This window comes from Triticum urartu, chromosome 2A (assembly GCF_056163025.1).
Source record: "Triticum urartu cultivar PI428250 chromosome 2A, HENAU_Tu73, whole genome shotgun sequence".
Classification (NCBI taxonomy): Eukaryota; Viridiplantae; Streptophyta; class Magnoliopsida; order Poales; family Poaceae; genus Triticum; species Triticum urartu.
Window position 1 is genome coordinate 277,285,877 of NC_141874.1, and position 72,089 is coordinate 277,357,965.

Genomic DNA, 72,089 nt, shown 5'->3' on the forward strand with positions numbered 1-72,089 from the left:
CGAACACTGGCCCTCTACAATACGGGACCCTTCTAGGACTTCATCAAAATACCGCTCCGGTGTGCGATGTTCCTTGCCTGCGGGCGGTCCCTCGGTTGCAAGCTTGGTGGCATTCATATTTGCCCACTGCACCTTGACACAAGCGAAGGCCATCCGGGCACCTTTGATACATACCAACTGCTTTATGGCGTCAAACAGAGGGCAGGCATTAACTAGCCGCTTCACAAGTCCGAAGTAGCTGCTGGGTATGGATTCGGGTGGCTAAAGACGGACTATGACATCCTTCATAGCCAGTTCGGTCAACTGCTTCAGCTGATCACTAAGGGGCACTGGATGCTCTGGTGCAAGATATTGTGACCAGAATAGCTTTTTCGTTGAGCTCCCATCTTCGGCTCGGAAGAATTCGGCAGCATCAGCAACACTCCGGGGCAGATCCGCAAACGCTCCTAGAGAACTCCAAACCCGGGTTAGTAAGATGTACCTTCTCCTTACAAATTTTCTTTGCATATTGAAGGCCTTACCCGCCGCTATCTTCCTCGCCTCTTGGATCTCCCAGCAGGCGTCTTGGGCTTCAACCCGGGCCTCCTTTGCGCTTTGGAGGGCCTTAGCAAGTTTGGAGTTTTGATCCTCTTGTGCTCCAAGGACTCATATTTGCTTATAGCATCCTTGAGCTCTTGCTGTACTTCCTCCACCCTCGATTCATGTTTTCGGCGGGCGGCTGGTTCCTCCTCCGCCTCCTTCTTGGCTTCGTCCAGCGTGTTCTTGAGGGTCTCGACCTCATACGTGTCAACTATGAGCATAATCATAAAACTCATTCAGATAACAATGCAGAACTCATATCATTTCAGATATGCTTAGGTATTGCATACCTTGCTTTTCCTCCAACCGCTGGTTGGTGCGGATGAGCTCTTCTTCGGCCCGCTCCAACTTCCGCTTTAGATTGGACACTTCCGCGGCATGGGAGGTCGCTGCTAACAGCGAAGCCTATTTGTCCACATATGCATGTATGTTATCTCCTGCGAAAATTATTTGATCCTCTATTCGGCTCTTCTTTATAAAAGTCGAATAGAGTCTCAGGGGCTACTATCTATACAAAAGCATATATTTTGTATATACGAAATAGTTAAAGAATATTACATCACATGCCTCAAAACCTGCGAGAAGGCTGGCATAGGCGACATTCAATCTGCTTTTACCAGACCGAACCTTCTCCACCACTATACCCATAAGGGTACGGTGTTCCTCCACAACGGAAGCACGCTGAAGCACCTCCACCAGAGTGTCCGGCGCATCCGGATTGACAGAAGTCGCCGGCGGAGTTGACGCACCCCCTTCTTTCAAAAGAGGTTGCTCGCCTGATTTCGGAGCCGTACGGGTCTCCGGAATAACATTCGGTCGAGGGCCGAATTGGGCATGGCCCCCATCGCCAGTCTCCATGGGGGTCGGTTCCCCCATGTATTACCCTCTAACGCCACCTTGATGGCCTCCCGCACCTCTCCATGACCTGGAGAGGTCCTTCGGGACAGCACCTCGGCGTAGTCCGTAGCAGTGGGTGGGGAGGTCGGCGGAGGTGTCTCTCTCTCCATCATGTTCGGACCCAGCGAATTCCCAGAAGACGATGACCATTGGGGGATATCGCGGGCCGGACTACATCACATAATTTAATGTGTTAGAACCACAAGGCATAAAACTGGATATATGTATAAGTGTTCTTGAACACTTACGATTCGGCCAGGGGCTTCGGCCTGGGGTGCCACTCGAGGATGGCGTCGGCATCCGATTCAGAATCGTCTGATAGGGAGACTTTTCCCTTCTTGGACACCTCCGCCTCTATGCCCACGGAGGCCGCCCTTTTCCCCCTTCCCCCGTTAAGGGGAGAATTGCTCTCTTCCTCCTCCTCTTCATCTTTGTCATGAGAGGAGAGAGATTCGATATCTCCGGACACAACGTCCGAAGCACCTTTACGATGGAGGCCACCTCTCGCCTCCTTGCCCTTCTTCTTGAACCTCTTCTCCCGCGCCTCGTACGGTGCCGGAATTAGCATCCTCATTAATAGAAGAATGGCTGGGTCTTCAGGTAGCGGAGCCGGACATTGGATCCGCTCTGCCTTCTTTGCCCACCCCTGTGGGAAGAATGGAAAGCTTAGTATACTCCTTGGATTTACAAATTAAAGTTATCAGAAAACTTATGGGAGTGGACGAATGGGCCCAGTCAAGGCCGAGGTCTTCGGTCGTGTCCGGCCACGACTTCTAGGCCCTGAAGAGCAGCTTCCATATGTCTTCGTGTGTCGTGCCGAAGAACCGCTGCAGGGTCTGAGGACTGGCCGGATCGAACTCCCACATGTAGAGAGTCCGGCGTTGGCAAGGGAGAATCCGGCAAAAAAGCATCACCTGGATCATGTCGGCAAGACTGGTGTTCTTCTCTATCATGCCCTTGACGCGCCTCTGCAGCGTCATCACCTCGTCGGACGACGCCCAATCCAGGCCCTTGTTAATCCATGATGCAAGCCGCATTGGAGGCCCAGATTTGAACTCAGGAGTGGTGGCCCATGTGGCATCGCAGGGTTCTATGATGTTGAACCACTCTTGTTGTCACCCCTTCACAGTCTCCATGAAAGTCCCCTTGGGCCAGGTGACGTTGGGGAGCTTGCTCACCATGGCACCGCCACACTCCGCGTGTTGACCATCAACCACTTTTGGCTTCACATTGAAGACCTTGAGCCATAGGCCGAAGTGGGGGGATGCGGAGGAACTCCTCACATACAATGATGAACGCCGAAATATTGAGGAAGGAATTCGGGGCTAGATCGTGGAAATCTAGTCTGTAATAAAACATGATGCCGTGGGCGAAAGGATGGAGGGGAAACCCTAGTCCACAAAGGAAATGGGGGATGAACACTACCCTCTCATTAGGCTCCGAGGCAGGAATGATCTACTTTTTGGCAGGGAGCCGGTGGGCTATACCCGCAGCCAAATACCCTGCTTCTCGGAATTCCTTGACATTCTCCTCTGAGACGGAGGAAGCCATCCACTTGCCATGTGCTCTAGATCTGGACATGGCTGGAGTGTTTAGTGGCGACAGAAGAGATCAAGACCTGGGTGCTGGAGCTCGGGGACGGAAAGGCAGTGGAGGAGAAGGCGTGGGTAAAAAGGTGGATTATTATCTCCTTATAAAGGTAGTGTATATCGAGCGTCCCCCTCACGAGCCTTAAAACTCACCTATTCCCCAGGGGTCGTGCGAACGCCACGGTTGGATTACCCAAACCCGTATTGATGAGAATCCCACAATAAGGGGACACGATTTCTGCTTTGACGAGACGTGTTAATGAAGATTGCATCTTGAAACGTGAAGCGGGAGGCTAAAAAGCGGTTCGAAATGATAATGAGGCTGGAACACGACCCCTCGCCAAAAAAGTCGTTAGAAGACATGGCCTGTTTTTGTTTAAGTATTTGCCCTTGTGGTTCAGGGTTGTAACTATTCTACGGAGCCAGATATAGTCCTTTTTATCAACTACTTTGGAGTATTCAGAGGAGGAACCCACCTTGCAATGCCGAAGACAATCTGCGCGCGGGACACATCATCATTGAAGCCTGGTTCAGGGGCTACTGACAGAGTCCTGGATTAGGGGGTCCTCGGGCGTCCGGGCTATGTGACATAGACTGGACTGGTGGGCCGTGAAGATACAAGATAGAAGACTTCCCCCGTGTCCGGATGGGACTCTCCTTGGCGTGGAAGGCAAGCTTGGCGTTCGATATGAAGATTCCTTTCTCTGTAAACCAACTCTATACAACCCTAGGCCTCTCCGGTGTCTATATAAAACAAAGGGTTTAGTCCGTAGAGGCAACCATGATCATACAGGCTAGACATCTAGGGTTTAACCATTACGATCTCATGGTAGATCAGCTCTTGTAACCCATATACTCATCAAAGTCAATCAAGCATGAAGTAGGGTATTACCTCCATCAAGAGGGCCCGAACCTGGGTAAACATCGTGTCACATGCCTCCTATTACCTTCGATCCTTAGATGCACAGTTCGGGACCCCCTACCCGAGATCGGCTAGTTTTGACACCGACACTCCCAAGAAGGATATGCAGAAAAAGCCTGCCAACAAGCCAAAGTCGTCTTTCCCAAAGCCCTCAGTGGCCCAGCCTGCAACTTCAAAGGCTTATGCACCCAAGACTTCAAAATCTTCAGTGTCTCCTCCTGCTTCAAGTTCCTCAATGGCAGCAGTTAGAGCTTCCACACCGGTCGTGCTCGCATCTTGCCAGCACACTGAGGGCTTTACAACAGCCTCAATTGCTGCATCAAGTGCCTAAACTAGTGGGCAACCATATTCTTCATGTTGGGGAACGTAGTATTTCAAAAAAAGCCTACGATCACGCAAGATCTATCTAGGAGAAGCATAGCAACGAGCGGGGAGAGTGTGTCCACGTACCCTCATAGACCGAAAGCGGAAGCGTTTAGTAACGTGGCTGATGTAGTCGAACGTCTTCACAATCCAACCGATCCAAGTACCGAACGTACGGCACCTCCGTGTTCAGCACACGTTCAGCACAATGACGTCCCTCGAGCTCTTGATCCACTTGAGTACAAGGAAGAGTTCCGTCAGCATGATGGCGTGGCGACGGTGATGATGAAGTTACCGGTGTAGGGCTTCGCTTAAGCACTACGACGATATGACCGAGGTGTTAACTATGGAGGGGGGCGCCGCACACGGCTAGGAACAATTGATGTGTGTCCTAGGGGTGCCCTCCCCACGTATATAAAGGAGGGAGAGGGAGGGAGGCATCCTAGGGCGCACCCAAGTAGGAGGAATCCTACTTGGGCCCCTAGTCCAATTCGGCCCCCCTACCATATTTGGACAAGGGGGAAAGGAAGGAGGGGGGAGGGGAAGGAAGTAGGAGTCCTACTTCATACTTTCCTTTTCCTCCTCTCCTTTCCCTTTCTCCCCACGTGGCTGGCCCTATAGGGGGCGCACCAGCCCCTTGTGGTCTAGTGTTCCCTTACTTGGCCCATTAAGCCCATATCTTTGCCGGGGGTTGCCCGGAACCCCTTCTGGTGACCCGGTATCACCCGGAACACTTTCGGTGTCCAAATACCATCGTCCTATATATGAATCTTTACTTCTCAACCATTTCAAGACTCCTCGTCATGTCCATGATCTCATCCAGGACTCCGAACAAACTTTGGTCATCAAATCACATAATTCATAATACAAATTATCATCGAACGTTAAGCGTGCGGACCCTACAGGTTCGAGAACTATGTAGACATGACCGAGACACATCTCCGGTTAATAACCAATAGCGGAACCTGGATGCTCATATTGGCTCCTACATATTCTACGAGACTAAGGAGATATTTGATGACTCTTTACGATGAACTCTTTATCACCTCCATAACCGAGAAATATCTCCTTAGTCTTCTAAGGATAATTTTGACTGTTGTCAAGTGATCCACTCCTGGATCAATATCGTACCCCCTTTCCAAACTCATGGCAAGGTACACAATAGATTTGGTACACAACATAGCATACTTCATAGAACCTATAGCTGAGGCATATGGAATGACTTTCATTCTCTTTCTATTTTCTGCCGTGGTTGTGTTTTGAGTCTTACTCAACTTTACACCTTGCAATACAGGCAAGAACTCCTTCTTTGACTGTTCCATTTTGAACTACTTCAAAAATCTTGTCAAGGTATGTACTCACTGAAAAATCTGATCAAGCGTCTTGATCTATCTCTATAGATCTTGATGCCCAATATGTAAGCAGCTTCACTGAGGTCTTTCTTTGAAAAACTCCTTTCAGACACTCCTTTATGCTTTCCAGAAAATTCTACATCATTTCCGATCAACAATATGTCATTGACATATACTTATCAAAAAGGTTGTAGTGCTCCCACTCACTTCCTTGTAAATACAGGCTTCACCGCAAGTTTGTATAAAACTATATGCCTTGATCAACTTATCAAAGCGTATATTCCAACTCCGAGATGCTTGCACCAGTCCATAGATGGATCGCTAGATCTTGCACATTTTGTTAGCACCTTTAGGATTGACAAAACCTTTTGGTTGTATCATATACAACTCTTCTTTAATAAATCCATTGAGGAATGCAGTTTTGATATCCATTTGTCAGATTTCATAAAATGTGGCAATTGCTAACATGATTCGGATAGGATTTAAGCATGAGGAAGATGGGCGTTGATATTTGTCAAAACCCCTTTTCGACAAGTCGAGTTTTGTAGATAGTAACACTACTATCAACGTTTGTCTTCCTCCTGAAGATCCATTTATTCTCAATGGCTTGCCGATCATCGGGCAAGTCCACCAAAGTCCACACTTTGTTCTCATACATGGATTCTCTCTCATATTTCATGGCCTCAAGCCCTCTGTCGGAATCTGGGCTCATAATCGCTTCCTCATAGTTCGTAGGTTCATCATGGTCTAGCAACATGACTTCCAGAACAGGATTACCGTACCACTCTAATGCGGATCTTACTCTGTTTGACCTACGAGGTTCGGTAGTAACTTGATCTAAAGTTTCGTGATCATCATCATTAACTTCCTCACTAATTGGTGTAGGCATCACTGGAATTGATTTTAGTGATGAGCTACTTTCCAGTTTGAGAGAAGGTACAATTACCTCATCAAGTTCTGCTTTCCTCCCACACACTTATTTTGAGAGAAACTCCTTCTCTAGAAAGTATCCACTCTTAGCAACAAAGATCTTGCCTTCGGATCTGTGATAGAAGGTGTACCCAACAGTTTCTTTTGGGTATCCTATGAAGACGCACTTCTCTGATTTGGGTTTGAGCTTATCAGGCTGAAACTTTTTCACATAAGCATCGCAACCCCAAACTTTAAGAAATGATAGCTTAGGTTTTTTGCTAAACCACAGTTCATACGGTGTCATCTCAATGGATTTTTAGACGGTACCCTATTTAACGTGAATGCAGCTGTCTCTAATGCATAAACCCAAAATGATAGTGGTAAATCGGTAAGAGACATCATAGATCGCACCATATTTAATAAAGTACGGTTACGGTGTTCGGACACACCATTATATTGTGGTGGTCTAGGTGGTGTGACTTGTGAAACTATTCCACATTGTTTCAAATGAAGGCCAAACTCGTAACTCAAATATTCGCCTCCGCGATCAGATCGTAGAAACATTATTTTCTTGTTACGATGATTCTCAACTTCACTCTCAAATTCTTTGAACTATTCAAATGTTTCAGACTTGTGTTTCATTAAGTAGATATACCCATATCTGCTCAAATCATATGTGAAGGTCAGAAAATAACGATACCCACCTCGAGCCTCAACACTCATCGGACCGCATACATCGGTATGTATTATTTCCAATAAGTCAGTGGCTCGCTCAATTGTTCCCGAGAACGGAGTCTTAGTCATCTTGCCCATGAGGCATGGTTCGCAAGCATCAAGTGATTCCAAAAGCTCGCCAGCATGGAGTTTCTTCATGCGCTTTACACCAATATGACCTAAACGGCAGTGCCACAAATAAGTTGCACTATCATTATTAATCTTGCATCTTTTGGCTTCAATATTATGAATATGTGTATCACTACAATCGAGATTCAATCAACCACTCACCTTGGGTGTATGACCACAGAAGGTTTTATTCATGTAAACAGAATAACAATTATTCTTTGACTTAAATGAATAACCGTATTGCAATAAACATGATCCAATCATATTATGCTCAACGCAAACACCACATAACATTTATTTTAGGTTCAACACTAATCCCGAAGGTAAAGGGGGTGTGCGATGGTGATCTTATCAACCTTGGAATCACTTCCAACACACATTGTCACCTTTCCCTCAACTAGTCTCTGTTCATTTTATAACTCATGTTTCAAGTTACTAATCATAGCAACTGAACCAGTATCAAATACCCAGGGGCTACTATGAATACTAGTAAAGTACACATCAATAACATGTATATCTTATATACTTTTGTTCATTTTTCCATCCTTCTTATCCGCCAAGTATTTGGGGCAGTTCCGCTTCCAGTGACCATTTCCTTACAGTAGAAGCACTTAGTTTTAGGCTTAGGTCTAGCTTTCGGCTTCTTCATGGGAGTGGAAACTTGCTTGTCATTCTTATTGAAGTTCCATTTCTTTCCCTTGCCCTTTTACTTGAAACTAGTGGTCTTGTCAACCATAAACACTTGATGCTTTTCTTGATTTCTACCTTTGCCGATTTCAGCATCGCGAAGAGCTCGGGGAATCATTTTCGTCATCCCTTGCATATTATAGTTCATCAAGAAGTTCTAGTAACTTGGTGATAGTGACTAGAGAACTCTGTCAATCACTATCTTATCTGGAAGATTAACTCCCACTTGATTCAAGCGATTGTAGTACTCAGACATTCAGAGCACATGCTCACTAGTTGAGCTATTCTCCTCCATCTTGTAGGCAAAAATACTTGTCAGAGGTCTCATACCTCTCGACTCGGGCATGAGTCTGAAATACCAATTTCAACTCTTGCAACATCTCATATGCTCCATGGCGTTTCAAAACATTTTTGAAGTCCCGGTTCTAAGTCGTAAAGCATGGTGCACTAAACTATCAAGTAGTCATCATACCGAGCTTGTCAAACGTTCATAACGTCTGCATTTGCTCCTGCAATAGTTCTGTCACCTAGCAGTGCATCAAGGATATAATTCTTCTGTGCAGCAATGAGGATAATCCTCAGATCACGGACCTAGTCTGCATCATTGCTACTATCAACTTTCAACTTATTTTTCTCTAGGAACATATCATAAATAAAACGGGGAAGCTATACACGAGCAATTGACCTACAACATAGATATGCAAATACTATCAGGACTAAGTTCATGATAAATTTAAGTTCAATTAATCATATTACTTAAGAACTCCCACTTAGATAGACATCCCTCTAGTCATCTAAATCATCACGTGATCCATATCAACTAAACCATGTCCGATCATCACGTGAGATGGAGTAGCTTTCAATGGTGAACATCACTATGTTGATCATATCTACTATATGATTCACGCTCGACCTTTCGGTCTCAGTGTTCCGAGGCCATATCTGCATATGCTAGGCTCGTCAAGTTTAACTTGAGTATTCTGCTTGTGCAAAACTGGCTTGCGCCCGTTGTATGTGAACATAGAGCTTATCACACCCGATCGTCATGTGGTGTCTCGGCATGACGAACTGTAGCAACGGTGCATACTCAGGGAGAACACTTATACCTTGAAATTTAGTGAGAGATCATCTTATAATGCTACCACTGTACTAAGAAAAATAAGATACATAAAGGATAAACATCATATGCAATCAAAATAAGTGATATGATATGTCCATCATCATGTTGTGCCTTTGATCTCCATCTCCAAAGCACCGTCATGATCACCATCGTCACCGGCTTGACACCTGATATCCATCGTAGCATCGTTGTCGTCTCTCCAACTATTGCTTCTACGACTATCGCTATAGCTTAGTGATAAAGTAAAGCAATTACATGGCCATTGCATTTCATACAAAAAAGCGACAACCATATGGCTCCTACCAGTTGCCAATAACTGTTACAAAACATGATCATCTCATACAACAATTTATATATCATCACCTCTTGACCATATCACATCACAACATGCCCTGCAAAAACAAGTTAGATGTTCTCTACTTTGTTGTTGCAAGTTTTACGTGGCTGCTATGGGCTTCTAGCAAGAACCGTTCTTACCTACGCATCAAAACCACAATGATTTTCCGTCAAGTGTCATGTTTTAACCTTCAACAAGGATCGGGCATAGTCAAACTCGATTCAACTAAAGCTGGAGAAACAGACACCCGCTAGCCACCTGTGTGCGAAGCACGTTGGTAGAACCAGTCTCATGAACGCGGTCATGTAATGTCGGTCCAGGCCGCTTCATCCAAAAATACCGCTGAATCAATGTAAGACATTGTTGGTAAGTAGTATGACTATTATCGCCCATAACTCTTTGTGTTCTACTCGTGCATATAACATCTACGCATAGACCTAGCTCGGATGCCACTGTTGGGGAACGTAGTATTTCAAAAAAATTCCTACGATCATGCAAGATCTATCTAGGAGAAGTATAGCAATGAGCGGGGAGAGTCTATCCACGTACCCTTGTAGACTGAAAGCGGAAGCGTTTAGTAACACGGCTGATGTAGTCGAACGTCTTCACAATCCAACCGATCCAAGTACCGAACATATGGCACCTCCGTGTTCAGCACACGTTTAGCACAATGATGTCCCTTGAGCTCTTGATCCAGTTGAGGATGAGGGAGAGTTCCGTCAGCACGACGGCGTGGTGACGGTGATGATGAAGTTACTGGTGCAGGGTTTCGCCTAAGCACTATGACGATATGACTGAGGTGTTAACTGTGGAAGGGGGCGCCGCACACAGCTAGGAACAATTGATGTGTGTTCTAGGGGTGCCCTCCCCACGTATATAAAGGAGGGGGAGGGGGAGGCAGCCTAGGGCACGCCCAAGTAGGAGGAATCCTACTTGGGCCCCTAGTCCAATTCGGCCCCCTACCATATTTGGACAAGGGGGGAAGGAAGGAGGGGGAGGGGAAGGAAGTAGGAGTCCTACTTCATACTTTCCTTTTCCTCCTCTCCTTTCCCTTTATCCCCACGTGGCTGGCCCTATAGGGGTGCACCAACCCCTTGTGGGCTGGTGTGTTCCCTTACTTGGCCCATTAAGCCCATATCTTTGCCGGGGGTTGCCCGAAACCCCTTCTGGTGACCCAGTATCACCCGGAACACTTCCAGTGTCCAAATACCATCGTCCTATATATGAATCTTTACCTCTCGACCATTTAGAGACTCCTCGTCATGTCCATGATCTCATCCAGGACTCCGAACAAACTTCGGTCATCAAATCACATAACTCATAATACAAATCGTCATCGAACGTTAAGCGTGCGGACCCTACGGGTTCGAGAACTATGTAGACATGACCGAGACACATCTCTAGTCAATAACCAATAGCGGAACGTGGATGATCATATTGGCTCCTACATATTCTACGAAGATCTTTACTGGTCAAACCGCATAACAACATATGTTGTTCCCTTTGTCATCGGTATGTTACTTGTCCGAGATTCGATCATCTGTATCATCATACCTAGTTCAATCTCGTTACCGGCAAGTCTCTTTACTTGTTATATAATGCATCATCCCGTGACTAACTCATTAGTCACATTGCTTGCAAGGCTTATAGTGATGTGCATTACCGAGAGGGCCCAGAGATACCTCTCCGATACACGGAGTGACAAATCCTAATCTCGATTTATGCCAACCCAACAAAGACATTCGGAGACATATGTAGAGCATCTTTATAATCACCTAGTTACGTTGTGACATTTGATAGCACACAAGGTGTTCCTCCGGTATTCGGGAGTTGCATAATCTCATAGTCAGAGGAACATGTATAAGTCATGATGAAAGCAATAGCAATAAAACTAAACGATCATTATGCTAAGCTAACGGATGGGTCTTGTACATCACATCATTCTCTAATGATGTGATCCCGTTCATCAAATGACAACACATGTCTATGGTCAGGAAACATAACCATCTTTGATTAATGAGCTAGTCAAGTAGAGGCATACTAGGGACACTCTGTTTTGTCTATGTATTAACACATGTACTAAGTTTCCGGTTAATACAATTCTAGCATGAATAATAAACATTTATCATGATATAAGGAAATATAAATAACAACTTTATTATTGCCTCTAGGGCATATTTCCTTCACTTCAATGCCCAAGCTAAAGCAAAAGGTCACTCCTGGTCGTGGAACTAGGCCAAGTCCCAATAGCAAGGCCGTAGTGCCTCAAGTTGACGAACATGGGCTGGCTGATGAAGATGAGATCGCGAAGTTCCTTAGAAGAAAGCAAGAGCAAGCTGCTATTTCTAAGAATTCTTCAGTTCCTATGCTACTGGACCCCAAGAAGCTCCCGGACTTCATTGACATCCGGTGCACTAAGTCGGATACGTCGCTTGATGACTTGAATCTACCTCCTGGCCCAAGCCATGTGCTGTCAGCATTCATCTTGGATGAGAAGCACAAAATTGCTCAAGCAAAGCTGGTCAGGAAATAGTAAATGCAGAAAGAGAAGGAGCTACGAAAGAACATGCTCTCTATTACTCCTCAACAGCTCGTGACTTTACAGTCTAGAATTCAACAGCTGTCTGAAGAGTCTGAAAGATAGTCAAATCATTGATGTGTGTGCGTGATAGATTCATCACTCCAACTAACAAGTCTGTTGAAGACCACAACTAGCATGAGGCAGCAAGTTTGGCTTAGTACCACCCTCAAGTTCTTCAGCTCCACCATCAACAACTCAGGTCAGTGAGACTGCGCCTTCATCTCCACAAGAGATTGCCAGTGCAACTTAAGAAGTTGCGCCTGAAGAAAATGAAAGGGCAACTGATGAAGTTGTACCTAAAGAAACCGCTAGGGCGATTTCATTAGTCGTTCCTGAAGTAATTGAACCATCAAGTTCCTTGGTAGTAGCACCACCAACTCCTTCATCTTTGAAGATTATTACCCTTCCTTCTGCATCAGAAGTGGAGAAGACAAAGGCTACTAAGAAAGAAGCAAGAAAGAGAAAAACTTCAGCTCCTCCCACTGCTCCAGAAATTGTGAAGAAATTGAAGATGGCAACATTGTCTTCAATTGTCATTCCCGTTGATGCAATTCCTATCTCATCAGCGCCCCCTGCTCCTGCATCAGATGATCTTCAGATTGTTCCATATGGGGTGGACTATTAAATCCCTCAGGCTGGTGAAGATGATGATGAAAACAACCCTGCTGCTACCACAGAGCAAGTGGATGAGGAAATTGAAGTGGAAGAAGATGCTTCACTTCACCAAGTTTCATCATGGAAGCCCTCACGAGTTCTGCTGATTGAAGAACATGATGCTACTTCATCTAGGAGTAGTGAAGAAACTGAAGAGGACATGGATATTGATGGTGCTACAACGCCAGTTCTTCATGATGAATTTTGGGAAGCAGCTCACCCAAATTCACCAGTCACCACTCCCCTTACTGTAGAGCCTCAGTCGAGCGTGTGCACTGAAGAAATACACACCGGCTCTGAAGAAAGACAACCATCACTTCAAAGCATTCCTGGATAAATTGCAGTTGCGGCAGTTGATGAAATTACTCAAGATGAGCCAATGGTTGATGTCGTCAATACATCTCCTTCACGTGCAGACTCAATTCCTTCAGTTGGCACAGACACAGTTCCTACTACCATAGCTGAGGAAGTTGCTTGAGCTCTTGTTGTGACTGATCCAAATGATTCCACTGGGTCCCAATGACCAGTGTTTTTGTACGTCCAAAGAATCACAACCTCCAACCTATACCTGTGATGCCAAAGATTGGCAGAGTCCTCGGGCAGCCCCAGCTTGATAATGTCAGATTCTCCAAAGAGAAGATTTTTTTGTTGGTGAGTCCCCATATGACTCACCCAAGATTAGGCGTCTATGCTTCTAGACAAGGACCCGGATGAACTATTATGCTTCTTTGCTATTTTACAAGAAAAAGATATTCCCGCATCACCATATTCCTCATGTGGATATGGAGTCAATTCCCTGCTTCCGGCTAGTTATGGATGTTGTTCATGATGCTGGTCTACTCAACTTCTGCACCGACGTCTGCGATTGGAATCAAGAGCTAATTCTTCAATTCTACACTATTGTACATTTTTCTGGCAATGCTGGCGACACTACTACATGGGCTCTGGACTGGATGAGTGAAGACACTCACTACAAAGCACCTATTGACGAAATTCTTCATGCTCTTCCAGATGGTCCACCCCAAGAAGAAGCAAGGAAAATCTATGAAGAACCTGAGCTGCCTGACCATCTGATGCAAGTGTTGATGAAGCCTATGGCTGAAGAAAATGCTCCACGGACAACCTTCCTAGTGAAGGATTTGCTCTATGATCCAAAGACAGTATACCGCATTCTGGCCAAAATCCTCAGTCCAATCAAAGGACACAATTCCAATACTGAAGAAGTTGTGGGAGTTATGAAGAACTTGTTGTTCCACATAATTCATGGAACGCCCATCAACATTCATGATTTCTTCCTGAGGACTTTGGTCACTATGGCACTGTTACCTTTTGAATTGAAACCATACGCACCATGGATTATGAGATTCATCAGATTCCGGTCTTCAATCCACTACAAGGCCGATCGTCAAAATCATTTGAGTTATTTGCGTGAAGTTGAAATTCTTCAAACCACTCTGTCCACAGTACCTGGCAAGGGAAATGCCATCATTGATGAAGGAATTCGTCCCCTTAATGGACAATTCCGTCAGCCTATCTCCAGCTCCAATGCTGATGAATCTGCTAGCCAGGATACAGCTGCAAAAGCCTTAAGGCCATCTTCTTCACCTGAAGCACCACGTGTCATGACTGACCGTGAATTGCGCATAAGCCTTCATCATAAAGTTGACAAAAATCACGGATGGGTTAAGCGTCAATTTGTTGTTGTTCAAGCCAATATGATAGTGACGCATAACGTCGTTTGCAAGAACAGATGCTATGTCCATGAGATTTTTTATTACACTTGGGTCATCCTTTCACACCACAAAATAGATGAAGAACTTGCTGCTGTGGATTTCTAAATGAACTTTGACTGGGCTGAACTGCCAAGGAAGAAGTTCAAGAAAACCCAAGTTCCTCCTATGGTGTCAGGTTTAGAGTCTTCATTGTGCACAACTGATGAAAATGAAGTTGTTGAAGACACTACAGCTGGTCCTTCTGCATCACGCGACCCCAACAACGATGGCGCTCCCGCTTTGTCTCCTTTTGGTCATTTGATGACAAAGGGGGAGAAGTTTGAGTTAGTATTCAAGCGGGTCGATATATGGGTTGTTTTTTGCTTAAGTTGCAACTCTTGACTTTATTGGATTTCCTCTTTGATGAGCTATAGCTTAATAACTGTTGGTAGTCTGACTCTTTTGCTACATTTGATACACATGCTCTGATCTTAAATATGTCTGCTCATGCATGCACAATTTTGTCAGACACCAATTTTCATCATGCATTCATATTCTTCAAATACCATATGATCATGCATGATTGGATTCCAAGATATAGGGAGAGATCTCCACAATTTCAACCTGCCCTGTGCATTTGCAATCCAAAGCAAATTCCTCATATGCACATCTTCAGAGGGAGTTCCTCAATATCTTGTAACCAATTTCTTCAAAGTCTGTACTTCCATTTCAATTATTTTTACTCCCTTGAAAGCCTAACCAATTTGTCATCAATTACCAAAAAGGGGGAGAATGTAAGTGCATCAGGTGCCCCCATAGTGGTTTTGGAGTATTGAAGACAAATAGGTTGAGGATCTAATGTGTTTGTGAGTATACACAGGAAGCAGAGTCCATGAAGACATGGAAGATGACCCCTAAAATGGATTTCTTCAAGTGAAGAATTTGGTGATGAAATTGGTATGGCCTTTGAAGAAATTGATGTGAAGACTTTGAAGCTTGAAGACTTTTGTTTTCATAGTTTCTTTTATTCTTCTTTGAGTCATAGGAAAAACCGTACTGTTAAAGGGGGTCTAGGTGAAACATACTTCACATTTCCAAAGTGATGCTCATACTTACTCAAAACTTATACTACACTAGCCGCTTCGAGTGAAGCCTTTGGAAATCTCCAGAACAGCTGACGCATTTGCGAGCGATAGTGACGAAGTTCATCTGGTCGCTGGCGAATTTGATCAGACTGAGGAGTTAGGAGTTCAGCAGTGCAAACTGCCTAAAAGTGAGGAAATTGAGTGCCCCGACGAATTTGAGAGTTCAAAATCCAACCGTTGCTATGCTGCGGGCCAGCTGTTGAGTGGATCCTTATCCTAACAATGGTCGAATCAGAGAAGAGCATTTATGACAATTCATGTCAGGTTGCCCCCTGGCTATAAATAGCCCCCCCCCCCCAACCACTTGTTGGTTGGCTGCTTCGAGAGAACTTAACACTTGTCATTTGAGAGCAACCCATCCTCTCACGACTTTCAGAGAATCCTAAGTGAGGAAAAACCCATAGCAAAGTGATTGAGCATCAGTAAAGAGATTGATCTGTGTGATCCGACACCCGTTACCTTTGAAGACTGTCATTCTTCCAGACGGTTAGGCGTCAAGTTCTAAGTACACCAAGAGTCATTATGGTGTGCCGGTGAACAAGTCTGTGAAGGTTTTGGAAGTCTACCTTGAAGAATTACCACGAGTGATTGGGCGAGGAATAAGTGACCTTAGCTCAAGAGGAATACGGTGAGGATTGTGTGTCCTCTGAGCTGTGACTTAGCCGCCTCAACCAGACATACAATTGATGTAGCAACTGGAACTGGTCTACCAAATTGCATTGTCTTCACCGAGCCAACCTGGTTTCAAATTCCTTACCCTCTCTTACTTCATTCTGCTGCTGAAGAATTTGTGGTCTATGCTCTGACAAATTTGAACTAAAGAATTTCATCATGCTATCTTTCATTTCCTCAATTCATATTCTTCATGCTTGTATGCTTGTATGATTGCATGTTCTTCACTCTTACGTATCCTGATTGCATGCACTCTAATTCTGTGATGATTTAGTTTCCCTTATGTTTCTATTTCTCCACTCTGATCTTCGTCAAATTCCTCAGAGTTTGACGAATTTCTAAAAGTCTCCCATTCAACACCCCCCCTTTGGGAGATAACCTACGCTTTCAACACCTGCCCTCGCATTTAATGTGGTAGGTATAGTACTAGTATTGTAATTTCGATATCCCAAGTGTCGTCTGTAGCAAATGTGGTAACCCCTTGGCATATAAAAGGAGGACCAAGCTACGGCAATGAGGGGGGACAGAGAGGTAAACGAGGGACTCGTCCTAAGGGGAAAACCTTAGGTCAAAAATAAGATAGACACTCAAAAGATCTGCCAACTCCCTTCCCGAGACTTGCAGCACTACGCACATTGTACTTATCCACCATTGTACTCATCCACCACTCAAACCACCAAAGCAAGCAGGAGTAGGGTATTATATGCAATGCGGCCCTCACCTGGGTAAAACCTCCTCGTCTCTAGATTCCTCACCAGCCAGAGGTCATAGCAACATATGTGTTCACCGCACCGCCTACCGAACCAAAAAAAGGGAGCAGTCTCCTGCTCCGTTGTGTTGCAAGTGCTCACGATCATGCACCGATAGTCCCTTGATCAACCTCTTCCTTGTCGTCGTCATCTTCACCATCGTCACTGTTGTGCTCCTAAGTGGAGGTCGTTGTTTCAGCAGCATCATCCTCGGGGGAGTTAGTAACATCACCGTCATCGGAGGCCTCGGTCCTGGATCTTCTTCCTCATCTGAGGCCTCCTTAGACATTTTCTTTCGCCTTTTGGAGGGTGCGCCCCTAACCTTCTCAGACTAAAAAAGGGTGGCCTCCATCAATGAAGACATGGCCGTGTCCACCACCTTCACCATCAATGGGGCTCCGAGTGGTATGCCTCGAAGGCCACAAACTTCTGCACAACAAGAATGGATGGTACGCCGAGGATAAAGCCCTGAGCTCCAGATAAGGAAGAACTCAAAGTTTTTGACACTTACTTGGCTCCATGGATGGTTCGCACTGAAGGCCTCAATGGCGCGACCTTGGACTCCTTGATCGTTTTTGGCTCGATCAAGGTGCAAAGATGGCGATCAACTTCTTCCGGCCCAGCTCGTCTTGCGACACCCGCGACAGGTCTGCTGCTCCCGTGTACATGTACATCGGGGACGGCCAAGCTTGTAGAGGGAGGACGCGGCGGTCCACCCATGTCTTGATAACGTGGCCTCCCTTCAACTCGGCCTCCTACAAATGGGTTGTGGCGTCAGCCAAAGCCTTGGCCTCACGGTGACAGTTGGTTCAATGGAGCCCGGTACCCAACTTCTACGGGTGTTCGTTCACGAAAACGGGCAAGTTGTCTCCAAACCCAAAAACACAGAATCAAGGCTTATGACATTCCCTAACAAATTTTGGAAGGTCTGTGGCAAAGAGGTTGGTGTTGGGGCGCAGCTGCAGGATAGCTCCCCCAAGGTCGACACGACATCCCCGTTCGTCTGAACGTAAACTCGGAAGAAGTACCAGAACAACTCAAAGTGAGGAGCCATTCCGAGGAAACATTCACAGAAAGTAATGAAATTGGCTATGTGAAGGACTCCGTTAGGCGGAATATGATGCAGTTGGTAGCCACGGAAGCAGAGCAGCCCACGCATGAAACTGTGGAGGGGGAAGCCGAACCCCGGCAACGGGCAGGTCCTGCTGGGGGCACAAGCTCTTCCCTCGCTCTGGTCTTGGCCATACCGGCAACGTGGAACCCAGCAAGGACTGGGCGGGCAAACGACGAAGGACTAGCAGCGAACGAGGAGCAAAGCTAATAGCAAATTTCTTTGATTTGGCTTCTCACATGAATCTCAAAGATAGTGTCAACATTGATGAAACAGGCTATATACATTATCATAGTAACTAATTTCTATGAAAAGGATTTACATATTTACTGCGATGGGCTTTGAAAGAATGAAGACTGATTTAGATCCTCTAAAAGCGCAGAAAGTATGCTTTTGAGCTGTTTCTCCACCCACCTCTGAACTGTTTCAATTACTTGTATGATCAGATTCCTACAAATATTCATGTAAAATACATCCTGACAAGACATTATCATTAATATCTATATGTTCCAATAAACTTGTAGCCATCTTAATCTATATCACCTAAGTCAAATGATTTGATTGCACCACAATATCTCCATACTACAACACCAACACAGTAACATCATCATGTCAACGCGCCGTACATGCTCTTTTGTGAGGCTTGTGCACTACATGGTACTGCGGTCAGGTCCTACTGTACATCAGCTGGGAAGCTAAATCCAAAACCTAGAGTAGACTAACAATTTCCCAACAATGGGAAGAACATATATTCTAGCCTTGTAGCTTGATACATGTACATCTTCTGCTGAAACTACATCCTGAAATCCATGACGCAGACAGTATTGTTGGAGAAGCAAGCTGCTATCTTGCTGCCTTCTTTGTTCCAGCACACTTCAAAAATGCCACCGCTCCCTCTGAAGGTCTTCAGGATCCTGCCTTCTTTGACGGACCATATATGTAGGCTTTGATCCAGCGACCCACTAGCCAGGTACTCGCCATCAGGGCTAAAGGCCACAGAATAAACTGGCTGCCTGTAATCATTTGTAAATTGACAAGAATTTAGCATTCTATGTGTGACACAGTAACTCACGATAATTTTCTTCCCTTAGTATCAGTACCTATGGCCAGCCAAGCTGTACAGAAGGTGTCCTTGCTCAACTTCCCATAGCTTGATAGATGAATCAAACGATGCACTGCATATAAAACAAAATAGTCCATCATTACTGATAAACACAAGCAACCTGCCGGGGTAGCAAAATTGTCCTCAGAAGCAAGGAACCTAATGCGGATACCTAATTCTGCTAGTTTACCAACTATCTTGTACACAAGGGATAAACAACGCTATCAAACCGAGACTGAAACCACTGAATGGTGAACTAGGAGTTTGTACCGAAATAAACATTGACCAAGAACTTGCCTACAACACGAGTTGACGCTGAAATAATATCATCTTGGACTATAAACATGTTCCGTACAAATCATGATTTGGCATGAGCTAATTTGTTACCGCTGGCTATCCACTTACAAGATGATATGTTCTCGCTGAAGCGAGGCCTAGTGTGCCATATCATACAAAGGAAGCATTAATACTAGATTACAGTAGACGCTGAGAACAACTAATCACCCAACACACTACCCATCGATAATTTCCAAAATTGTAGTGGATATCATTGCAGGTAAGAGAGAGCGAACTTACTGAACAACCACTTTGCAATGTACTGCAACTATCAAGTTTCCTACGATATACTACCTCTGTTCCAAAATACATGATGTCCCAGAAAATGTTCAGTCAAACTTTACAATATTTGACCACTGATTAATAGACTAAATGAATTTGTTAGACAGAATTGTAACACGAGATTTTTCATTAAAAATATGTTTACAATGTTTAATTTTATTATTACTAATTCATGCAGGATTAACTGGTCAAGGTTACTCACTGAAGGCTGCACATAATTCAAACGTCAGGAATACATGTTAGAACAGGTCGGTCAGTTGACCCAACAACAGTGAACTGTCAGAAATGAAAATACAAAGGCATTATTTGTCTTTAAAGGCTCTGAGCTAATGCCAAATTATACCTTGCCAAAAGCAGCTGTTGATTGGGATTATTTGTTCCTGGACCTGTGGGGCTCCATCTAATAGTGTATATTTCCTGCAAAAAGACAGTTGAGCAGATAAGAGGAGACAGTTTTAGAAAACTCAAGGGATCAAGCAAGGATAACGATTATTTGACAAACCTTGGTATGCTCTTTAAAATCATATACACATTTGTCCTGCTTCACACTCCATATCTGACAAAGGAAAAAGAAAAAGGAACACTTCATTACGAAAAAAAGACAAAGCACCTCCGCACGGTCAGCTTCTGTGAAGTGTGAACAAATATAGCAACTTGAGCCACACAAAAAGCATGTCCACGTCAGTGGCTACTGTGAATCCATATGGTTACATAAACCACCTATAATTACAATGAGAAATGTATACTGAATTACGGCGAGACATCTGGTGCAAAAGCACAACTCAATGCATAATGCGAACTTCCGATTCGGGCATTATTTTCTCTGCCATCCTGGCGCCTGTCATTTATGACTGTATGGCCCTATAATTTTGAACTTTCAGACTCAAATTATGTTTCTCATTTCTTGCCTGTTATTGTGGAGCGATTATAACTTGATTTTTTAAAACTGTAAGTAGATAGAATCATTTGAGACATCAGCAACAGAAAATAAGAATTATTTAGGTTAACTAACAAAATATTCTGTACTGGTAAACCAGGTTGTGTTTTTTCATTAGACACGTTGTACAACTGGTGCCATGTATATACTGAGAAAATGCTTAGCTTTACTCGGCAAAAACCATATAATCACAACAGGCCATCAAATTACAACTTTAGAGAGTGAAATACACCTACAACCATTAAACTAGCGGTACAATTTGGTCCCTTAACCCGGCCTGGGTCAACAAACTTATTTATGTGCTGCGCTGCACATATGGTCCTACTCCCTCCATATCTTCGTATATTAGTTTTATCTAAAGTCAAAACTTCATAAAGTTTGACCAATTTTATATCCCCCGCTGACATGGCATGTACCTGGCAGCCTGGTCCACTAAAACTAGACGGCGGGGGGGGGGATATGTGGAGATCAAAATATGCACCAAACCCCTCCATCTTCACCATCAGTATCACTAAGTTCTGGTCCACCAGAAAAGACCTATCTGTCTCCACCAAACTTAAAGCCTCTCCCACGAAACACTTGCCAATTCGTCACCTATGTGTGCTCGTGCTTTTGCCTCCGCATCCGAGGCTCCGAGCAAACACCGCATCGTCCATAGCTTGCAAGCGCATACACGTGAAGACTGTTGGCTCATGCTGTCAGGTACGCTGATGTTAAATCCTAGCATCAATTCCAATTTTTAAATTTGATCATTTAACTACAATATGGAGATGATCACTATCTCCCATGTTGCTGAGTATTCACGGGTCACAACTGTGGCATGGGTCTTCTTCAATGCTTTGATTTCAGCATTTTGTTTTAGCACCTGCTGATGGCAGCATCAATCTCGAGGTTCCTTGCATGGCATCGTTGAAAGTGCATATATCCCCCCTGTGGGTTTTGGTGATTGATGAAAAGACATTCAATTAAGTATATTTCAGGTTTAGTCCATTTGGTAAGTGGATTGTAGCCCAAGGCTCTTAGTTAGGTTGCAATTTCCCAGGATTTTGGTGGATCGAAGATTCCACATTGAATCCAAGGACAACCGTGCTATCAAGAGGGTCAAATGCAAAAGATCTAGGGATGAACACCTTATATAATAACTACAGGCGCTCCCTAAGATTTCAACTTCAAATTCTTTAATCCATCTCATTTTACTCTCTCCCAATAGCTCCAGACCAGTCGGACGGTGGAACTGGCTAGGTTAGTTGTGAGAGTTCTGCTGAGCAAACTGGCGATTTTCCAAGGTTCCATCCAGAACAAAGCTTTTCTGTGTTTTATAACTACCTCTGTTAGCTCCAGTACCTCCGAGCTATTTCTTATTTGGCATTCTTGAGCGGTTATAGTTTGCTCCAGCCAGTTGTTCCAGTATAGGTTTTGTGCTCCTGAGCTATAGTGAACTGGGAGTTAACCATTTCTGCCAAGCTCATTTCCATAGGGTACTCTGCTAGTCCCGGTACCTCTAAGAAATCTTTTGTCTGGCACCCCTGAAATCAAAGATGCTTCTGGACAGTCCGGTACCTCCAAGAACTTTGGACATGTTTGCAATAAGCCATGCACATGGTGATGGCCGAGTCGTCCGTGTGGAGCAGCAGGGTGGACCGAGTAGTTGGGCACTGCATGTGGATCGTGGCGCAGCTTGTGCAGTCGTGGACTGTTGAGTGTGCATGTAGATAGAAGTAGTTAGTGCTGCTACTTGGTTATCTAGTTATGCATGGATAAGTTAGTTAGCTACACAAGCTGTGAAGCAGCCGGTCATCATGGATATGGGCGTGCATGTAGACTAGTTTGTTAGTTGGTTAGTGGCCGGCTCATGTGGTAGTGGCCGGTGCGTGCGTGTGTGGATGTGGCCGCTGGCTTGTGTGTGCAGTCGGGTATAAAAGAAGCCCCTGTGTACTGCTTGTAGGGGGACCCGTGTGTAGCCATGTAGCCACTGTAAGGAAGAAAAGGATTGGGGTGTTCGTGCGCCCGTGGCGGCGTTCGTGCGCCGGCCGAAAAATCTTGTGTCCACTGTTCTTCTTCTTCCACCTCCGTTCGAGTAAGAAGAAGCGGCGCTGCGAGGAGGCGGCGTCAACAATTGGTATCATGAGCTGGTTCATCTTGGGTGTCGTCCCCTTGCCGGAGGCGTGCCGGCGGTGGCGGCGTTCGTCGGCGGCTGCGCGGTGAAGCTCCGGGCCGTGTGTCGGTCTATGGAGGTGCGCGACGCGGCAAGGAGGCCGCGGTGGCTGCGGCGGCATGGTAAGGAGGCCGCGGAGGACCTGCGTGGTGGCGGCTCCAACGACACACAGCGTCATGGCGGCATGTACAGGGCAATAAGCCGTGGCGGCGAGCTCGGCGCGACCGGTGCATGTTATGGGTGCGCACTGGACGCGTCGGGCACGTCTGGCACGTCGGGACCGCGGGCGCGCGTACGAGCGTGCGGTTGACGTTGGGAGGAGGCGTATGTCGCCGTTGTGCTCGAGTCCGTGCTCGAGTTCGACTACATCCTTCCGGCATTTGTCGCTGGCGGCTGCCATGGCGGACGCGGAGGAGGCGCGTGGTGAGCGTTTGGTGCGGTCGGGCTCATCGGGCGCGTCGGGTGCGCGCGGGACGTGTGGGACGCAGAGGGACGCCAGGCGTGTGTCGTCGGCGGAGAAGGAGCTCGGCGTATGTCGCCGGGGTCGTGACAGAGCACGGTGCGACCGCGTTGATGCCGGGTCGGGTCCGCGGGCTGGGTCACGGTTGTGACGACGACAACGACGAGAGCTGCAACAACTTCGACGGCGGCGATGTCATGGCTTAGGAGGTGAGTGTTGGCAATAAGCCATGCACATGGTGATGGCCGAGTCGTCCGTGTGGAGCAGCAGGGTGGACCGAGTAGTTGGGCACTGCATGTGGATCGTGGCGCAGCTTGTGCGGTCGTGGACTGTTGAGTGTGCATGTAGATAGAAGTAGTTAGTGTTGCTACTTGGTTATCTAGTTATGCATAGATAAGTTAGTTAGCTACACAAGCTGTGAAGCAGCCGGTCATCATGGATATGGGCGTGCATGTAGACTAGTTTGTTAGTTGGTTAGTGGCCGGCTCATGTGGTAGTGACCGGTGCGTGCGTGTGTGGATGTGGCCGCTGGCTTGTGTGCAGTAGGGTATAAAAGAAGCCCCTGTGTACTGCTTGTAGGGGGACTCGTGTGTAGCCATGTAGCCACTATAAGGAAGAAAAGGATTGGGGTGTTCGTGTGCCCGTGGCGGCGTTCATGCGCCGGCCGGAAAATCTTGTGTCCACTGTTCTTCTTCTTCCACCTCCGTTCGAGTAAGAAGAAGCGGCGCTGCGAGGAGGCGGCGTCAACGGGACAATTCCAGGGCTCTAGATTTAAACACTGAACCTGTCCTGGTATGTGCTTCTCCTATTCAAACGATCAGATTTTCACCTTTTTTATAAACTGACCCTCACATACCTTGAGTGGGGGAGGAGGCTTTATGGACGAAGTTGTGGAGGCACCCCCCCACCCCACCCCCACCCTCTTCTCTCTCGTTGAGAAAGCCCTTTGCTTTGCATTTCACCTCTCGTGCTGTAATGTAAACCTATCTTTGATTCTTGAGAGATAGATCCATGGGTTCTTGAGCTTTGATTGAAGATCTTGTTGGGGAGTTCATTCAAGTGGCCTTGCTTTGTGAAAGTGCATCTCCAAGATACCCTACTGGTTTTGGTGATTTATGGCAACCATTTGAGAGTCAGAGGACCAATGATTTCAATGAGTGTATTTCAGGGACTCGTTGGCTATAAGGACTAATTTTCTTAAACGAGTCCTTGCCTATAAGTGGAATATCAATGGTGACCCTAACTCAAGCTTGTGTCTTGTAGTATGTACTTTCTAGGCTTTTGGTGAACCCAGTGATTCACACTGAGTGTAGGACAACCATACTATGAAGAGGGGCACAAGCAAAGTACTTTGGCTTGAAATCCAAGAACAGATCCTAGACCAAAGTCTTCACCAAGTAGGTGATCTGTCCTTGGATTTTGGTAGGACTATTCACCCCAGGTAGTATCCCTTGTTGTAGTGGCGCCCATTGACGTCGAAGTTCACCGGAGGAGCATGACCTTCAACAAGCTTGGCAAAGACATTCGAGCACTGCAGTACGTTAATGTCATTGTGAATTCCTGGCATGCCAAAGGAGTGCCAAATCCAGAGGTCTTGTGTGGCCACTGCCTCAAGTACCACACTGCAAGCTCCTTTGGCGCATTTGTACATCCCCTGCCAAGCAAATGGACAGTTTTTCCATGCCCAATGCATGCAGTCGATGCTTCCAAGCATCCCAGGAAATCCTCTTGCTGCATTCTGTGCTGGGATCCGAGCGGTGTCTTCAGAATTGGGTGATCGCAAGTATTGTGGTTCAAACATTGCCACCACTGCCCTGCAGAACTTGTACAAACACTCAATGGTGGTGGACTTGGCCATGCGTCCATGGTCTTCTAGTATATCTCCGGGAGCTCCGTATGCAAGCATCCTCATAGTTGTCGTGCACTTCTGGAGTGAGGAGAATCCAACTTTGCCGATGCAATCCTTCTTGCAAATGAAGTAGTTGCCGAACTCCTGGATGGCATTCACAATCCTGAGGAAGAGCTTTCGGCTCATCCGATAACGGCGCCGAAATACTTTCTCGCCGTGCAGTGGAGCATCCGCGAAGTAGTCGGCGTAGAGCAAGCAATAGCCCTCCAGTTGATGCCTCTGCTTGCTCTTATGGCGGCCCGGCGCCGAGCCACCTCGCCGCGGCTTTGCATTGCTCGCGAACAGGCTGGCCAGAGCGGCGAGGATCATGAGGTGCTCTTCGTCCTGGGTGTCGGCCTCGTCTTCCTCCTCCAGTAGCGCCGCAAACGCCTCCTCGTCGTCGGAGTCCATCGCCGAACAGGCAAATCACCGAACACCTGGCGGGCGTGGTGGGTGCGCAGCCGCCGGTATCCCCCGCCTGCGTGGCCGGAGCGCTGGAAAGCTGGCCCAGGAGCGGGATGGAGGCTGCCGCGGCGAAACCCTCTCTTTCCGACGGGGAAATGGCCTTTCTAGCAGCGGAGCGCCGACGGGAAAAAACGCGTCCTGGGGGGGGCCTATTGGGGGCGCGAGTGGAGATGCTCTTAGACGGTTAGACCTAAATCCCAACACTTGTTGCTCCTGGAGGGTGTGCGCCTCCTAGATGGTTAGAGCATCTCCAGCCGTTGAGCCCCCCAGGAGGCATTTTTTTCGCCGCTTGGGGGACTGCCGGCGAGAATATTAGTCTGGGACCGAAATTTCTTCCAGTCGTTGGCCTCCCAGGCAGCAGCGAGCCGGCGAAGCAGCGCCAAGCGCGGGAACAGCGCGAGGAGGCCGAGGCAGACGAGGAGGACCTCGGAGGCGGCCATGAGGAAGAGCACCGATGCCCAGTGCCCCCGCCGCAGCTAGCGACGGCAAGAGGAGGGCCCGCCGCACCGGTGTTCCAGTCACGGCGCGTGGCCGCCCGGGCCGAGTCGCGGCGCAGGAGAGGCGACGCTCGCAGGCGCGGCGCGCGGCCTGGTCGAGGCAGGCGACGCTGGTGTGGCTGGCGAGCACTCCTTGGGCGGCTTGCCCTGCGCGGCCGCCTGTGAGATGTAGGGGAGGCAGCCGGTGAGGCGGAGCCGCAGACCGCGCTTCCACTCCCCCTAGCTCCCCGTGGCGCGCCGCTTGAAGGAGGCGGGGCGGCCAGCGAGCGCCTGGGGGAGGAGGCGGGGCAGGGCGTGGCGGAGGAGGAGGCCGGGCGGCCAGCGAGCACGAGGAGGAGGCGGGGCGGCGAGGAGGCGGGCGGGGCGGAGGAGGCGGGGGCGGCGGACGTGGTCCCCGCTGGCGAGAGAAGGCGGGGCAGGGCGGGGGAGAAAGCGACGGGAGAGAGAAGGCGGGGCGGGAGGAGAAAGCGACGGAAGAGAGGCTGCAGGTGGGCCATTTGAGGCAAAAAGACCAGCGCCGGCGTCCCTAGCTGCCCCCCGGGGGGCTAGGTTTGGGGTGGGATCGCCGGGCGCAACTTTAATCAACTCCGGCGAAAAACAGGGCTTTGGGGGCGTGAGTGGAGAGGTTTTTTGTCGCCGGGGGTAGAAAAGTGCTCCTGGGGGGCTTCTTGGGGGCCTAGTGGAGATGCTCTTAGAGTCACTTGAGAGCCTTCATGTGTGAAAGAGTCAGGAAGTTTGTAAAGGACTAGAGAGCGTCTCTTTGTGTGAAGATCTACCACAAGTGAGGCTCCCTTTGTGGTTGCCATGGTGGAATAGGTGGACTAGGCCCTTGGTGGCATAGCGAGCCAAGACCTTTGTGGTTGTAGGATTTTGTATACAAACCTCCGCCAATGAGTAAGATTGCACCAACAATCCAAACCTCAGGTAAGATCACCTGTGTGCGATCTCTTCCCCTTACTACTTAACTTATTGCAAACTTTGCTTCCGCTCTTAATTTATAGACTTGCATGCAACTAGGGGTACTTAGTTTAAATCCTTCCCACTAGAAAGGATTAATTTTTGATATCTTTTATTCAACACCACCCCACCCCCACCCCCACCCCCACCCCACCCCCAAGACAAGTAATCATGCAAAGAGCACGAAGACGCGCAGTTCACGTTCTCCAGAAGTTCATGGCCCATAACCCCACGGACAAACAACCTTGTGGCCAACCCCAATGTCTCCACGCTGCTCTCCGCCACTGTTCTTCTCCTACCTAGTAACACAGTGGCGTTAGTACCACCACCACATCCTCCAGTTTCGAGAGTCTAAGCCATCGCACTCGTTGTCACAACATGCAAGGTGTGACAATCTCGTTGTCATAGGCTCACTATCAGAATCCCTCTATTTTCGAGAGCTCTGAGTTTTCGCGCACCTTGCCTATCCGAACCTGCTAGAGCTGTCGTCAGGATACTTTGTTGTCATCGTGATCAACAGCAAGATGGCGGATGTGACCAAGGACATGGCAAAGGGGGCGTACAAGAAGACAAGTCCTTGCTTTGACGAACCCTAGCCATGCTCTCATCTCTCGATGCAAGCATGTTTCCATATGCCAGGCTCTCATGCAACATCTGTCACGGCCAGGCAAACCTACATCACCATTCAAACCCTCGCAACTAGCTCTTCTCTGTGCGCAAACCGCTATCCACGAACATCACCTCCACGAGGGGGCAGGCATGCAGGCCTGTAAAGGTAAGCTCGTCGTCCTTTGCATCAGTTGCTCCTCAGCTTCCTAAAATTGATGGAAGACTTGAGGCTTTTTTACAGTTTCCAATCCCCTACTTACACCCCAACGAGTAAACTAGTGGACCGGAGCTAGCAGATATGTGTTACGGAGGCCTCGTGTATTTAGGACTGTGCACCATATAGACAAGTTTGTTAACTTAAATGAGTATTTTCAGAGTTAAAGCACAAAATTGCACCGTCCCAAATAGTTTAATGGCTGTAGGTGTTTGTTTCACTCAAATAGACAGTTGAGATACTTATACATCTAGGAAAAAATGGAAAATGCAAGGTAACATACAGTAATACATTACTCAATAGCAAGACAATGAAAAAATAACCAAAACAAAACAGCCGACAGGGAGCCTGAATTATTAGTTCGTGATGTCTTGTACACAATGATGCAAGAACTAGAAAAACTATTAACTACTGTACAGAAAGCAAGATGATACCTTTGCAGTCCAATCATCAGAACAAGAAGCCAACAAAGAACCAGTTGGATCCCACTTGATAGCATTAACTTCACTCTGGACAGTGTATTTATAGTCAGGTGGCTACTACGCCAATACTTTTTAAGTAAAAAAATATTAATTATATTTTCATGGACAAGAATGGTACTGTAACTTATTAGGACAAACATTATGAAGCTATATAACTAATAGCTGCTCAGTGATTATACTCAATAATTCCCGGTAGCATCTAAAATTATCTAGCCAAGCAATTTATGTATGGACAAATGAAGATAGTCATCCAAACAAAATGGTGAAGAGATGGAATTAATTGATCAGTTATTCTAGAATATGAAGGGGAAAAAAGGATGACTTGTAAAACTAACCCACCAACATGAAATGATTTTCATTTGATATAATATAATATTCATACTTTGGGGAACTTACTAACTGCGGAAGAATACTATTGAGAATTTCCACATCAGTTTTTTGGTTGTAAGGATCAAGCCAAGAAAAGGCACACGCAACACAGAAAGAATTTCGCACAGTTCGAACCCCAAGAAGCCTATCTTTACAACAACCCCATGAACCAGCATACCCAGCCGCAGCCTCCCTCCACCATCCACAGAATCCCTATGGCCTCATGTGGCTCCCCACTCGTCGGAGACTAATCTGGACTATCCCAAGCTTGCCATGGCCGGAGGGTGACCTTCTCCGTGCTCACTGCTGCCGGAGCACGATATCCTCTAGATGGGTCACCTTGCAGCTGACAGAACTTGGTGGAGTCGGTCTGCACCGACTGGTGAGTCTACCTTGGTGCCACAGCCATCCCAAGTTGATACCATCCTCCTTGTCGGGCGAGGTGTGGGATTTGAGCGATACTGCACTCCACGACACGGTCATATAAAGACCTACTCCGGGGTTCACGATGCCTACGCACAGCTTGTCGTGGAACTTTGGGTTCAGCTGGATGGTAGGTGCCAAAGATGCAGGAAAAGATTTATCTCTGTTCTTTATCACCTGATTGGCCAAATTGTTTGAGAACTAACACGATGTGATGTTATCAACTATCGGCTATATTTCAAGTTTGTACTAGAAATGAAAAGCATTTTTATAGTTTGAATGAGCCTTCATAAAGTACCCTGTGATATATTGGAAAATAACTAGGTCTTGAACTTTCTTTTATTCTCGGGATGTTCTATTCAGACATGAAAAAGATCAAATTATTCTATCTGCTAAAGCGATTTGCATGACAATGGCGGAGCGGAGTGGTGATACAATGGCAGAGCCGAGAGATGGGCAGGTAGGGATGAAGGGAGGAGGATGACAATTCTTTGTCTTCTTCTGTTATAAGGGTAGATAAGGAGACGCTGTGAGGAGAAAGAGGATCAAAAGGGTGCATAGCATTTGCAGGAGAGGGTGGAAGCGGGAGAAAGACACCGACATTTGTTGTGAGCCAAAGGTGAATGCCTTTGATCAATGCCTCTATACGCCCATTCATTGTGTTCTGTAGCAACACACAGGCACTTCGCTAGCACATTGCAAAATAGCATGTCATGTTTAAGAAATCTTACTTGATGGCCACTGAATGTTTTAACTGGGCGTGGATCCCCAATCTTGCAAACATAGATCATGTTATCAGTTGAGCATGTTGCAAAAGAGTTGTTGTTTCGCCAATCAACATCTAGTGTTGGAGCTACATGAAGAACGAGGACAAGTTAGTTTCTGTGCTACACATTTTGTCATGTCAAAGACAACTGGACCATGCAAACTATACCTGAATGAAATTCAAATTGCTGCTTGCACTCCCATGTCTTTGTATCCCAGACAATAGCAGTTTTGTCTACGCTGCCACTTAGAAGAAAATCACCTTTCCTATTCCATTTCAAAGAAAATATAGGTCCCTTGTGTTTGAATAAAGTCTGCTTTAACTCTCCTGAAATATTCGTTCAGATAGATAAGAATGAAAGAATGCACAAAATCAGCAGGAGGCACACTATGACCATGCTTTAAGGCCCATCCAAGTTCTGACAACTCTTGTTCGGGTAAGATGAAATTATTGACCCAGCCCATATTAGGGAAAATAATTTATTATCGATGTCTATTAAACAGAGTTTAAGGCAAAGGCTAACACACACTGTGCACGCACACCCACACACACAAGATAGTGACTTCTTACCGTCCCTACTCCATATTCTTGCCTGGCCATCATAGGAGCCCGTGGCTAATAGTGTTCCTTCCCCCTGGCATGGATGACAGGCCAAATTTTACAAGATAACATGGCTTAGTAATGAACCTAGAGGTGAAAGGTGGCATTGGATAATGAAAAAATGAACAAGTTGGCCAAAATAGATGTGGCTGCCAATACAACATTGTACTCTAGATTAATTTTGACCAAAACACAATTCGCAAATAAGGAATTATGAATAGAAAAGTATACAGCATCAAGGAACCTACATTCCAGTCAAGTGTGGTGACATCCTTGCTCTTCTCGTTGGTCCTACCCTTAAAATGTTTCAAAACATGAACACTTGCAGGAGAGGATTGAATGGAACCACATGGACCATCAGGAATTGTCCAAATTCTAGCAGTTGAGTCTCCTGACCTAGCAAGAACAAAATAGCAGTATAACTCAACGAGGATGCATACAATAAACAACTTTGTAACTACAAGAAGGCAAATATAGACTAGAGATTCACAAATACGATGAGGGATGGGATAGAATGAGTATATGAAAGAAAAATGCAAATTATCAGGTTTGAATTTGAGAAGCCAGATATTACAACGAAAGGAGATCTCCACTCGTTCGATCTTGACAGGTCATGCTGCAATCAGGAACTCAGCATGCATCTCAAAAAGACTTGGGCAAAAAGAATAATCAAAACAACGGACACTATAATTATTAACATATAAATTACTTGGCAATTTGATGCCATGATAAAACTGAACGCGTGAGGGGGCTACAACTACAAGTCAATACAAGAACACAACTATCTATACAATAGAGCAGATGACCCACCCAGAAGCTAGAAGAGAACCAGCTGGACTCCATGCACAAGCAAAAACCTAAAGCAAACGAATGCAAGAGAAACAGGAAGTTATAAGAGGGTTGATGAATCTATTTGACAGTGAAAAACATCTAAGCACTAGAAGAACCTACTAACCTCTGAACTGTGTCCTTCCAAAACGGTTACATCCGCACTAAAAATTTCATGAGAAGTTGTACTTACATCCATTGGTTTAGGACCTGAGGTAACTACATATCAGTAGACAATACAATAGTACGATGAATAAGGCCCTGGTCCTCCACACAACTAAATTTAAAACATATTGAGACATGATATAACGGGAAGCTCTCTGAAACGCTAATACAGAAACTGAGATACCAAGAAAAAGTAAATTCACAGGGGGCTACTGCTTGCTTTAAATCATGTCAGAAACTGTTACTCCTAGAGTTACATTAGTATCATCTTATTTTAATAAGATGGATGATATGTCCAAGAAAGGGGACATTGTCCTAAATCAGCTCCAACGTCCATGCGACGGCGATAATAGAGTTATTGTATGGATACATATCAGGAACTACGAATAGAAAATCATGGTGGAATAGATCAGAAAGCCTTTTTTGGATCACGAAGTTGAGTCAGTGTCATTTGTGTGGGTACCAGTATTTGCAGAATATATCAGCTATTTCAGCCGCTACATCTGACATTTAGAATATATGCATACATATATTAACGCGGATTTTTTACCACCCGGTTGCTATTTATTAACCCCCCCCCCCCCCCCCCCCGACTATACCACCCCATGCTATCTCCGTTGAAAGGTCTGCCCTCTATTGGGATTCAATTAATGAACCATGGTAATGCTCACACTAATATGGATCCAGCTGAGCAGGGGTATCAAAACGTCACTTCATGAATAGTTAACCTTCTAATTTAACCTTAGATGTATGAAAATGCTATAGCTTCCTAACTATTTATAATACCAAAAAGATATTGGTTGGTGAGTAAGATGTAGATTCCCTAAAACCAAAATGCCCCATGAACGCAAAAAAAAGGATGCATACACAGTATCAACTTTTAATTTTGTTACTACTCATCATGGGCATCAAGAAGGGGAGCCTTGGCGCAGTGGTAAAGCTGCTGCCTTGTGACCATGAGGTCACGGGTTCAAGTCCGGAAACAGCCTCTTCCAGAAATGTAGGGAAAGGCTGCATACAATAGACCCAAAGTGGTCGGACCCTTCCCCGGACCCTGCACAAGCGGGGGCTACATGCACCGGGTTGCCCTTTTTTTTCATCATGGGCATCAGGCATGATTAGTCAGCTTTAAGCGTAGCATGCAGTACTAATCATGGGCATCAGGCATGATTAGTCAGGTTTAAGTGCAGTATGCAGTACAAAGTCATCAGGTGGTAATGGACTAGTCTCAGTGCAATTAGACAAATGAAAGACTAATCGATGGCAAACCTAAAAGATGCCACGAGTGTAGAATAGCTATTCTACAACCCTAGTAAAATGGTGTACAAAAATGTAGTGACTTTTGATTAATCTTTTTACTATCCAGGCCACTGTTTTACTACACTAATCCAAAACTACTAAATTCCATACACAATTTTACTAGGGGTGTACAATACCCCATTCTACACTAACGCTTACCATATCATTCCTACATATATATTTTGCATGCTGAGTTACTCTTTAAAAATATTTTGCATGCTGTGTCACAATGTTTACTTGTTCACACCAAGAACTGTAAAATTATTGCATCACGTGAAAACTTGCTAGCCCTATCATTTAAACAGTGCTCACCAAAATTAGGAAACAACAGCATAAATCAATTATAGTTATGAAGCATTATACATGGGCCAGAAATAATCCAGCATATAGTCATTTGAGTTTTACTAATAGTTAGCTAAAATATATTGCAAAAAGGAGTGGTAGAATGGGAACGGAACAGCTAAAAATAAATTACCTCCACTGGCAAGGGGATCTTCTTCATGCTTAACCTTATCAATATGATCTGTGTGTTGTTTTTCCCTTTCCTTCTCTTTCTCTTGCACCTTGTCTCTTTCAGTTCTATCTCTTTCCATCTCTTGGTCTTTTTCTTTGTCATGGCGCTCTCGCTCCCGTTCACCACCAAGACGATGTTCATGCTCCTCGATGCACTCTTTCGCTTTCCCCTTGTCCTTGTCACAATCAATTTGAAGCCTCCCCCTTTTCCTCTTCTTCACAATCTGTTGCAACTCTTCAACATCTTTTGTGATGATTTCAAGAGGTTCCAGAAGAGCAAAATCCTTCTCAACTTCTTGATCATTCTGAAACAAGAAAAGTGCATGATGTACCATACATCAGCCACACTAGAAGTATGAGATAAACATACTTACTTCATCAGTATTTGCTTCTAATTCTATGTACTGGAGGCCTTTCTGCACGATAGTGATAAGAGCACCAGGAGGGACAATATTTCCATCTATCCCACCTTTATGTATCCCTGCTTCATAACCTAAAGTAAATGCAGCATGAACAAAACCTGGAAAGTTAGTTGGAAGAGACACAGTTAGGCCCCGTTTGGAATGCAGGAATTCAAAAACAGGAATAGCAAAAAAATACAAGAATAGGGAAGGAATCCAGATTCAAAACAGAGGATTGCAAAAACACAGGAAAATATCACAAGCGGGAAAGTGAAACAAAGGATTTGTGCACATGAAGTACTTGCATAATTGTAAACACCACATTAAGAAACTATAGGGAAAATAATTAAATCTTAAGCTCATACTTCAGTGAGCTAACGAATGGTACTCCTTGGCTCCCTGCATATATATACACCAAACAACAATCGCGGGCATGCTTTAAGAAAAGAAAACATGTTATTTCTCCACCACACGATACATCATTCTTATCCTCATCCTCAGTTCATCAAGCTTTTTATCTTCACCGTGGCTCAACAGAACACCACCACCACCACCACCACCACCACCCCCTCTCCTCCCTCTTCACAATGGCGCCCAGCACACAAACCTCTGCCAGTACCATGTCCAGCTTGTTGCCACAATACCATTTACATAATTCACGGAGCCCCTCCATGCATAGCTGGCCTACGACTCCTGGAACTTTCTTGCACTCCGTGACTTCATTCCCCTGTCTCTTCGAAGGGCTCCATGGCGCCAAGTGAGCCACTGCTACGGAGGTTGCAGTGCCTCGGTCTTAAGCGGAGAGCCAAAAAAGAAACGGGAGTGGATGTTTGCAATTTTTAAGAATTTCTTAGTAAGTATGGGAAAGGCGTCCCTATCCTGTAAAATTCCTATGGCCGTTCCCATGAATCAAACGGCACAAAGGGAAAATTCCCCATGTGAACAGTATTCCTTTGCTTTTTCTGTCGTTTTCCCATGAACCAAACATGGCCTTATCAATGAGAACAGAAAACCATGTGTTCAACCATATAATAACTACATATGCCAGCAATTCTAGAAGGGTACAAAAAAATATCCTAAAGAATAACACTCCCTTCGTTCCATAACTATTGTCGTGGTTTTAGTTCAAATTATGGAACAGAGGGAGTAACAAACAGCTGCACAGTAGAGCATGACAAGCTGGACAAAGTTCAGAAATACAATATCAAAAGAAAAAAGTACTCTTCTTTTCGCTCAACAAATGCAAGTTCGTCAGGGTTTGGTTACTAGTTTTCTTGGAAGGGTTTTCTCCCTTGATCTTTTCCCTTGTTTTATGATTGGAATGAAAGTAGGATTGTTTATCCAATCCAAACTATTTATTGAGGGAAAGTAAGATCAATAGTTGGCCCTATTGTCTGTGCTCTGTTCTGTTAAGGATTTCTGTATTGGAAACATAGGCATCCTGCTATTCCCTGCTCTAGTTTCAGTTCAGTCATAAATACAATCTCGAAAGAAAAATGTTCAGAAATCCCAGCATTAAACCGTCCCCACAATGCACCGATGAGTAACAGGTGCTTAAAGAAATCAACAAACCCAAATAAGAAACAACCGATAGCACTATTTCGATGGTTTTGTCTTCTGAGGGATTGTATGAATTTCTGCATTTGAGATCAGTAAAACCAATACAGCCGCGGAGGTGGACGAATTAGCACCAAAAGCACAATTAATTTCCTGAAACTAATCGATTAAGTTCCACTATGAGCAAAGCTATCTAAAACCCTAATCTGAAAAGGAATGAAAACTAAAAGGTAATTAATAAGAGAAATAGCATTGCAAAACCTGAAACCACAATCCCAATCTAAAAGTCGCAAAACACAAGCTCTAGACGCATCATATGCAGCATTCAGCATTACCAGATCCCTATTTTCCTATGTAACACGCGAATCCACAAAAATCTCGCCATCTGCAGCACAAAGGCCCCTAACCCCTAAATCCGCGCAAAGCATGCCAGATTCTCTCGACCTAATAACCAAATAAAAACGTGGCAGGAAGGAATGGGTCTAGTTACGGACCGGACTCCTGTAGGTAGCGGAAGACGAGGAAGTTGAGCTCCGCCGAGGTTATCGCTCCCATCGTCGGCCAACGCGAGAGCGCCGCCGGATGTAGCGGGCGCGCAGCGCGCGGTGATGCGGTCGGGGGTCGGGAAGAAGGAAGATGTGAGAGAGAGACGGAGAGGGGACGAGGCAAGGAAATCGATGGGCGAAACCGGGGATGAAGCGGAGCGGGATGCAAATATGAAATTACTCTTCTGGCTCTAGGGCTTGTTCGGAAGTGCTCCACAGTCGCGAACTCCGCAACTCCTCACCCAATAGTCCAACGCCGTTACGCCAGCTTTATACTAGTATTATACTCCTACTAAGAATTATTTGTACATGGTTATTTTATTTATCAACCGTCATATAGAACGTTCTGAATTAAGAAAAAAACAATAGATTTAAGCTCATCCGTTATCGTATTCTGCGTGCCAACGCATCAGATCGCTTGATCATCCTATTATGCACACAGTAGCATATTTATCATGTCATCATGTGCGTTATAGTTGTCCCATGTCTCTGGGCAGCTTCTCCGATGATCGACCTGGATGCCTTCTCGTTTAATCGGTCCGATAAATGGGCCTCAGTTTCTCTGCTCTCACGAAGATGGTCTGTGGTCATCAACTCATCATTACTTCATGCCATTCTTTTCCCTTTATCATTGTAGTGGACAGCTCTTTCTCGCTTGCCTAACTTCGCTCAATTCATCTTCATATTCTCTGCTCTCACGGAGATGGTCTGTGGTCATCAACTCATCATTACTTCATGTCATTCTCTTCCCCTTATCATTGTAGTGGACAACTCTTTCTCGCTTGCCTAACTTCGCTCAATTCATCTTCATATTCATCTTGCTTCCTGATGTGCCCATGTCTGATGTGTAGGTTCTCTCTTCTCGCCTATCGATGTTTTGGTTGACTACATAGGTGTTAATCTTTACGTTCTGGTGTGTGTGTGATTGTCTCGTGAATCATAGCGACAGCCGAGCTGACGGATCTATGGGAACGCGGGGGCAGACGATGTGAAGGAGGAGGAGGTGGCGGCAGTGTCAACGGTTAAGGATGGGAACAAAGAGGAGTAGTGTGTGAACCAATCCTCGCTATGCTCACCTTTCTAACACAATTGCTTGGAGAGAAAGACCTTCTCATCCGCCATTGTTGCACCTCCGATCTCTCCGCATTCACGCTTTTCGATCGAGGTGATATTTTGTGGTGAATTGTTTGGTGGGATTCCTGCATAATATAATTCTTTGTCCTGCTTAATTCACTCTCAGATTTAGCAATTTATATCGTGATCTCTTTGCTACAAACTCCATGGATGCAACCGCTCAACTCCAGATTAAAGGTCTATATGCTTTCTCAACTTGAGCAGGAAACTTCCAACCAAATAGAAGGGATGGGGACTCTCAAATAGGAATGCAAACATAAAACGCGTGCTCTTGAGTGCCAATCCCTCTTCTGACCGAAGTGAACAACAAACATCCCTTCCATCTGGACACCGAATAATGAGAGAATCGTATAAGTTATCAGAATCTGGGGCTAGAGTCTTTGGTTGAACATCCACACATCGATTCCCTGCGCTAGCAACTATGTGCTTAGTTACCAAGATAATAAAAATCTTGGTTGCCCACGTTTTTGCTAGCCTCTCTTGCACATATTTTTTTCTTCAGATTGCCTATTCAGTTTAATTTATTTAAGTTAAATCTACATAGTAAACAATTAGTTCTCTTGATTAGTAACTAGCACTTTCATATCGTGTATGTCTCAAAATATTTGTTCTAACTTTCCAACATTGGCATTCTCAGGACCTTACAACATTGGAGAAATAAGAAGATGATAATTATTACGCGTATTTTATTTGCTATAAGGTGAATTTAAGCCATACTAGATGACCTGTTGTGCCCTTGGCGCAAAGACCAATTGCAGCCAAGAAGCCAAGCAACCTATGAACAACATGTTTTATGAATGACTCGCAAAGGGGCAGAAAAATGAAACGAGAGTAGTTAGGTGTGACGGTGCGAAATGCTGTCAGATCCCTCGGCAGGGGTCCAAGCGCAGCTGCAAGTATTAGATCGAAGATCACACGAGGGTTTTACCCAGGTTCGGGCCTCCGAAGAGTAGTACCCTACATCCTGCTTGTTTTGGTTATTCATGGTGTAGGGATACCTCGTGCGAGGGGTTACAATGGTGTATGGGATTGCTACCGAGAGTCTCTATCTTAGAATAGATTAGAATGAGGGTCCCTTGGCATCCCCTTATATAGGAGGGAGAGGCCTAGGTTTACAGACAGTTAGATGTGATCTCCTTTGTCACCGCCCTTGTCTTGGAGGGCAAGAAGGTCTCTGGCGCACTCCTGGGGTTTTGTCGGATTCGGGGTTCTGCAAACCCTTGAGAGGTTCGAACACTGAGGTGCGTGCGAAGAACTCGTCCTCACCAGTCTGCCTACGCTCCGATCCCACGGCCCAGCTCGACGAACCCAACAAACAAGAGACACGGCAGTTTACCCAGGTTCGGGCCACCTTGCGGTGTAAAACCCTACTCTTGCTTTGTGGTGAATTGGCCTCGAGGGGCTATGGATGAACTAGTACAATGGACGAACCGCCTCAGGAGGTGAGGTGTTCTTGGGCTCGATGAGCTGGTGAGGAGGTCAGGGTGGAATGGATCTGATCCCCTCTATGGTGGTGGCTAGGTCCAATTTATAGTGGCCTTGGTCCTCTTTTCAAATGTATGCGGGAAGGGATCCCACAACGGCCAAATTCAAAGGGAGACAACTAGTACAAGTTATCCTGACAAAAGTAGTTTTCGCGTGCAAAAGCCTCTGGTGGTGACGTCGCGATGGGCTCCGCGATGACCTCCGCCCGCCGTCCTGGCGGTCCTGGTCTTGTTGCACCGAAATGGAAAACTTTGCTTAACGCATCGGGACTCCGCACATGCGCTTGCCTCCTTATCACAAAAGAGGAAACTGGTACACTGCGCCCGCTGGCGCCCGCCTGACCTTGGTCATCATGGCTCACGTCACATGAACCTCGCGAGGTGCACCTTGCATTGATATCTTCGCTCCTCCGGAGGCAGCCTGGTGAGGCTGCCCCCAGGGAGGTCTTGGTGTCGTCTGCCTCGCGAGGCTTGGCCCCTCGTGAGGGTCTTGGATTGTTGTTTGTTAAAGTTGGGTCGTACCAGGTCGTCGAAGGAGCCACGTCATGGGCTGCAGGCAGGCAAGTCTGGATACCCCCGTTCCCAGAATGCCGACCGTAGCCTCCGGGCCCAAGGCGTGCTCATACTTGGCTTCGAGGTGAAGCCAAAGGGCAAGTGCGGAGTGCCGCAGGCCCTAACTGCCTGCGGCCTTGGTCAACGCATGGTGATTAATGGGGCGTGGGCGCCTACGCTTCCGCACGTCTCCTCGGCAACCGTTCGCCTTGACAAGACCGTGCTGCATGCAGAGAAAGCCATCATTGCGTGGGATCATGGAGGCCGAGGGTTGGCCTCCCTCGGCTATAAATGAAGAGAGGGGCAGAGCCCTGTTGCTCATCTCCATCTTCTTGCCGCCTGCTTCTTCTTCCTCCTCTTTGCCTTGCCGCCTTGCTGTAGTCCTTATGGCGCCGACGAGGAAGTTCTCCGCCGCCGAGAAGGGGAAGGCCCCCAAGGAGGGACCTGACTCGCCACCTCCCAAGAGAGGGTGAGGCTGCCCCCGCAAGCACACCGCGACTCCTACGGTGGCTCCTCGGGGGCGCGGGCGTGCCTTGGCCGGCCGTGGCGGCGTTTCTTCTCGTGGCAGGTGCCGCCAAGGACGAGGCAGCCCCTGCGACGAGGGGAGGCATGCCATGGTCGCCCAGCCTCCTCGATCACGCTTCCACTCGGCCGAGGTGCTCCCGGAGTTCGTCGTGTGGTCAAAGAGGCCAACCGGCACCTGGCTCCCGCTTCTCGGCTTCTTCGCGGGCGAGCTGCCGGCCGCAGGGCCTGACGGCCTCTAGCTGCAGGCTAATGGCTGTTGCAGCAAGGCCTCGTGGGTCAGGGTCAAAGTTTCCGCTGGCGGGAGCGTGTCCTTGGCCCGCGACTGGTAGGCGTTTGCCCGCGGACGCGTCCTGAGCGGGAGGTGCACCATCCACTTCAAGTACGACGGCGTCGCGACCCTCTATGTGATGGTGTTTGGGGAAGACGGTCGTCGCGCAGGGTGCTGCCCCGAGGACGAGGCGACGACGATGAGCTCGGCCTTGACGACAGCCGCGACGACGCCGAGAGTGAGCTCGCCCTTGGCGACAGCCGCGGCTCGTTCAGCGGCAGTGGCTCCTCCAGCGAGAGCTCAAGCAGCGGCGACTACGACCAGCCGCCACGTCGCCGGGCTCACTTCGAGGATGGTGGCGGATTGTCTTGTCGCCATGCTCCGGTGAAGCGGGAGGAAGGCTCGGGCTGAGCCCGGGGGGCCTCCGGAGCCCGGCCTCGGGAGTTGTCGTGGTCGCGTGGGCCACTTTTGTTTAGCCTTTTCCTTTTTCCTGCATTGAAAAAAGTAGGGGACCCTGCTGGGGCGTGTAATGAACCATGGTACTTATGCCACTATGCTATGCTTATTGCTCTGATGTATGTCGTGATGTTCATGTTTCAGGTAGGTGCGGTAGGATAACTTAGCTTGATATACTTGCGGTAGTCTCGCACCTCGCGAGGCGCGCCCTCCATCACCTCGTGAGGCCCCCTCGCTGCTGACTCAGGGGTCGCTGGCCTCGGGAGACATCGTGAAGCTGCATAATTGTTAGAAAATTGGCTGGGTGTCCTGTTCTTCCTTGCGCAAGCCCTCAGGCATGAGCTAGTCGTGACTTAGTGCATCGCGTCGCGGTACCCAGGGGGCACGGACTTAAGAAGATGCACAAATCACAAGCTCGTTCGAGAGTGTATCGCGAGGATAGAAAAATCCATGGCCCTGGGGGGATGGGGTTGTGGCGAAGTTTGTTCACAGCGCGGGGCGGGCTCGACGCGCACGCACACACCTGCCTAGCCCCCCCGCGCGAGATGCGCAAGGAAGAGCGACGGGTAACTGCCGCCCCTCCTGGGCCGAGACCGACGACCAAGAGAAAAGACGAGGGAATCCAACTTGGCAATCCAAAATGCAAGAACTCCAAATTCCATTAAAAGAAAGGGGGGCAAACCAACTACAGAAAGCAAGCAAATGAATAGTCACATCCGACACATAGACTAGTCTTCTCACCAGCGCGGAGCTAAGTGTTGCCACTAGGACGTGGGAGGGAGCCCCCGAGGCCCGAGGGCGGCTCTCCGGAGACTCCGGGGTGTGTACAGCCCCACTCATTATTACGTGAGAGTGTCACGAGCGGAGACCTTCACAGGCACTGGGCCTTACTTCATGGGTAGAACTTCCGGAGGTGCTGGATGTTCCAGGCGTTCTGGATGGGGATCCCATCCTGCGTCTCCAGGCGCGCGGCGCCAGGCCTGGAGACGCAGGCAATCCTAAACGGGCCCTTGAAGGAAATATGCCCTAGAGGCAATAATAAAGTTGTTATTTATATTTCCTTATATCATGATAAATGTTTATTATTCATGCTAGAATTGTATTAACCGGAAACTTAGTACATGTGTGAATACATGGACAAACAAAGTGTCCCTAGTATGCCTCTACTTGACTAGCTCGTTAATCAAAGATGGTTAAGTTTCCTAGCCATGGACACGTGTTGTCATTTGATGAACGGGATCACATCATTAGAGAATGATGTGATGGACTAGACCCATCCGTTAGCTTAGCACTATGATCGTTCAGTTTATTGCTATTGCTTTCTTCATGACTTATACATGTTCCTATGACTATGAGATTATGCAACTCCCGAATACCGAGGAACACTTAGTGTGCTATCAAACGTCACAACATAACTGGGTGATTATAAAGATGCTCTATAGGTGTCTCCGATGGTGTTTGTTGAGTTGGCATAGATCGAGATTAGGATTTGTCACTCCGATTGTCGGAGAGGTATCTCTGGGCCCTCTCGGTAATGCACATCACTATAAGCCTTGCAAGCAATGTGACTAATGAGTTAGTTGTGGGATGATGCATTACGGAACGAGTAAAGAGACTTGTCGGTAACGAGATTGAACTAGGTATGGTGATACCGACGATCGAATCTCGGGCAAGTAACATACCGATGACAAAGGGAACAACGTATGTTGTTATGTTGTTTGACCGATAAAGGTCTTCGTAGAATATGTAGGAGCCAATATGAGCATCCAGGTTCTGCTGTTGGTTATTGACCGGAGATGTGTCTTGGTCATGTCTACATAGTTCTCGAACCCGTAGGGTCCGCACGCTTAACGTTAGATGACAATTTGTATTATGAGTTATGTGATTTGATGTACCGAAGGTTGTTCGGAGTCCCGGATGAGTTCAAAGACACGGCGAGGAGTCTCGAAATGTTCGAGACATAAAGATCAATATATTGGAAGGCTATATTCAGACATGGAAAAGGTTCCGAGTGATTCGGGTATTTTTCGGAGTACCGGAGAGTTACGAGAATTCGCCGGAGGAAGTAGTGAGCCTTAATGGGCCATACGGGAAAGAAGAGAAGGGCCTCAAGGGGTGGCCGCGTGCCCCATGGCAAGTCTGAATTGGACTAGGGAGGGGGCGACGCCCCCCTCTTTTTCCTTCTCCCTCTCCTACTCCTTCGCTCTCTCCCCTCTTGGAAAAGGAAGGGGACTCCAACTAGGATTGGGAATCCTAGTTGGACTCCCCCTATAGGTGCGCCCTAGGTCGGCCTCTTCCTCTTCCCTCCTTTATATATGGGGGAAGGGGGCACCCCATAGACACACAAGTTGATTTCTTAGCCGTGTGCGGTGCCCCCCTTCACAGATTTCCACCTCGGTCATATTATCGTAGTGCTTAGTTGAAGCCCTGCGTCGGTAACTTCATCATCACCATCAACACGCCGTCGTGCTGACGAAACTCTCCCTCGGCCTCATCTAGATCTAGAGTTTGAGGGACGTCACCGTGCTGAACGTGTGCAGATCGAGGAGGTGTCGTGCGTTCGATACTTGATCGGTTGGATTGCGAAGACGTTCGACTACATCAACCGCGTTACTTAACGCTTCCTCTTTTGGTCTACGAGGGTACATAGACACACTCTCCCCTCTCGTTGATATGCATCTCCTAGATAGATCTAGCGTGATCGTAGGAATTTTTTTGAAATACTGCGTTCCCCAACAGTGGCACCCGAGCCAGGTCTATGCGTAGATATTATATGCACGAGTAGAACACAAATGAGTTGCGGGCATGGGTATATTATATTGCTTGCCGTCACTAATTGTTTCTTGATTCGGCGGTATTGTTGGATGAAGCGGCCTGGACCGACATTACATGACCGCTTTCATGAGACTGGTTCTACCGACGTGCTTTGCACACAGGTGGCTGGCGGGTGTCTGTTTGTCCAACTTTAGTTGAATCGGATTCAATGAACAGGGTTCTTTCTGAAGATCAAAAGGCAATCACTATACCACGTTGTGGTTTTTATGCGTAGGTAAGAACGATTCTTGCTAGAAGCCCGTAGCAGCCACGTAAAACTTGCAACAACAAAGTAGAGGACGTCTAACTTGTTTTTACAGGGCATGTTGTGATGTGATATGGTCAAGACGTGATGAGATATAAATTGTTGTATGAGATGATCATGTTTTGTTAAAGTTATCGGCAACCGGCAGGAGCCTTATGGTTGTCTCTTTATTGCATAAGATGCAAGCGCCATACAATTGCTTTACTTTATCGCTATGCGATAGCAATAGTTGCAAAAGCAATTGTTGGCGAGACGACAATGTGACGACACGTTGATAGAGATAAAGATGATGGAGATCATGGTGTCATGCCGGTGACGATGGAGATCATGACGGTACTTTGGAGATGGAGATCAAAGGCACAAGATGATGATGGCCATATCATGTCACATATTTTGATTGCATGTAATATTTATCTTTTATGCATCTTATTTTGCTTAGTACGACAGTAGCATTATGAGATGATCCCTCACTAAAATTTCAAGGTATAAGTGTTCTCCCTGAGTATGCACCACTGTGACAGTTCTTCGTGCTGAGACACCACGTGATGATCGGGTGCGATAAGCTCTACGTTCACATACAACGGGTGCAAGCCAGTTTTGCACAAGCAGAATACTCAGGTTAAACTTGATGAGCCTAGCATATGCAGATATGGCCTCAGAACACTGAGACCGAAAGGTCGAGCGTGAATCATATAGTAGATATGATCAACATAGTGACGTTCACCATTGAAAACTTCTCCATCTCACGTGATGATCAGACATGGTTTAGTTGATATGGATCACGTGATCATTTAGATGACTATAGGGATGTCTATCTAAGTGGGAGTTCTTAAGTAATATGATTAATTGAACTTAAATTTATCATGAACTTAGTCCTGATAGTATTTGCATATCTATGTTGTAGATCAATTGCTCGCGTATAGCTTCCCCGTTTTATTTATGATATGTTCCTAGAGAAAACTATGTTGAAAGATATTAGTGGCAATGATGCGGACTAGATCCGTGATCTAAGGATTATCCTCATTGCTGCATAGAAGAATTATGTCCTTGATGCACCGCTAGGTGACAGACCTATTGCAGGAGCAGATGCAGGCGTTATGAACGTTTGTCAAGCTTGGTATGATGACTACTTGATAGTTTAGTGCGCCATGCTTTATGGCTTAGAACCAGGACTTCAAAACCGTTTTGAATGCCACAAAGCATATAAGATGTTCCAAGAGCTGAAATTGGTATTTCAGACTCATGCCCGAATCGAGAGGTATGAGACCTCCGACAAGTACTTTGCCTACAAGATGGAGGAGAATAACTCAGCTAGTGAGCATGTGCTCAGAATGTCTGAGTACTACAATCACTTGAATCAAGTGGGAGTTAATCTTCTAGATAAGATAGTGATTGATAGAGTTCTCTGGTCACCATCTCCAAGTTATTAGAACTTCGTGATGAACTATAATATGCAGGGGATAACGGAAACAATTCCCAAGCTCTTCGTGATGCTGAAATTGGCGAAGGTACAAATCAAGAAAAAGCATCAAGTGTTGATGGTTGACAAGACCACTAGTTTCAAGTAAAAGGGCAAGGGAAAGAAAGGGAACTTCAAGAAGAATGGCAAGCAAGTCGCCACTCCCGTGAAGAAGGCCAAAGCTAGACCTAAGCATGAAACTGAGTGCTTCTACTGCAAAGGGAATGGTTACTAGAAGCGGAACTACCCCAGATACTTGGCGGATAAGAAGGATGGCAAAGTGAACAAAAGTATATTTGATATACATGTTATTGATGTGTACTTTACTGGTTTTCATAGTAACCCCAGGGTATTTGATACTGGTCCAGTTGCTATGATTAGTAACTTAAAACAGGAGTTACAAAATGAACAGAAACTAGTTGAGGGGAGGTGACGATGTGTGTTGGAAGTGATTCCAAGGTTGATAAGATCACCATCGCACACCCCCTTTACCTTCGGGATTAGTGTTGAACCTAAAATAAATGTTATCTGGTGTTTGCATTGAGCATAATATGATTGGATCATGTTTATTGCAATATGGTTATTCATTTAAGTCAAAGAATAATTGTTATTCTGTTTACATGAATAAAACCTTCTGTGGTCATACACCCAAGGTGAATGGTTTATTGAATCTTGATCATAGTGATACACATATTCATAATATTGAAGCCAAAAGATGCAAAGTTAATAATGATAGTGCAACTTATTTGTGGCACTGCCTTTTAGGTCATATTGGTGTAAAGCACATGAAAAAACTCCATGCTGATGGGCTTTTGGAATCACTTGATGCTTGCGAACCATGCCTCGTGGGAAATATGACTAAAACTCAGTTCTCCGGAACAATGGAGCGAGCAATTGACTTATTGGAAATAATACGTACCGATGTATGTGGTACGATGAGTGTTGAGGTCCGCGGCGGGTATCGTTATTTTCCGACCTTCACAGATGATTTGGGCAGATATGAGTATATCTATGTAATGAAACACAAGTCTGAAATGTTTGAAAAGTTCAAAGAATTTCAGGGTGAAGTGGAGAATCATCGTAACAAGAAAATAAAGTTTCTACGATCTGATCGCGGAGATGAAATATTTGAATTACGAGTTTGGCCTTCAGTCGAAACAATGTCGAATAGTTTCGCAACTCACGCCACCTGGAACACCATAGCGTAATGGTGTGCCCGAACGTCGTAACCATACTTTATTAGATATGGTGCGATCTATGGTGTCTCTTACAATTTACCACTATCGTTTTGGGGTTATGCATTGGAGACAGCTGCATTCACGTTAAATAGGGCACCGTCTAAAAATCCGTTGAGATGACACCGTATGAACTATGGTTTAGCAAGAAACCTAAGTTGTCATTTCTTAAAGTCTGGGGTTGCGATGCTTATGTGAAAAAGTTTCAGCCTGATAAGCTCAAACCCAAATCGGAGAAGTGCGTCTTCATAGGATACCCAAAAGAAACTGTTGGGTACACCTTCTATCACAGATCCGAAGGCAAGATCTTTGTTGCTAAAAATGGATCCTTTCTAGAGAAGGAGTTTCTCTCGAAAGAAGTGAGTGGGAGGAAAGTAGAACTTGATGAGGTAATTGTACCTTCTCTCGAATTGGAAAGTATCTCATCACTGAAATCAGTTCCAGTGATGCCTACACCAATTAGTGAGGAAGTTAATGATGATGATCATGAAACTTCAGATCAAGTTATTACCGAACCTCGTAGGTCAACCAAAGTACGTTCCTCACCAGAGTGGTACGATAATCCTGTTCTGAAAGTCATGTTACTAGACCATGACGAACCTACGAACTATGAGGAAGCGATGATGAGCCCAGATTCCATGAAATGGCTTAAGGCCATGAAATCTGAGATGTGATCCATGTATGAGAACAAAGTATGGACTTTTGATTGACTTGCCTGATGATTAGTGAGCCATTCAGAATAAATGGATCTTCAAAAGGAAGACGGACGCTGATAGTAGTGTTACTATATAAAAAGCTCAAATTGTCACAAAAGGTTTTCGACAAGTTCAAGGTGTTGACTACGATGAGATTTTCTCACTCGTATCGATGCTTAAAAGTCTGTCTGAATCATGTTAGCAATTGCCACATTTTATGAAATCTGGCAAATGGATATCAAAACTACATTCCTTAATGGATTTATTAAAGAAGAGTTGTATATGATGCAACCAGAAGGTTTTGTCTATCCTAAAGGTGCTAACAAAGTGTGCAAGCTCCAGCGATCCATCTATGGACTGGTGCAAGCATCTCGGAGTCGAAATATACACTTTGATGAGTTGATCAAAGCATATAGTTTTATACAGACTTTTGGAAAAACCTGTATTTACAAGAATGTGAGTGGGAGCTCTATAGCATTTCTGATATTATATGTGGATGGCATATTGTTGATCAGAAATGATACTGAATTTCTGGATAGAATAAAAGTATACTTGAATAAGAATTTTTCAATGAAAGACCTCGATAAAACTGCTTACATATTGGGCATCAAGATCTATAGAGATAGATCAAGACGCTTGATAAATTTTTCAGTAAGTACATACCTTGACAAGTTTTTGAAGTAGTTCAAAATGGAACAATCAAAGAAGGAGTTCTTGCCTGTGTTGCAAGGTGTGAAGTTGAGTAAAGACTCAAAACCCAGCCACGACAGAAAATAGTAAGAGAATGAAAAGTCATTCCCTATGCCTCAGTCATAGGTTCTATAAAGTATGCTATGCTGTGTACCAGACCTATTATATACCTTAGCATGATTTTGGCAAGGGAGTACAATAGTGATCTAGGAGTAGATCACTTGACAACAGTCAAAATTATCCTTAGAGGACTAAGGAAATATTTCTCAGTTATGGAGGTGATAAAAGAGTTCGTCGTAAAGAGTTACGTCGATGCAAGCTTTTTACACCGATCTAGATGACTCTAAGTCTTGATCTAGATACATATTGAAAGTGGGAGCAATTAGCTAGAGTAGCTCCATGCAGACTATTGTAGACATAGAAATTTGCAAAATACACACGGATCTGAATGTTGCCGACCCATAGACTAAACCTCTCTCACAAGCAAAACATGATCACTCTTTGGGTATTAATCACATAGCAATGTGAACTAGATTATTGACTCTAGTAAACCCGAGACTCCGGGGTGTGTACAACCCCACTCATTATTACGTGAGAGTGTCACGAGCAGAGACCTTCACAGGCACTGGGCCTTGCTTCATGGGTAGAACTTCCGGAGGTGCTGGATGTTCCAGGCGTTCTGGATGGGGATACCATCCTGCATCTCCAGGCGCGCTGCGCCAGGCCTGGAGACGCGGGTAATCCTAAATGGGCCCTTGAAGGAAATATGCCCTAGAGGCAATAATAAAGTTGTTATATCATGATAAATGTTTATTATTCATGCTAGAATTGTATTAACCGAAAACTTAGTACATGTGTGAATACATAGACAAACAGAGTGTCCCTAGTATGCCTCTACTTGACTAGCTCGTTAATCAAAGATGGTTAAGTTTCCTAGCCATGGACATGTGTTGTCATTTGATGAATGGGATCACATCATTAGAGAATGATGTGATGGACTAGACCCATCCGTTAGCTTAGCACTATGATCGTTTAGTTTATTGCTATTGCTTTCTTCATGACTTATACATGTTCCTATGACTATGAGATTATGCAACTCCTGAATACCGGAGGAACACTTAGTGTGCTATCAAACGTCACAACGTAACTGGGTGATTATAGAGATGATCTACATGTGTCTCCGATGGTGTTTGTTGAGTTGGCATAGATCAAGATTAGGATTTGTCACTCTGATTGTCGGAGAGGTATCTCTGGGTCCTCTCGGTAATGAACATCACTATAAGCCTTGCCAGCAATGTGACTAATGAGTTAGTTGCGGTACGATGCATTACTGAACGAGTAAAGAGACTTGCCGGTAATGAGATTGAACTAGGTATGGTGATACCGACGATCGAATCTCGGGCAAGTAACATACCGATGACAAAGGGAACAACGTATGTTGTTATGCGGTTTGACCGACCAGATCTTCATAGAATATGTAGGAGCCAATATGAGCATCCAGGTTCCGCTATTGGTTATTGACCGGAGATGTGTCTCGGTCATGTCTACATAGTTCTCGAACCCGTAGGGTCCGCACACTTAACGTTCGATGACGATTTGTATTATGAGTTATGTGATTTGATGTATCGAAGGTTGTTCGGAGTCCTAGATGAGATCACGGACATGACAAGGAGTTTCGAAATGGTCGAAACGTAAAGATTGATATATTGGAAGGCTATATTCGGACATCGAAAAGGTTCCGAGTGATTCGGGTATTTTTCGAAGTACGGGAGAGTTACGAGAATTCGTGGGAGGAAGTAGTGAGCCTTAATGGGCCATATGGGAAAGGAGAGAAGTGCCTCAAGGGGTGGCCGCGCCCCCCCCATGGCAAGTTCGAATTGGACTAGGGAGGGGGCGGCGCCCCCTCTTTTTCCTTCTCCCTCTCCTATTCCTTCCCTCTCTCCCCTCTTGGAGAAGGAAGGGGACTCCAACTAGGATTGGGAATCCTAGTTGGACTCCCCCTATAGGCGCGCCCCTCCTAGGCCGGCCTCCTCCTCCTCCCTCCTTTATATACGGGGGAGGGGGCACCCCATAGACACACAAGTTGATTTCTTAGCCGTGTGCGGTGCCCCCCTTCACAAATTTCCACCTCAGGCATATTGTCGTAGTGCTTAGGCGAAGCCCTCCATCGGTAACTTCATCATCACCATCAACACGCTGTCGTGCTGAGAAACTCTCCCTCGGCCTCAGCTGGATCTAGAGTTCGAGGGATGTCACCGAGCTGAACGTGTGCAGATCGCGGAGGTGCCATGCGTTCGGTACTTGATCGGTTGGATCGCGAAGACTTCGACTACATCAACCGCGTTACTTAACGCTTCCGCTTTTGGTCTATGAGTGTACGTAGACACACACTCCCCTCTCATTGCTATGCATCTCCTAGATAGATCTTGCATGATCGTAGGAATTTTTTGAAATACTACGTTTCCCAACAGCCCTCCCACATGGGTGAGAGCTTATGCAGCCCTTCCCTGGAGAGCACCCGTCTCAGGACGAGATCACCCACCTCGAGCATCCTGGAGTGGACGTTGCGGCAGTGGTACTGCCGCAGCGCCTGCTGGTACCTTGCCGCCTGGAGCGATGCTTGACGGCGGTGTTCCTCCCCCAGCATGAGGTCCACCCCCACGTGGCCTCCTGGCGTGCCTCGTCAAACGCCAAGACCCGCGTGGAGCGATGCTTGACCTCGTGAGGGACAACCGCTTCGGCTTCGTAGACGAGGAAGAATTGGGTCTTGCCCGTCGGCTTGGTGGCAGTGGTGCGAATGGACCACAACACGGACTGGAGCTCGTCGATCCAGCCCCTGCTGCAAGCCTCGAGCTTCTTCTTGAAGGTTCTTGTCACGCTCAGCTTGGCTGTTGCTCCTGGGGTGTGCCACTGAGGCGTAGCATATCTGCGTTCCAAGGTTAGCACAATACATTTTGAAGAGGTCGCTAGTGAACTGCTAGCCGTTGTCAGTGATGACACGATTAGGGACCCTGAAGCGGCTCATGAGGCCCTTGATGAACTTGACTGCCGAGCTGGCCGGGATGGTGCGGACGGCTTCCATCTCCGCCCACTTGGTGAACTTGTCGATGGCGACATAGAGGTGGCGGTAGCTGAGGGAGTCCTGGACTAAGGGGTCCTCGGGCGTCCGGCCTGTTGGACATGGGCCGGACTAATGGGCTATGAAGATACAAGACCGAAGATTCTCACCCGTGTCCGGATAGGACTCTCCTTGGCGTGGATGGCAAGCTTGGCGTTCGGATATGAAGATTCCTTTCTCTATAACCGACTTGTACAACCCTAGTCCCCTCCGGTATCTATATAAACTGGAGGGTTTAGTCCGTACAGTCAATCATAATCATATAGGCTAGACTTCTAGGGTTTTAGCCATTACGATCTCGTGGTAGATCCATTCTTGTAACCCCCATTGTCGGTGTCAAAACCGGCGGATCTCGGGCAGGGGGTCCCGAACTGTGCGTCTAGGCGGATGGTAACAGGAGACAAGGGACACGATGTTTTTACCTAGGTTCGGGCCCTCTCAATGGAGGTAAAACCCTACTCCTGCTTGATTAATATTGATGATATGGGTAGTTCAAGAGTAGATCTACCACGAGATCAAGGAGGCTAAACCCTAGAAGCTAGCCTATGGTATGATTGTTGTATGATGAAGTTGTCCTACGGACTAGAACCCTCCGGTTTATATAGACACTGGATAGGGTTAGGGTTACACAGAGTCGGTTACAATGGTAGGAGATCTTGAATATCCGCATCGCCAAGCTTGCCTTCCACGCCAAGGAAAGTCCCATCCAGACACGGGACGAAGTCTTCAATCTTGTATCTTCATAGTCCTGGAGTCCGGCTGAAGGTATAGTCCGGCTACCCGAACACCCCCTAATCCAGGACTCCCTTAGTAGCCCCTGAACCAGGCTTCAATGACGACGAGTCCGGCGCGCAGATTGTCTTCGGCATTGCAAGGCGGGTTCCTCCTCCAAGTCCTTCAAGAAGATTTTAAACACCAAGGATAGTGTCCGACTCTGCAAAATAAGTTTCCACATATTGCCATAGAGAGAATAATATCAACACAAATCTAATCTGCTGACGTATTCCGCAGCGTGACATCACACTACGGCCAAGTCCTTTACTCGAATCGTTTTTACTTTTCCACCTCAGCACATTTAGCGAGTGTAACGCCCTCGATGCGGCTATATCTCCCACGTGTCGAAGCATGACTTAGAGGCATAACCGCATTGAAAGCAATGTCGCAAGTGAGGTAATCTTCACACAACCCATGTAATACATAAGGGAAAGAGATACATAGTTGGCTTACAATCGCCACTTCACACAAATACATGAATAAAGCATTACAACATCCAAATACAATCAAGGTCCGACTACGGAACCAAAATAAAAGAAGACTACCCCAAATGCTACACAGATCCCCGATCGTCCCGACTGGGCTCCACTACTGATCAACTAGAACGAAACAACACGAAGGACAAGATCTTCATAGAGCTCCTCCTTGAGCTTGGTTGCATCGTCTGCACGGACTCATCGACACCTGCAAGCTAGTTTTGGAAGTATCTGTGAGCCACGGGGACTCAGCAATCTCGCACCCTCGCGATCAAGACTATTTAAGCTTATGGGTAAGGTAAAAGGTATTAGGTGGAGCTGCAGCAAGCGACTAGCATATATGGTGGCTAACTTATTCGCAAAAGAGAGCGAGAAGAGGAGGCAAAGAGCGAGCGAGAAACTAGAGAACAACCCGCGCAAACATTACTCCAACACCGTGTCCACTTCCCATACTCCGCTGAGAAGAGGCCATCACGGTAACACACTCAGTTGATTCATTTTAATTAAGTTAAGGTTCAAGTTATCTACAACCGGACATTAACAAATTCCCATCTGCCCATAACCGCGGGCACGGCTTTCGAAAGTTCAAATCCCTACAGGGGTGTCCCAACTTAGCCCATCACAAGCTCTCACGGTCAACGAAGGAATAGACCTCCTCTCGAGACATTTCGATCAGGCTCGGTATCCCGGTTCTACAAGACATCCTCGACAATGGTAAAACAAGTCCAGCAAGACCACCCGCTGTGCCGACAAATCCTGATAGGAGCTGCACATATCTCGTTCTCAGGGCACACCGGATAAGCTAAGCGTACAGGAGCCGACGTAACCCAAGTTGCCAAGGGATGGCCCTGCACGGTGCTCTGGGTTGGACCAACACTCAGAGGAGCACTGGCCCGGGGGGGTTAAAATAAGATGACCCTTGGGCTGGCCTAACCCAAGGGAAAAAGAGGCTAGGTGGCTAATGGTAAAACCAAGGTTGGGCCTTGCTGGAGGAGTTTTATTCAAAGCGAACTGTCAAGGGGTTCCCATTATACCCAACCGCGTAAGGAACGCAAAATCCGGGAAGATAACACCGATATGACGGAAACTAGGGCGGCAAGAGTGGAACAAAACACCAGGCATAAGGCCGAGCGTTCCACCCTTTACCAAGTATATAGATGCATTAATTAAATAAGATATATCGTGATATCCCAACAAAATATCCATGTTCCAACATGGAACAAGCTTCAATCTTCACCTGCAACTAACAACGCTATAAGAGGGGCTGAGAAAAGCGGTAACATAGCCAATCAACGGTTTGCCAGGACAAGGTGGGTTAGAGGCTTGGTTCAACAATATGGGAGGCATGATAAGCAAGTGGCAGGTATCGCAGCATAGGCATAGCAAAAGAGCGAGCAACTAGCAAGCAAAGATAGAAGTGATTTCAAGGGTATGGTCATCTTGCCTGAAAACCCGCAAGGAAGAAGAACGAGTCCATGAAGAAGACAAACGGACGTAGACAAACGGTTCCTCACAAGCACGATGTTACCGGAACCAACCCGAAGAAGCAAACACCGGAAAGAAGCACACAACATAGTAAACAACCAACACACAAACATGGCATGATGCACAACCAAGTATGATGCATGTCCGGATTAAAGAGGCATGGCATGGCAAAGAGCACAAGCAACCCTACAAATTAAGTGGAGCTCAATATGCAACAAGTTGCATATTGACGAAACACCACGTGACTTTTTTAGTTCGATCTTGTTTATGTACCCAACAATATTAAATGTTGTTAAACATGGCAAGAGGGTGAAGCAAATGAAAACTACCTATCTAGGCAAGTTTAAATGAGGCCGGAAAGAACGAACAACAATTCCGGTAAATCCCCATATGCATATATTAGGTTTGGTACTGTTCTGCCGTAAACCATATTTTAGAGTTGTTAAACATGCAAAGTAAGGCCACCATGTTAAACTAGGCAAAATTCTACCCCATTTTCATATAAAGATTATTTAATTCAGAGCTACGGTTGAATAGTTATGAATTAAATCATTTTAGCATGGCATAGGAGCAAATTTAAACAAACATCATTTTAGACATTTTAAACATGGATGAAAGTGACATATTATTAAACTAGACAAAATTCTGAGCAAGTTTCATATATAAATCATTTTAATCTGATGCACGAATTGTGAGTTATTATATGCATGAACATGAGGATCTTTTCTGTAAAACTGCAGTCTCAGGATAAATGGCTAAAACGCAGATCTGAAAAAAATAGGAACTAGGCCGAATCTGGCCTGAACTAGGCTGCACAGGAACAAACAGGAGGTGGGCCGGGGCTCACCTAGCTGGGCTCGGCCCAGGTCGGTGGTGGATCGGGTCGGCGGGATCTGCGCCGTGGGGAAGCCCACGTGGCCGATGGCGCTGGAGATGGGGCCCACATGGGGAGGCGCTGCGAGCGGGCGAGCTCGTCCCTGGCTCTGCGAAGAAGACGGCGGCAGTGGATGGAAGAACTCCGGCGGGATCTGGGACTCCAGCAACATGGGAAGACGGCGGGAATGGGAAGATCCGGTCACTGGGCACCGGATCCGGCCGGAGGTGGACGAGGACGGCGAGGGGCAGCACGGATCCGAGCGCAGGAACGACGGGGGTCGCGAGATCCGGCGAACTCCATGCGGCGGCGCGACGAGGCTCCGGGGTCCTGCGGAACATGGGGAGAGAGGGCTCTAAGAGAGGAAGAGGAAGAAGCAGAGGCAAGGGAAGGAGAGAGGAGCAGGTGTCGGGATTCAGCCTGGTGGTCGTCGTCGGCGAGGCGCTGGTCGCCTGCGGGGATCGGGCGCGGGCAGAGCGAAGGTGGAGCTCAGGGTGCGGGGGAGTTGCGGGCGTGCAGCGGCGGCTCAGGCCCGCTTCGGCCCATGGGCGGGCCACGGATGGGCCAGGCGGGCCGCGGCGAAGTGGGGGCACTGGGGAGGCGACGTGGCGCGCTGGGGTTGGCTGCAGGGCGCCGGGAGGTGACGTGTCGCGCCCGGATTGGTCCGGGACGCGGCGGCGGTGGCGACAAGTGGTGGAGGTGGAGTGGGGCGGCGCTGAATCCGAGGAGGAGGGGGTTGGCTGTGGCAGGAGGTAGGGGAAGGGGTCTAGGTTGCCCAAAATGGACTAGGGGTGTCCATATATAGCAAATTTGCTAGGGTTTGGGGGTTAGGAGGGGTTTTCGAGCCGTACGATCGCGATCATGCGGCTTCAGACAGAGGGGGGACTAGGTGGGCTGTGAAGAGAGGCCTCGGGCTGAGAGGAGAGAAGAGAAGGAGGCCCGGCAACTGTTTCCGGAGACCGAAAACGTCCGACGTTAGACCGGCTACTATTGCCGCTATATTTAACGGTTGGACTATCAAACGAACTCCGAATGCGATGAAACTTGACAGGCGGTCTATCTACACTAAAATAAGACCAAACGCCAACTTTCAACCCATTCCGAGAACATTTTCCGGCCACTTATAAAATACTATTTCGGACATGCCGAGGGCGCGTGCAAGTGTGTCTGGGCTCAGAACGGACAACGGACGGAACTGGGGGAACCTGGACGGATGCAGGTTTTGAAAACATGATGATGCAATGCACATGATGGCATGATAAGATGCAATATGCAAGCAAAAGACCTGACAACGACAACGAATAACTGACGGACACCTGGCACATCGGTCTCGGGGCGTCACAGCGAGGCGGTTTCCTTGGCACGTCTTGTCAAAGCAGAGATCGTGTGCCCCCTTTTACGGGATTCTCATCAATACGGGCATGGGTAACCCAACTGCGCCATTTATCATGGTGCTTGGGAGGCAAGCGAGTTTTACTAGGCTGGTGGGGACGCACAACCGCATCCGCCCATATAAGGGGATAAGGATCCACCTTTTTACCTACGCCTTCTTCCTCCTTTGCCTATCCATCTCCTGCGCACTCGAGCTCCAGCGCCCAAGTCCGCACTTCCTACCTCGACCTCCTCCAGCAATGTCTGGAGCGGGAGGCAAGTGGATGGTCTCCTCCGTCACGGAGGGCCATGTCAAAAAGCTAAGGAAGGCCGGATACTTGTCCAAGGACATCGCGCACCGACTTCCCGAGGAAGGGTAGCTTCTCCCCACCCCAAGGCCCCATGAGAGGGTAGTATTCCTTCCCCACTTCCTCCGCGGACTGGGTTTCCCACTCCACCCATTTGTCCGGGGGCTCATGTTCTACTATGGCCTGGATTTCCACGATCTAGCCCCGAACTTCGTCCTCAACATCTCGGCGTTTATCGTCATGTGCGAGGCTTTCCTCCGCATCCGCCCCCATTTCGGCCTCTGGCTCAAGACCTTCAACGTCAAGCCCAAGGTGGTGCGCGGCAGCCAGGCGGAGTGCGGAGGCGCCATGGCGGGCAAGATGGCCAACGTCCTATGGCTCGAGGGCTCCTTCATGGAGACCCTGAAGGGGTGGCAATCGTGGTGGTTTTACATCACCGAGCCGCGCGATCCGAAATGGATCACAGCCCCCGAGTTCCGATCCGGACCCCCCACGCGGCTTATGTCCTGGAAAGAGATGGGCCTGTCGTGGGGCGACGAAAAAGAGGTGACCGGATTGCAGACATGCATCCAGTCCCTGGTGAGCAAGCCGATCAAGCTTGTCAATGTAGTCCAGGTCATGCTCGTCCGCCGGATCCTCCCGTGTCAACAACGGGAATTTACTCTATGGGAGTTCGACCCGGCGCAGCATCAAACCCTTAATAGGCTCTTCGACATGACGTATGAAGATGTCTGGAAGGTGCTAACCAAAGGCGCCGAGGCTCCCACATCCGCTTTCGAGGACCGCGGATACAGCTCACAGCGGCACGCTAGCGAGGTAAGCTATTTTCACCTTCTACAGGATGTTAAGTTTTTCCATAGTTTGACTCTATGCGGGATCTAAACTCCCTCACCTTTCACAGGCTTGGCAGGCACAGTCCGGATCGATTAACTGTCCGGCTCCCTTGCCCGAAGACCCAGCCCCTGCTCTCCTAGTGAAGCTGCTGGTTCCGGCGCCTTATGTGGTGCCGGAGAAGAAGGCCAAGAAGAAGAAGGCCACGGGGACTCGAAAAAGTGCCCGTAATGTGGTGGTGTCGGACTCGTCATCCGACGAGTCCGAGACGCTCTCCTCCCATGAGAACGAGGAGGAGGAAGAAGAAAACTCTCCCCCTCCAGCGGGGGGAGGAAATAAAAGGAAAGCCGCCCCAACGGGGGAGGCCGAAGGGTCCAGGAAGAGGAAGACCCCTCCGCCGAACTACTCCCCCGACGCCGAAGAGGACGAAGAGGAGTGGCCAGATAGGGCCAAGCGTCCAGCGAAATCGTAAGTATTCGGATATCAGAGTAACTCATGACGTTCCTTTGTCGCACAGCTTTCCCTAATGTCGAACATAATTATGCAGCCCGCCCCGGGCCGAACTCAACGAGTCGTCAAGCGGCTCCCTGGATTCATCGGACGTGAACTCAGTTCCGCCCGCTGTCTCCCCCCGCACTGCGGATGACGCCGAAGTGGCGTCGCAACAAGCTCCAGGGCAGGAGGAGGTGGTCCTGGAGGAGCCGCAAGGCGACCTCCCGGACCCCAGGAGTAAAGGGGACAAGACCCCCAGGGCTCCAAGTCCGGCTTTGTGCCGGACACCGCGCCGGAATCTTCAACAGTTCTGGACCGCGGTAGGCGAACTCCTTCCAAGAGGAGCAAGCCTTCTGAGCCGGCGGCCTCCGTCCAACCGGAGGTGCCGGACAATCTGCTGGAGGTGCTTGACGGCGCCTCCATCGACGAGGAGCACCGTACTATTATGAGTACGGTGATCCAGAAGGTTCAGTCCGCCAAGAGCGGACTGAGTGAAGCTTGCGCTAGCCTTCTAACAGGCTTCGAGGTAAGTAAAAAATATGTAAGAATATAACCGCATAGACAGTAGCCCCTGATGCTCTGTTTGGCGTTCGGATAGAAAAGCCGAATAGAGGATCTACTAAATTTCGCAGGAGTCTAACAACAAAGAATCAATATGCGTATGCAGGCATCGCTGCTAGCCACCGCCGCACTGACTGCGGAGGTGGGTGCCCTGAAACAGGGCCTCGAGCGGACCGAGCAAGAGCTCGGCCTTGCCAAGCGGCAACTCGAGGAGAAAGAAGGTAAGAAAATACCTTACAGAAAAATGCCTATAAAAAGACGTGATTGCAAAAAATAACAGGATTGTACTGCTTATTGTAGGGGCCACGACTGAGGTGGCGACCCTCAAGCAGGCGCTGTCCGAGGCCGAAAAGAAAGCGGCCGCGGAGCGCACCGAGCGAGAGAAACTTGAGGCCCAGGTCGGCGAGGTGCAGCAAGAGCTTCAGGCTCTCATGAAAAAACATGAGAGTTTGGAGCTTGAGTCAAAGACACAAGCGTCCGAGCTCACGGCGGCCCTTGAGACTGCCAAGTCTGCCAAGGCCAAAGCCCAAAAGGCCCTCCAAGAGTTGGAGGAGATGAAAAAGATAGCAGCGGGTAAGGCATTCTTTATGCAAAGCAGAAATATAAAAGTAAACTACTTGTTACTTACCCGAATCCAGAGCTCTCCAGGGGCATTCGCAGATCTTCCCCGCAGCGTATCCGCCGCCGCCGCATTCTACCGAGCTGAAGAGGGCAGCTCGACGGAGAAGGTGTTCTGGTCTCAGTATACTGAGGCCGGACACCCTGTGCCCTTGAGCGACCAGCTGAAACAGCTGGTCGAGCTCCACAAGGCGGCCGAACAGGCCATGAAGGGCTTCATAGTTCGGCTGTGGCCCGGAGAGGCCCTGCCTGGGAGCTACTTCGGGCTGATGCGGCAGCTGGTGGAGGCATGTCCAAGGCTCGAGGTCATCAAGCGCTCCGTCTGCATCAAAGGTGCCCGTAGGGCCCTTGCCCGTGCAAAGGTGCACTTGGGTAAGTTGGACGGTGAGAAGCTTGTGAGGGACGGGCCGCCGCCGGGGAAGGAGCATCACAAGCCCGAGAACTATTATAAGGATGTTCTTGCGGGTGCCCGCCTTGTGGCGGATGAGTTTACCAAGGATGTAATTTTTGAATGAACTCGCTCGTGTTTATCCTGTGCGCTGAAAACTTGTTCATATGCGCTAAGCAATGCTTGTTGGATTTAAAATATTACTTTCTGTGTGGCCGTTTATCAAAAAATTGAGAGATGGCCAGTCGTCGGCTTCTGCCCCCATGCCACTAGTGCTGGGGTGTTCGGGATAAACCTGAGCGCTCTTTTTCCCATAGTTGGGTCCTTCGAGGGAGGCGCTCAGCACAACGAACCAGGCAATCGGACTATAATGCTTGAACACTCTCACTTAGCCATAGAACTCTATAATTTTAAATTTCGACGAAGCCCCTAGTTCGGAAGACCGAGTTCGGGGCGCTATCCACGCCTTGGCCGGACAAAGCCGGCTCCTCGCTCGAAGCGGCATAAGTCTTTAGGGACTCGAAAAACCTCTCGAACAGCGACCGGTCTCTCGCCTCATTATGACAGTCAGTTTTAGCTTTCTCCACTGAGGTGCTTAACCCAGCTCAACTGGGGCACAATCGCAGTGGTTCTCCTAGTGCTACCTTAGCCGATATAGCGGAACGTAAGGCACCAAACCTTAGCCGATATTAACTGCCGTGTCTTCGTTGCTGTCGCTGCTAACGCGACGCTTTTGCTTATTCCGACGTGTCCTGCCACTTTTGTCCTTGGTATCCGAATTACCAGGGTTCTTTGCTAAGTTGTTACTGCGAGCTAGCCAGCTGTCTTCTCCCGCGCAAAAGCGGGTCATGAGTGTCGTGAGGGCTGCCATGGACTTCGGCTTTTCCTGTCCCAGGTGCCGGGCAAGCCACTCGTCGCGGATATTATGCTTGAAGGCTGCTAGGGCCTCTACGTCTGGACAGTCGACTATCTAGTTTTTCTTTGTTAGGAACCGTGTCCAGAATTGCCTGGCCGATTCCTCTGGCTGCTGAATTATGTGGCTTAAGTCAACGGCATCCGGTGGTCGCACATAAGTGCCCTGGAAGTTGTCGAGGAATGCGGCTTCCAGGTCCTCCCAAGAACCGATTGAGTCTGCTGGCAAGCTGTTAAGCCAATGCCGGGCCTGTCCCTTAAGTTTGAGCGGGAGGTATTTGATGGCGTGTAGATCATCGCCGCGGGCCATGTGGATGTGTAGGAGATAATCCTCAATCCATACCGCAGGATCTGTTGTTCCATCATATGATTTGATGTTTACGGGTTTGAAACCCTCTGGGATTTTATGATCCATTACTTCGTCTGTGAAGCATAATGGGTGTGCAGCGCCTTTATACTGGGCTATATCACGACGCAGCTCGAAGGAGCTATGTCTATTGTGTTCAGCCCGGCCGGATTTGTTGTATCCGGAATGAAGATCACCGTCACGTGCTGTGGGGCGCCTGCTCGATCCGTAGATCAATCTTGTTTGTCTTGCCTTGTCCTCCAGTACGTCTCGCAGGTCTGGCACATTTTCCCGTGCCTTGGTTGAACGGCGCCGGGGCATGGCTTGGGTGGAGGCCCGAGAGGCCTCTCTGTCGCGGTCGCGAGGTGGCCGGTCGGCCATGTCGTGCGCTGGTGATGTAGGTGCTTCCTCCTCTGATTGGGGTAGCGGCCTGCGCTTTGGGTAACTCTTGGAGGGGCGCTCGAGTTCATACTCTTCGGCTACAAGGACTTCGGTTCATCTGTCGGCTAGCAAATCTTGATCAGCTCTAAGCTGTTGCTGCTTTTTCTTGAGGCTGCTTGCCGTGGCTAAAAGCCTGCGTTTGAAACGCTCTTGTTCGGCGGGGTCCGATGGTACGACAAATTCGTTGTCGTCGAGGCTTGCCTCGTCTTCGGAGGGAGGCATATAGTTATCATCCTCAACCTCTCGGTCTGCCGCTCTCTCATGAGGGCTGGCTTCTCCATCTTCCTGTGCCGAATCTTGCTGTAGGGGGTGTTCTTCGGCGCTATTCGGGGTAGTATTATCTCCCGTGCCGGAATCACCATTTTTGCTTTGGCGGGATTTAGAGCGGCGCCGCTGACGCTGACGCTTTGGCTGTTTCTTGGAGGTGTCATCCTCCGTTGTTCCATCGCCATCTCCATCTTTTGGAGTATCCACCATGTATATATCATATGACGAGGTGGCCTTCCAGCGCCCTACAGGTGCTGGTTCCTGTTAGTCTCCCGCATCGTCGTCCATGCTGTCGATGTCTGCGGAGTCGAAGTTGAGCACGTCGTTTAAATTGTCGACAGTGGCTACCAAGTGGGTGGTGGGTGGGCTTTGAATTTCTTCATTGTCCGTATCCCATCCTTGCTGACCGTAGTCCGGCCAGGGCTCTCCTGATAAAGAGAGAGACTTTAGAGAATTCAGGATGTCGCCAAAAGGCGAGTGCTGAAAGATGTCCACAGCGGTGAACTCCATTATCGGCGCCCAATTGGATTCGATCAGCAGGGGCGCAGGGGGTTCGGAGTTCGGAGAGGAATCCGGCTCCTTGGAGTCACGGGCCGTGCGGAACGCGGGGCTGATGTTTGGCTCGATTGCCTTTGAGATCGTAGCCCCCGAGGTGACGTCCAACCGCTCATCCTCGATTGGCGCAATAGGCTCCAAATAAAGGGTCGGAACCGGTGCTTGTGCGGCCTCCAGGGGACTGTTCGGCAGCAGAGCTAGATCATGCCTCTCGACACAGTGCGGCGCGCTCAGCTGTGGCTTGAATCCGTCGAAGATTGAATCCCCGCGGGTGTCTGCCGTGTAGTTTAAGCTTCGAAACCTGACCTGATGGCCAGGGGTGTAGCTTTCGATCTGCTCCAGGTGGCCAAGCGAATTGGCCCGCAGTGCGAAGCCGCCGAAGACGAAGATCTGTCCGGGGAGAAAAGTCTCACCCTGGACCGCATCATCGTTGATGATCAAAGGAGCCATCGAGCCCAAAAGTGACGACACAGAGGAACTCTCAATGAAAGCACCAATGTCGGTGTCAAAACCGGCGGATCTCGGGTAGGGGGTCCCGAACTGTGCGTCTAGGCGGATGGTAACAGGAGACAAGGGACACGATGTTTTTACCCAGGTTCGGGCCCTCTTGATGGAGGTAAAACCCTACTCCTGCTTGATTAATATTGATGATATGGGTAGTACAAGAGTAGATCTACCACGAGATCAAGGAGGCTAAACCCTAGAAGCTAGCCTATGGTATGATTGTTGTATGATGAATTTGTCCTACGGACTAGAACCCTCCGGTTTATATAGACATCGGATAGGGTTAGGGTTACACAGAGTCGGTTACAATGATAGGAGATCTTGAATATCCGCATCGCCAAGCTTGCCTTCCACGCCAAGGAAAGTCCCATCCGGACACGGGACGGAGTCTTCAATCTTGTATCTTCATAGTCCTGGAGTCCGGCTGAAGGTATAGTCCGGCTACCCGAACACCCCCTAATCCAGGACTCCCTCACCCATACTCATCAATATTAATCAAGCAGGACGTAGGGTATTACCTCCATCAAGAGGGCCCGAACCTGGGTAAAACTTCGTGTCCCTTGTCTCCTGTTACCTTCAACCTCAGATGCACAGTTCGGGACCCCCTACCCGAGATCTGCCGGTTTTGGCACCGACATTGGTGCTTTCGTTGAGAGTTCCATTGTGTCGCCATCAGAAGGTTCGATGGCTTCATCCATCATCTGCAATGATGCTGCCCTAGGGGAGGTTTTTCTCCCCGGCCAGATCTTCGTATTTGGCAGCTTCACACTATGGGCCAACTCGCTTGGCCATTTGGAGTAGATCAACAGCTACGGCCCAGGTCACCAGATTAGTTTTGGAAACCTGGATTATGTCGCTAATATCCGCAGAGACTTGAACTTCCAAGGATTCACGACCCCAACCTCTGCTCTGGCCTTAGAGCCGGAGCACCTCACCAGTACCGAAGACGGGATTTTTAAACCCGCCGGACTATCTGTGGCCACTAGGCCCAGTACGGGAGAGCTGGAGGAAGCGATGTCACCGGCGTCCATCACCAAGCCGGACTCTTCCCCAGCGCCGGCTCCGAACTCTCAGAGTCAGCATCATGTGAGCTTGGCCAAGGAATTCCCTTCCTTCCATACTCCACGAATTCTTTTCTACCTCAACAAACCTCGACTTTAAGCGAGGCTCTGGACTTGATGCGATCCCTCGTGATTACGAAGGAGCAACGTCCAAACTATGCCCAGCCCGGACTAGGGGCTGAGAGCGGGGAATTTTACGTCCCACCCACCACCCACTTCATCACCACAGTAGAGGACTTAACTGACATGCTCGATTACGGCTCCAAATACATCGACGGTATGGGTGATGATGCCGGAGAGGAGCAAACCGAAAACCCACCATTTACCGGACGCTGGATAGCCACCTCTTCATATGACATGTACATGGTGGATGCACCCAAGGAGGGTGACAGGGATAAAGAGAAAAATCCAGTAGAGGATAAACCTCCCAAGATACAAAAAAAGCGCCGACGACGCCGCTCTAAATCACGCCACAGCAAAGACAGCAATATCGGCATGAGAGATAACAACACCCCGCATGATGCTGAAGACCAAGAAAACCCCGTCGAGCAAAACTCTGAACAGGAAAATCGGGAGGATGGGCGAGTTAGCCCTGACGAACAGGCTGCAAACGAAGAGTCGTAGGACAGTAATTATCTTCCACCCTCCGAGGATGAGGTGAGCCTCGGCGACGAAGACTTTACCGTGCCTGAGGAACCTCTCGAGCAGGAGCACTTTAAGCAACGCCTAATAGCCACTGCAAGGAGCCTGAAAAAGAAGTAGCAACAACTTCAAGCTGATCAAGATCTGCTCAACGATAGATGGACTGATGTCCTGGCAGCAGAAGAATACGGCCTCGAGTGCCCAACCAAAAGTTACCTGAAGCGTAAACTACTACCTTAATTTGATGACGAGGCACTTGAGCCCGTACCATCAGCGCGTAATGCGGGTGATCGACCACCACGTGGCCGGGACAAAACGGCAACTCAAGCCGAACACTGGCCCGTCCTACCTCTTCGTAAAGGCAAAGACAAAACTGCTCAGGGATACACATATGACCTGCGGCAAGACCTGAAGAATAAAGCAGGTCCGGCCAGATCGATCTACGGATCGCGGGGGCGTGCCCTGATGCGCGACGACGGCTATCAAGCCGAACATGGAAAGCACAATCACGTCCAAGCCAAAAGCCGTAGACGGACTCCATCCGAACTACATCATGATCTGGCCTGATATAGAGGTGCCGCACACCCTCTCTGCTTCATTGATGAAGTAATGGAACATGAATTCCCAGAAGGGTTCAAACCCGTGAATATCGAATCATATGATGGAACCACAAATCCTGCGGTATGGATTGAAGACTTTATTCTCCATATTCATATGGTCCGCGGAGATGATCTTCATGCCATAAAATACCTCGCCCTAAAACTCAAGGGGCCAGCCCAGCACTGGCTGAACAGCCTGCCTGAAAACTCCATTGGTATCTAGGAGAACTTGGAAGAGGCCTTCCTTGACAACTTCCAAGGTACATATGTTTGACCTCCGGATGCCTACGACTTAAGTCATATAATTCAACATCCCGGAGAGTCAGCCAGGAAATTCTGGACTAGGTTCTTAACCAAAAAGAACCAGATCGTCGACTGTCCAAATGTCGAAGCCCTAGCGGCCTTTAAACATAGCATCTAGGACTAATGGCTCGCCTGACACCTCAGCCAAGAAAAGCCGAAGTCCATGGCAGCCCTCACAGCACTTATGACCCGCTTTTGCGTGGGCGAAGATAGCTAGCTAGCCCGTAGCAATTACAATGCAGGCGGACCTGGCACTTCGGAAGCCAGAAATAGCAACGACAAGCCCCGAAGCAATAGGAACAAGCGTCGAAACAATGGTGACAATACCGATGGCATGGCGGTCAATGCCGGATTCAGTGGCTCCAAGTTCGGTCAGCAGAAGAAGCCATATAAAAGAAATAATCAGGGCCCTTCCAGCCTTGACCGCATACTCGATCGTCCATGTCAGATCCATGGCACACCCGATAAACCAGCCAATCATACTCGCCGGAGTTGTTGGGTCTTAAAACAGGTCGGCAAGTTAAATGCCGAAGACAAGGAGAAGGGGTCACAAAGCGAGAACGACGACGAGGAGCCCCGTGCATCGAACACAGGGGGACAGAAGAAGTTTCCCCCTCAAATCAAAACAGTGAACATGATATATGCTACCCATATCCCCAAGAGGGAGCGTGAGTGCGCGCTTAGGGACGTCTATGTGATAGAGCTAGTCGCCCCAAAATTCAACCCATGGTCGTCATGCCCGATCACCTTTGATCGCAGGGACCACCCGACCAGTATCTGTTATGGCGGTTCAGCCACCTGGTCCTCAACCCAATAACTGATGGATTCCACCTCACACGAGTCCTCATGGATGGGGCAGCAGCCTCAACTTGCTCTATCAGGATACAATGCACAAAATGGGCATCGATCCATCGAGGATCAAGCCTACCATAACTACCTCTAAAGGAGTTATACCAGGTGTAGAGGCCCGCTGCTCGGGCTCAATCACATTGGAGGTCGTCTTCGGATCTTCGGACAACTTCCAAAGCGAAGAGTTAATCTTCGATATCGCCCCCTTCCGCAGCGGCTATCACGCACTGCTCGAACGAACCGCGTTTGCCCGATTCAATGCGGTGCCGGACTATGCTTATCTCAAGCTCAAGATGCCCGGACCACGCGGTGTCATAACAGTCAATGGAAACACGGAGCGCTCCCTCCGTACCGAGGAGCACACCGCTGCCCTGGCAGCAGAGGTACAGAACAGCCTTCACAAGCAAAACCTTAATTCGGCGGCCATGCTCCCGGACACTGTCAAACGAGTCCGGACTACTCCGCGGTAGGACAGTCCAGCTTGTCAGGAGCTCGATTAGCAACTCGACCTCTGTCTCAGTCCTGACCAAGTGGCGGCATACGTACCACGCGTACATAACTACACACTAAAAATACCATGGGCAGAGACGGAGGCATACCAGACTGTGGTCCACAATATGGCTCAACCTTCCTTGGACACACATACTTTTACCTTTGTTTTTATCCTTTTCAGGTTTCTTTTCTGCAGGACCCTCTCGACGGCCTGATAAATCGGTCCTTTCGAAGGACGGATACACCAAGGTGACAAGCAGCCCAGAAGTATGGGGGAATCTCTAGATGTCCTTCTCAGCGATCATTCTATCTGTTTTTAGGACCCGTACGCAGCTCCCCCTTGGTCTTGGCATGTTAAATAGCCACTATTGCTTATCACACTATTTGTACAAATACGCTTTGACGTATTAATCAAAATCATATTGGAAATAGTTTGTAGCCCAATTTATGTGGCATTAGCTTACTACTTCATTTTTACTTCGTTATTCTTATTTACACCTGTACACTTTGGTACGCCGTAATTCGCCACGGGCTTTATTGCGCCCCATACTATGGCAATGATACGTCTCCAACGTATCTATAATTTTTGATTGCTCCATGCTATTATATTATCTATTTTGGATGTCAATGGGCTTTATTTTACACTTTTATATCATTTTTGGGACTAACCTACTAACCGGAGGCCCAACCCAAATTACTGTTTTGTTTTGCCTATTTTAGGGTTTCGAAGAAAAGGAATATCAAAAGGAGTCCAAACGGAATGAAACCTTCGGGAACGTGATTTTCTCAACAAACATGATCCAGGAGACTAGGAGTGGGCGTCAAGAAACAACGGAGGAAGCCACGAGGCAGGGGGGCGCGCCCTCCACCCTCGTGGGCCCTCCGTTGCTCCAACGACGTACTTCTTCCTCCTATATATATATATATATCCACGTACCCCCCAAACATCCAGGAGCACCATGAAAACCTAATTCCACCGCCGCAACCTTCTGTACCCAAGAGATCCCATCTCGGGGCCTTTTCCGGAGCTCCGCGGAGGGGGAATTGATCATGGAGGGCCTCTACATCAACTCCATGGCCTCTCCGGTGATATGTGAGTAGTTTACTTCAGACCTTCGGGTCCATAGTTATTAGCTAGATGGCTTCTTCTCTCTCTTTGGATCTCAATACAAAGTTCTCCTCGATCTTCTTGGAGATCTATCCGATGTAATCTTCTTTTGCGGTGTGTTTGTCGAGATCCAATGATTGTGGGTTTATGATCAAGTTTATCTATGAACAATATTTGATTCTTCTTTGAATTCTTTTATGTATGATTGATTTATCTTTGCAAGTCTCTTCGAACTATCAGTTTGGTTTGGCCTACTAGGTTGATCTTTCTTGCAATGGGAGAAGTGCTTAGCTTTGGGTTCAATCTTGCGGTGCTCGATCCCAGTGACAGAAAGGGAACCGACACGTATTGTATTGTTGCCATCGAGGATAAAAAGATGGGGTTTATATCATATTGCATGAGTTTATCCCTCTACATCATGTCATCTTACTTAAATCATTACTCTGTTCTTATGAACTTAATACTCTAGATGCATGCTGGATAGCGGTCGATGTGTGGAGTAATAGTAGTAGATGCAGAATCGTTTCGATCTACTTGTCGTGGATGTGATGGCTATATACATGATCATACCTAGATATTCTCATAACTATGCTCAGTTCTATCAATTGCTCGACAGAAAATCGTTTACCCACCGTAATACTTATGCCCTTGAGAGAAGCCACTAGTGAAACCTATGGCCCCCGGGTCTATCTTCCATCATATTAATCTTCCAACACTTAGTTATTTCCTTTGCCGTTTATTTTACTTTGCATCTTTATTTCTCTTTATCATAAAAATACCAAAAATATTATCTTATCATATCTATCAGATCTCACTCTCGTAAGTGACCGTGAAGGGATTGACAACCCCTTTATCGCATTGGTTGCGAGGTTCTTATTTATTTGTGTAGGTGCGTGGGATTCGAGCATGATCTCCTACTGGATTGATACCTCGGTTCTCAAAAACTGAGCGAAATACTTACGCTACTTTGCTGCATCACCCTTTCCTTTTCAAGGGAAAACCAACGCAGTGCTCAAGAGGTAGCAAGAAGGATTTCTAGCTCCGTTGCCGGGGAGGTTCGCGCCAAGTCAAGTCAAGATTTGACTCCCAATAACGAGTCATTTCTGGTGCCATTGCTAAGTCAAGACATACCAAGTACCCATCACAAACTCTTATCCCTTGCATTACATTATTTGCCATTTGCCTCTCGTTTTCCTCTCCCCCACTTCACCCTTGCCATTTTTTTCGCCCTCTCTTTTCCATTTGTCGCTTTCTTGCTTGCCTTGTCGTTATGGCTAGTCCTCTATCTTCTCTGTTGTCTCCCGAGAATGAAGTTCTTAATTTTAAACAAAGGAAGGGAGAAAATCTAAAAGATGCTTGGTATAGAATTTGCAATGCTCAAAATAGATCTACCAGGAAGCAATCTACTTCCGTTCTTCTTTGCAATTTCTATGTAGGCACTACTCCTTGGTACAGATATATTCTTGATACCATTACCGGAGGGAATTTCTTGGGTAGCCATACTTTTGATTCTTATAACAGTATGATATATTTGTTTGGCTCACCACCTCTTTTGGTTAATGGAACTATGTTAACTTTGGAACATGTGATGCAAAGGCTTGAAATTATTGAGAATAAAGTTGCTACTGTAGAGTTGATTGAGAATTTGGATAAAAAGATCCACAACCAAATTACCCAATATGGATCTAAGGTGGGAGTTACTCTGAATTTTTTTAAGGAAAAAGAACCCATAGTTAATGAAAGAATAGATCAAGATTCTACTAGAATTGATAAACTTGACGGAATTATCACCAACCCAGGATCCTCTTTTTCTTCCGTTAAAAATACTCCAAATCCTCCTACTAAAATTTTCCAAGCTTGTTTATGTTCCTAAAAATAAGAGTGGGTCCTCTAGTAAGGAAACTGCGGATTTAAAATCAATAAGTGTTCATCCCAATCTTTTTGCTATCATTATGGAACCATTTGCTACAAATGATTTTCTTGATTTTGTGCCTAGGAGTTTGATAATTAATAAAAAAAAAGAAACTCCTAAGAGTTATAGGTGTCTCATTGAAGAATTACCTACCAAAGATGGCAATACCTAGATCTATCCTTGCTTTTATGCCTAGCTAGGGGCGTTAAATGATAGCGCTTGTTGGGAGGCAACCCAATTTTATTTTTATTCCTTGATTTTTTTCTCCTGTTTAGTAATAAATAATTTATCTAGACTCTGTCTTGGTTGTGTTTTTGTGTTTAATTAGTGTTTGTGCCAAGTAGAACTTGGGGAAAGTCTTTTTGATCTTGCTGTAAAAAACAGAAACTTTAGCGCTCACGAGAATTGCTGCCATTTTTATTTGGAAACTGATATTTAGTTAATTATTTTTACAGATGATTAATAGATAAATTCCTCACGTCCAGATATTTATTTTAGAATTTTTTGTGTTCCAGAAGTTGCGTTAGCTACAGATTACTACAGACTGTTCTGTTTTTGACAGATTCTGTTTTTCTTGTGTTGTTTGCTTATTTTGATGAATCTATGGCTAGTAAAAGAGTTTATAAACCATAGAGAAGTTGGAATACAGTAGGTTTAACACCAATATAAACAAAGAATGATTTCATTACAGTACCTTTAAGTGGTGTTTTGTTTTCTTTCGCTAACGGAGCTCACGAGATTTTCTATTTTGAGTTTTGTGTTGTGAAGTTTTCAAGTTTTGGGTAAAGATTTGATGGATTATGGAACAAAGAGTGGCAAGAGCATAAGCTTGGGGATGCCCATGGCACACCAAGGTAAAATTCAAGGACACCAAAAAGCCTAAGCTTGGGGATGCCCCGGAAGGCATCCCCTCTTTCGTCTTCGTCTATCGGTAACTTTACTTGGAGCTATATTTCTTATTCACCACATGATATGTGTTTTGCTTGGAGCGTCTTGTATGATTTGAGTCTTTTCTTTTTAGTTTACCACAATCATCCTTGCTGTACACACCTTTTGAGAGAGACTCACATGAGTTGAAATTTATTAGAATACTCTATGTGCTTCACTTATATCTTTTGAGCTATATAGTTTTTGCTCTAGTGCTTCACTTATATCTTTTAGAGCACGGTGGTGGTTTTATTTTATAGAAATAATTGTTCTCTCATGCTTCACTTATATTATTTTGAGAGTCCTTTAGAACAACATGGAAATTTGCTATAATATAAAAACTTTTATAGAAGTGCATTGAATACTATGAGAAGTTTGATACTTGATAATTGTTTTGAGATATGGAGATGGTGATTGAGGGAGTCCTGGATTAGGGGGTCTCCGGACAGCCGAACTATATCCTTTGGCCGAACTGTTGGACTATGAAGATACAAGATTGAAGACTTCGTCTCGTGTCCGGATGGGACTCTCCTTGGTGTGGAAGGCAAGCTTGGAATACGGATATGTAGATCTCCTCGTAACCGACTCTGTGTAACCCTAGCCCCCTCCGGTGTCTATATAAACCGGAGGGTTTAGTCCGTAGGACAACATACAATCGTACCATAGGCTAGATTCTAGGGTTTAGCCTCTACGATCTCGTGGTAGATCAACTCTTGTAATACTCATGTCATCAAGAACAATCAAGCAGGACGTAGGGTATTACCTCCATCAAGAGGGCCCGAACCTGGGTAAACATCGTGTCCCCTGCCTCCTGTTACCATCCGCCTTAGACGCATATTCGACGGCTTCGCACTGCGGGGCTAACTCGCTTGGCCATCTAGAGCAGATCGAGAGCTACGCCCCTGGCCATCAGGTCAGGTTCGGAAACTTAAACTACACTGCCGACATCCACGGAGACTTGATCTTTGACGGATTCGAGCCCATGTCAGGTGCGCCGCACAATCACGACGAGTATGACGTAACTCTGCCGTCGGACAGTGTTCGGGAGATCGCATCTGCAACTACTCCGGCCTTCAATCCGGAGCAAATTGCGCCATCCGAGGGCGGAGGGATAGACCCCACCATGGAGGCCACACTCTCAGCGGCGATGGACTCGGATACTACCTTCACCCCTTAGGAGAGCCGTGTCGCCGAACCACTGGGTTCGTCTCCGGCCATGGACTCCGAGCTGCCTGCATCCGTGCCTATCGAATCCGATTGGGCGCCGATCATGGAGTTCACCTCCGCGGATATCTTTCAGCACTCGCCTTTCGGCGATGTGCTAAATTCATTAAGGTCTCTCTCCTTGTCAGGAGAACCCTAGACGAACTATGTCCGGCTAGAATGGGATGCAGACGACGAAGAAATTCCCTGCCCACCCACCACCCACTTAGTAGCTTCTATCAACGATTTAACCAACATGCTCGATTTCGACTCCGAAGACATCAACGGCATGGACGAAGATGCAGGAGACGAACAAGAACCAGTGCCCACAGGGCGCCGGACAGCCACTTCATCACATGACATATACATGGTGGATACACCCAAAGAAGGCAATGACGAAGAGACAACAGAGGATGCCCCCTCCAAGAAGCAACCCAAGCGCCGATGTCAGCGGCGCCGCTCTAAGTCCCGCCATAGCAAAAACAGCGATAACAATGCAAGAGAAAATAACACTCCAGTCGACTCCAGAGGAAACGACGACCACATTGCCCCGGCGGCAGAGCACGATGAAGCTGCAAACGGCGAACATAGTACGGATTCGACGTCCGAACACAACGATGCCGAGGATAAACCTCATCAAACCCCCTCTGGGAGGAAAACAGTCCGGACGAAGATGCACACATCATCCCGGAAACGCACTTGGAGCAAGAGAACCTCCGCAGAAGGCTTATTGCCACAGCGAGGAGTCTGAAGAAGCATAAGCAAAGGCTTAAGGCCACACAAAATACGCTCAACAGTAGGTGGAACAAAGTGCTCGACAACGAAGAAAAGTATGGTGGAAGTTACCACACAAAGGGCTATCCAAAGCGCAAGCTATTACCTAAATACGAGGATGAGGCCTTAGAGCCCACACAGCCGAAAAATGAAACGTCCAACCGGCCGGATCAACCACCTTGTGACCGCGATAGAGTGGCTAACAAGGTCGCACATAAGTCAACACACGATCTACGTGAGGACTTG

General features: G+C 47.3%; 1 protein-coding gene across 2 annotated transcripts; it reads right to left on the bottom strand.

Annotated features, from left to right (window-relative positions):
- Positions 1 to 18,688: 18,688 nt before the first annotated feature.
- On the bottom strand, positions 18,689 to 36,327 carry HOS15 (WD-40 repeat family protein). 2 transcript variants are annotated; one of them, XM_048700460.2, is made up of 14 exons: positions 36,025 to 36,327; positions 33,947 to 34,092; positions 33,535 to 33,877; positions 31,723 to 31,805; positions 31,578 to 31,624; positions 31,016 to 31,163; positions 30,738 to 30,801; positions 30,336 to 30,494; positions 30,133 to 30,254; positions 28,562 to 28,636; positions 20,448 to 20,501; positions 20,289 to 20,362; positions 19,326 to 19,400; positions 18,689 to 19,238 (listed from the first exon to the last, which is right to left on the bottom strand). In XM_048700460.2, exons 1-14 carry the CDS (start codon positions 36,083 to 36,085, stop codon positions 19,019 to 19,021), a joined length of 1,671 nt encoding a protein of 556 aa, XP_048556417.1. In that variant the 5' UTR covers positions 36,086 to 36,327; the 3' UTR covers positions 18,689 to 19,018. The 2 variants fall into 2 exon arrangements, with proteins under 2 accessions (XP_048556417.1, XP_048556415.1); XM_048700458.2 differs by having other exon boundaries at positions 31,723 to 31,814.
- Between the last annotated feature and the right edge of the window lie 35,762 nt (positions 36,328 to 72,089).

Bases quoted from the DNA above. Each gene is read 5' to 3' on its own strand.
- HOS15 (XM_048700458.2), bottom strand. From the start codon at position 36,085: ATGGGAGCGATAACCTCGGCGGAGCTCAACTTCCTCGTCTTCCGCTAC. The intron at 31,625-31,722 runs GTTAGTAGGTTC...CGTTTGCTTTAG, and splicing joins TGGAAGGACACAGTTCAGAG to GTTTTTGCTTGTGCATGGAG. The intron at 20,363-20,447 runs GTTTGTCAAATA...GTCTTTTTGCAG, and splicing joins ATTTTAAAGAGCATACCAAG to GAAATATACACTATTAGATG.